General features: G+C 38.5%; 1 protein-coding gene across 1 annotated transcript; it reads right to left on the bottom strand.

Moving 5' to 3' along the window:
* Window positions 1–4,249: 4,249 nt before the first annotated feature.
* Window positions 4,250–58,161, bottom strand: LOC130549811 (transmembrane 9 superfamily member 2-like). Its single transcript, XM_057327150.1, has 14 exons — window positions 57,837–58,161; window positions 55,383–55,450; window positions 54,220–54,313; window positions 53,971–54,101; window positions 48,369–48,498; window positions 44,647–44,771; window positions 43,789–43,900; window positions 41,820–41,899; window positions 41,513–41,621; window positions 31,297–31,429; window positions 27,208–27,327; window positions 13,411–13,468; window positions 4,647–4,806; window positions 4,250–4,438 (listed from the first exon to the last, which is right to left on the bottom strand). The coding sequence occupies exons 1-14, from the start codon at window positions 57,990–57,992 to the stop codon at window positions 4,265–4,267; spliced, it is 1,650 nt and encodes a 549-aa protein (XP_057183133.1). The 5' UTR covers window positions 57,993–58,161; the 3' UTR covers window positions 4,250–4,264.
* Between the last annotated feature and the right edge of the window lie 6,664 nt (window positions 58,162–64,825).

Raw genomic sequence — 64,825 nt, 5'->3', positions numbered from 1 at the left:
GATCAGTCTGTGGCACTGCTCAGGTGTTATGAGAGGCCAGGTTGCTCTGATAGTGGCCTTCAGCTCTTCTGCATTGTTGGGTCTGGCATATCGCATCTTCCTCTTCACAATACCCCATAGATTTTCTATGGGGTTAAGGTCAGGCGAGTTTGCTGGCCAATTAAGAACAGGGATACCATGGTCCTTAAACCAGGTACTGGTAGCTTTGGCACTGTGTGCAGGTGCCAAGTCCTGTTGGAAAATGAAATCTGCATCTCCATAAAGTTGGTCAGCAGCAGGAAGCATGAAGTGCTCTAAAACTTCCTGGTATACGGCTGCGTTGACCTTGGACCTCAGAAAACACAGTGGACCAACACCAGCAGATGACATGGCACCCCAAACCATCACTGACTGTGGAAACTTTACACTGGACCTCAAGCAACGTGGATTCTGTGCCTCTCCTCTCTACCTCCAGACTCTGGGACCCTGATTTCCAAAGGAAATGCAAAATTTACTTTCATCAGAGAACATAACTTTGGACCATTCAGCAGCAGTCCAGTCCTTTTTGTCTTTAGCCCAGCCGAGACGCTTCTGACGCTGTCTGTTGTTCAACAGTGGCTTGACACAAGGAATGCGACAGCTGAAACCCATGTCTTGCATACGTCTGTGCGTAGTGGTTCTTGAAGCACTGACTCCAGCTGCAGTCCACTCTTTGTGAATCTCCCCCACATTTTTGAATGGGTTTTGTTTCAAAATCCTCTCCAGGGTGCGGTTATCCCTATTGGTTGTACACTTTTTTCTACCACATCTTTTCCTTCCCTTCGCCTCTCTATTAATGTGCATTAATGTCTATTAATCTATTAATGTCTCTGTGAACAGCCAGCCTCTTTTGCAATGACCTTTTGTGTCTTGCCCTCCTTGTGCAAGGTGTCAATGGTCGTCTTTTGGACAACTGTCAAGTCAGCAGTCTTCCCCATGATTGTGTAGCCTACAGAACTAGACTGAGAGACCATTTAAAGGCTTTTGCAGGTGTTTTGAATTAATTAGCTGATTAGAGTGTGGCACCAGGTGTCTTCAATATTGAACCTTTTCACAATATTCTAATTTTCTGAGATACTGAATTTGGGGTTTTCATTAGTTGTCAGTTATAATCATCAAAATTAAAAGAAATAAACATTTGAAATATATCAGTCTGTGTGTAATGAATGAATATAATATACAAATTTCACTTTTTGAATGGAATTAGTGAAATAAATCAACTTTTTGATGATATTCTAATTATATGACCAGCACCTGTATATACCCACAAACCATAAATCCTGCACATGCTTTCGCAATCCATTCCCACAGTTTGACTAATTAGACCCAAATTTAACCCAAAACGTTTTAAATGTCATATATTAGGGCCGATGATATGTATAAATCTTAAATAAGAATAATGTCAGTACACATTACTTAATTAAACAAATACATTTTTATTAATTCTATGTCTCTAAATTGACCTTTTGTCCCTTAAATAAAAATTGCTAATGCATGTAAGCTGCACACTGGAGAAGGTTGAAGCACAACCACGCATTAAACGGATGCGTGATTTCTGTCTTCTGAGCTTTACTAATTTTATTATAACATTGATTAGGTTTTATATGCTATATATTGTGTAATTTCTGAGCACATATACATGTATTGATGTGTAATTTCTGAGCACATATACATGTATTGAGCACTGTTATTGTGTAATTTCTGAGCACATATAGATATATTTTACATGTATTGAGCACTTTTATTCACCACAGTTATAAATGCACTTGATAAAATACCTAAAAAAAGTATTGAGAAGTATTCATAGGAACATTAGTACATAGATGGTTGATCTGAAATCATATTCAATAAGAATAATTACATATAAGTAGGTTTATGATGATAATTTGATTATTTGAAGAAGAATTGATGATTTAATGACACAATCTGTACCTGTAACCAATGATTGTTCATATAAATGCACTTAATGTCACTTTAAGCATGTTTAAAGCACATTTGAGCACAATGTAACAAGGTAAAATCCAGTGATGTTTTTAGAGGCCTAAAGTTTGAAGCCTGTTGTGCTCTCTCTGAAACCTGGGGATTTTCCACTGTTTAAAAGTAACCATGATTACGCACGTACGCCACGCGGTCTCGTATGGAGACCATGGCTTGTTTGGTGGTCTCGTGTAGTAACCATTGTATGCAAATTATTTTTAAAATGATGTAATAACCAGCGTACCACCATTAGATACGTACCTTGTTGCCTGGGACTTATTGGTGGCAGGCAATTAACAATTGGTTAATAAAAATAAGAGATAACAGGAAAATACCTGATTGGTTTCAGAAGAGACCACCTTTCAGAAATTTTACTATAACTGTAGACTGGAAAACACTTGGTTTTTAGATGACTTGGAACATCTCACTTTGTTTGGCTCGAGCAAATAAAGTTAACTCCTTGACACCCGGACCTTCCTTGTCTGAGAGATTTTTTGAACTACAAGTACAAGACTGATATTTTTCCACAACATATGCTATGTTATTCTTCACACAGCAAAGTCCTTGTAACTTAAAGGATACTATAGTATATTACAAATGGACAGTTTGGTCTGTGCCAAACCTTTTAAATAGAAATACAGAAGATATACACATTTGATCCTCTTTAATAGTTAATTATGATTTAATATTCATATTTATTTCCCTTGATTTTGAAATTACGACTATTATTGAATTAAAAATTTTACATTAGGCATGTTTGAAAATGATGTATAACATTTTGTAAAGCAATTAAATGCCATATTTTATATAAACATCCAAAAGACTACTCCTGTTTTTTTATGATGTTGCATAGTCTTCAAAGGTCAACTTTATTTTATACACATTTATTAAAACTGTGGAATTACTAGGAAATATGTTGTTACTAAAAAGGATAAAATAATGTGTTATAAAAAATGTTTTATATCCGTTGCCAGTATGAATTTGTGTTTTTATCTGCGCTGCAAACGCCCTAACACATTAAAACAGCTTATAATATAGTTTTAGTGTTATAATATAGAATATTCTTTAATGTTCCTGCAGTAGCTGTTCTGTTCTTGTGATAGAGGCCTTCATTCCGTGAGTAGTTTGCCAAACTGCATGCAAATGGATTGTGAATGCGCAAGTACGGATTTAAAAAATTGAGGGTACATTTTACAAAAACGAGAACACAGATTTGGATGTCGTAGGTACGGTTTATTAATCCTTGAGCACGATTTGGTAAATTGAAGGAATAGTTTTAGAATCTGCCAGTACATTTAGTTTTGTGAGGACGAAGTACAAACCTGTTGATTTGCGGGGGTGTTTGGTTTTCTCCAACAGGTGACCTCGCGGGCTCAGTAGAAGCGCATTTCAATTTCTGCATTGAATGTACCCTTGCAATAAACTTTGAGATTGAATTAACTGCTTTATGTCATTCATGGTCTAATATTCTCTGTGTTGCAACAATGCTTATCCAGTAGTTACTGAACTTTGCTGATACGAACACTGATACGAAAATGTTGATAAAACTATGATGAGATTGGGTAAATTAAATCTCCTCTGCCCTGTTGCATTTCTGTCTGTCAGTCTAATAGTAGTGGTCTCACCTGACATTTTGCGTTCAAATATAAGGGTGCATTTGTACTGGAGTGGAGCAGGGCGAGTATTTTCAATTTATTCATATGAACTTGAGCTAACGCCCACATGGCACTCGTGGAGTAGAGGAATGCTCGCTCTGCTCCGCGAGTGCCACGCAAGCTCAACTTTCATGGGAATGGCTTGAAAACGCCCTGCTCCGTCAACAGCACGAATACAAGACTAGAACCCATTATGAACAGAAATTCTTTCCCCATTGGATGCGGTGCGAGGACACATGACAAACGACTTGTTCGGTTTCTATTTGCTTTTGCACCGCGTTTAAATTTAAAAGCAAGAATTAGCCACTGGGTGGCACTGTCACATATACCATTTGTTAATAGTGTCAAATAATGTAGCTTTTATAAAAATACTCATATCTGAGGCATATCTCGGCAGCTTAATGAGGTGTCACTAAGAAAGCAAGTACTTTCTAGATAAATTACTTGAAGCATTTTTAAAGCATTTTAACTAAACCAAAAAGGAATCACCTCAGCCCCATTATGGCTGGTTCCAGCTATATTAGGCAGTGTGTTTGCTAAAAGTCAGAAACCAAAGGTTGAATGTCAAAGGCATGTTTTCTTGCTCTGGTTTTGGTTCATTAAAACAAGAATACTTATTTGGACATAAGTACTGACCAGATGCTGTTAAGAATGAAGAACAACTGGATAAAGATGCACCCAAATGGCAGGATTCCACCCATGACAATGCCAGGAAGAGGTTTAGTGTAAAAGGACTGCTCTGGAATTTGTCTGGGAATCTGATTGGTCCGCACAGGATGTTCAATCCCCTGAAACAGAATAAACTAGATCAATATACATTGCATGTGGCATGTAATATAAGCATAAAATATAAGTAATATAAGCATAAATATAAGCATGTAATATAAGCATAAAATGTGTTAAAAAGTGTAAAAATTATGTGGTTCTAAAACAAGTGAAATAATGAAACAAGAAAAGATAAAGTTAAGAGACTGAATACAGTTATAAAAAACTTACACTCTTCTTAAAGCCAAAGTATGCTCCAATAAAGGTGAGGGGTACGGAAATGCAGAACCACAGAGCCAGTATGGCCACAAGAGTCCCAAAGGGCATGGCAGCTGACGAACCCTCACCCCACAAAATTAGATTCATTACAAAGAAATCGGCAAACACTACCCTAGAGGAGCACACAAATAAAAAAATTAACTACAGACCACATTTAATCAAGTTGTGTCAAAGCAAAAGAGTAAGACACTTCATTTTCACAGGCAGGTGGGGTCATTTGTAAACATTTTCCATATTAGAAAAGCTGAAGACTTCGTGATTTCTGCTTGACCAACTGAAAAACAAATTGATTTCTAAATTCTAAACAGTCTCAGCCTATAACGGTGGTTCTCAACACCCATCCCATTTCAAACCAATAAAATATTCTGGAGCTTGACATTACTAAAATATGTATATATTTTTTAAATAAAACATTAAAAAATAGTGACTTTTAGTTGCTTATTTTTTATTTTAAATAATTTTAGGCCCCCTTAAAATTATGACATGGCCCTAGTAGGCCTCGGCCCCCTGGTTAAGAAACACTGGTCTATACAATACATAAACAAGCAGCAGCAATGTTGAACAAAAACAAACAGAAAATATAGCTGCAAGCAGCATTACGGGGTCAAGCCCAACAAGGCACAAAATGACATATATGTGGACATATCCGATAATTCGTTTTTGAAAAGCAGATCTAAAAACATAAGTAAAAGCACTTAGAACACAATATAAGTACTTATAACTCTTGACCACTAGGTGGCGCTGTCACCAAACTTTTTTGAGGTGAACCAGATTTGCCAATTATGATACATACTGAGTTTCGTGTCAATATGCAAAAGTTTTGTTAAGATACAGCATCAAATTCATTTTGGCGTGCTCGCCATCGAATTAGTTTACGTGGTATAAGAAAACGGTTTGACGAATCACAACCAATTCCATCACTTTTTTTGAGGAGTGTGTCTAGATGCTATATACCTAATTTTTAGCAAATTGAACAAATGCTTTCCTTTAGCTCAGTGGTTAGAGCATTGCATTAGCAATGCCAAAGTCATGGGTACGATCCCAGGGATTGCACATACTTAGAAACAAATGTATAGTATAATGCAATGTAAGTCGCTTTGGATAAAAGCGTCTGACAAATGCGTAAATGTAAAATGGTGTAGGAGTGCTATAAAATAGATTTTCAATATAATTCAAAAAGTCGGACAGGAAGTAGGTTGCACCATGACAAGTTTTATGTCAAATGACTCATCATGAGCCAGTTAAGTAAATATATAATTAACATACCATTAAGGTAATATTTGCAAACTTTATAAGCATTTTTAAAAAATGTGTTATTTTTTTACCACAAGGTGGCACCGGCCTAAAATATTTCATGTTCTCTCTGAGGTCACAATGACCCTTGCCAAGTTTTGTAGAAAATACATCTCGGTGGGTGAGATGGTCTGTGTTTCAGGGGGTTTGTATTGGGTTTCACAGGGGGGCAGGTTGATTTGAGTTCAGGGCTCTCACAGCCTGGGGGAAAAAAAGCTGTTGAGCAGTCTGGCGGACCGGGCTCTGATGCTCCGGTACAGTCTTCCTGATGGTAGGAGCTGGAAGAGACCATGGGTAGGGTGGGTGGGGTCCTTCATGATACTGTTGGCTTTGATGGAGCGTTGTGTAAGGAAAATGCCCAAGATGGAGGGGAGAGGGGCACCGATGATCTTTTCAGCTGTGTTCACTGCCCTCTTGAGGGTCTTGCGGTCTGCTGCACTACAATTCCCATACCAGACAGTGACAGTGGTCAGCATGCTTTCAATAGTTCCCCTGTAGAATGTGGTGAGGATGGTTTGAGGGAGACTTGCTCTTTTCAGCCGGCTGAGGAGTGTAGACGTTGTTGTGCCTTCTTAGAGAGTGACGTGGTATTGGTGGTCCAGGCAAGATCCTCTGTGATGTGCACCCCCAGGAATTTAGTGCAGCTAACTCTTTCCACAGTTGTGCTGTTGATAGTCAGTGGGGGATGGTCAGTCGAGTTTCTCCTGAAGTCCATCACAACCTCCTTTGTCTTCTCCACATTGAGGGACAGGTTGTTTGCGCCACACCATACTGCCAGCTGTGCCACTTCCTCTCTGCATTGTTTCATCATTGTTGCTGATAAGACCTACCGCCGTTGTCTCATCAGAGAACTTGATGATGTGGTTGGAGCTTAACTTTGCAGTGCAGTTGTGGGTCAGCAGCGTGAAGAGCATCCTTGTGGGGCATCTGTGCTCAGTGTGGTAGTGCTTGAGGTGTTGTGGCCGACACGGACTGAGTGAGGCCTTCTGTTTAGAAAGTCCAGGATCCAATTACAGAGGGAATTGTTAAGGCCAAGCAGGTTGTTTTTTAGTGAGCTGTTGTGGAATTATTGTGTTGAATGCTGAGCTGAAGTTAATGAACAGCATTCTAACATAGCAGTCTTTATTTTCTAGTCGAGTAAGATTCAGGTGGAGAGTGGAGGAAATTGCATCATCCGTAGAACGGTTTGGGTGGTATGCAAACTGGAGCGGGTCGAGTGTGTTGGGGAGGCTGGCTTTGATGTTGTGCACGACTAGCCTCTCAAAGCACTTCATCATGATTGGGGTCAGTGCTATGGGACGGTAATAATTTATACAGGACACAGGTGATTTCTTTGGTACCGGTATGATGGTTGTGGATTTGAGAAGCATGGGGAGGACTGCCTGGCTCAGAGAGGTGTTGAAGAAATCTGTTAGGACATCTGTCAGTTGTTTAGCACAGTCTCTCAGTACACCAGGTATGTTGTCAGGACCCGTAGCCTTGCGTGGGTTAATCCTAGATAGGGTCTTCCTTACGTTGGCTGGAGACAGATGGAGTGCCTGGTCGATGAGAGCTGTGGGCAGTTTTTGTGCAGGTGTGTCGTTCTCAACTCAACTCAACTTTATATACATAGCGCTTTTTACAATTTTCATTGTTACAAAGCAGCTGTACATAAGACATATTGACTATAAGCAAACCAATTAAAGTTGTACCTGCAAAAACAAGAAAAAGGTGAAAACAAAGAAGACAGACATACCCACATACAAAACACTCCACACACACAATATGCACACGTACTAACACACAGACACACACACATGGACGCGCACGCACACACACACATACACAGACATGTACGCGCACACACAAAGACGCGCACACACACACGCGCACAGTGAGAGCACACATTTAAGACAAAGGAGAGAGAAGCACAGGTCAAATATAACAGACTATAAATTTCTATATGCAATATTAATTAAGTAAAACTTTCAAATTCTAAAGCAGCCCCCCCGGCCAGGCAGATGCAAAACAGTATGCAAACGGTGGCGAGGAACCCAAAACTCTAATCGAGAAAAAAAACTCAGGAAAACCCAGGCCCAACCAGGGGATTCCAGTTCCCCTCTGGCAAAAACTGCTGCCTCTGCACAAGCTCCAGAGAGCTTGCACAAGGCTAAATAAAATAAACTTACTAATAAGGTAAATTATAGTTTAAGATTATCATTAATAATCTAATAGCATTTGAAATTTTGTGGTGAGGACGTGTCAGGTGACCGCGTCCTTCTTTATCCAGCTCTATCATTCTCAGCTCTTGTCAGGTCTCCGCTCTACCATCAGGTCAGGCCACGAACTGCATCCTGCTTGCTGTAGTAACCTTGGAACAATGAGACAAGACTGGCTGAGAGTCGAGTACTGTTCTGCACTCTTTGATGAAACAAGCACATCAGTTGTGTTTTTGGTTCTGGTTGATCTAACTAGTGCAGCCTAAACCCTCAGAAGATTTATATTATGGAAGAATAGTGTATGCAAGATTAAAAAGATGCGTCTTTAGTCTAGATTGATTTAAACTGACAGAGTGTGTCTGCCTCCCGGACAGTGCAGGGAAGACTATTCCAAAGTTTAGGCGCTAGATAGGAGAAGGATCTACCACCTGCACTTGATTTTGAAATTCTAGGTATTACCAACTGACGGGAAGCCTGAGAGCGTAATGCACGTGAAAGACTGTAATACAAAAGGAGTTCATTCAAGTACTGAGGAGCTAAACCATGTAGGGCTTTATAGGTAATAAGCAAGATTTTAAAGTTAACGCGATGCTTTATAGATAACCAGTGCAAGGTTGACAGAACCGGGCTAATATGTTCATACTTTTTTGTACGTGCAAGAACTCGAGCTGCCGCGTTTTGGACCAGTTGGAGTTTATGTAATAAGCCTGCAGGGCAACCACCTAACAGTGCATTACAGTAATCTAGTCTTGATGTCATGAATGCATGAATTAACTTCTCTGCATCTGACATTGACAGCATATGACGTAGTTTAGATATATTCTTAGGATGGAAAAATGCAATTTTACAGGTGTTGGCGACGTGGCTCTCAAATGACAAGATTACTATCGAATAGAACGCCAAGATTCTTTGCTGACGACGAGGGTTTTATGGAACATCCGTTAATAGTTAAGCAGTATTCTTGGTTGTTACTTATAGCAGTTTTCGGTCCAATAAGTAACGCTTCTGTTTTGTCCGAGTTCAGTAATAAAAAGTTGTTACTCATCCAGTTTTTTATATCGACTATGCATTCCATTACTCGATGGAACTGCTGTGTTTCATGAGGCTTCGAGGAAATATAAAGTTGAGTATCATCATCGTTCTGCATATCAAACCGTGAATAGAACTGATTAAGTGCATTTGGAAGATTTGTCTGTCGTAGAGGTTTGTAGTCAGTGATGGTCTGAATGACGTCCGCGTGTCTCTGCTGTCTGTGAAGTGATTGTTGATTTTTTTGTGGATATATGTTTTGCATTCCTGATGCCACAGGACAGATTGGCTCTTATGTTTTGAGGGCTGCCTTATTCCCTGATCTGAATGCTTCATCTCTGGTCTTTAGCAGCCCACGAACCTCTGCTGTCATCCACGGCTTCTGGTTGCCATGATGGTCTTGGTGACTGTCACATCATTGATGCACTTGATGTAAACAGTCAATGTTTCAGTATGCTCTTGTAGGTCTGTATTGTTGTTGTAAGTGGCTGCGTCTTTAAACATTTTCCAATCTGTGCACTGAAAGCAGTCCTGCATTGTTGAGCTAGCATTGACCAGCCACATTGTAATGAGTTTTTGAAGTGGATTGTATGCTGGGATTAGCATAACAGAGATGTGATCCGAGTAAAGCTCAAGTTATACTCGTGCGTAGGACCTACGCTGTAACCTACGGCGTAGCCTATGTACGTAGACGACGCCGTCGTGAACATTTATGGTTCTGCGTTGAGAGTATGCGTCGTACTGCAATTACACCGCCGAAACGCTAGTTGGCTCTTTGTGTTTTCACAGGTTTGCTCTTCTTCGGCGATGTTTTGTGTGTATGCTAGTGTATGCAAACGACAATGGAAGCTGATCGCATCTTAATGGAGTTGGAGCTGATTGAAGTAGAAAAAAAGTGTGTGTATTTACATACAGATGCGTGTATTTCCGAACCTCTTCAAAAAGACGCTCAGTAACTTGGTCGATGCTTGCCATGTTGTTCTTTTGTGGACTCTGAACTTGCCGGAAGAAGATGCCAGAGAAGACGCCAGAAATGCGTAGAAGCAAGTAAGATGCTGCCAAACCGACCAATCACAGCGCTTGCGGTCCACGTAGGGTCCGCGTTGAGTTGACACGTTGTTACATTTTTGGAGAGGTGCACATCAGGCTACGGCACAGGGTACGTGGCTCTGCGTAGGCTACGCCGTAAGGTACGGCGTAGGTCCTACGCAGAACCATAAATTGGCCTTAACCGAGGTGGGGGCGGGGTTCAGCTTTGTATGCCTTTTATCTGTTGTGTAAACAAAGTCTAGAGTGTTGTTTCCCCTTGATGCAAAGTTCACATGTTGGTAGAACTTTGGCAAAACTGTCTTTAAGTTTGCGTGGTTGAAATCCCCGGCTATGATAAGAAATTTTATTTAATTACTAACAACAATTTGTGCTTTGTTCTGGTTTCACCTCTCTCCTGTCTATGGTCTACTAAATGATTTCATAGGAAATTTACTACACCTGTCATATAAATAAACTGTAAATGCTGTGGCTTAATTATTTTACATTTTACACCCCTTCACCTACACCTTGCCCCTTTCCCCTGGAAACAAGAGTGGCAAGGGGAAGGGTTGAAAACATTTCCCTAAGAAATGGGACACCACTTAAGCGACTTTTTGCAAACGTATTGAAGAACATACAGTATATAAATATGAACACAAGATTAAATTGAACATAAACCAAATTATTATTTGTTGTTTAAATCTTATTAATGCCAACTAAAAGACATTATACTCGCGTGAGCAGGGTGAGCCCTTGGTTTAAAGTGAGGTCACGAAAAATCTTTGTTTGAATGGCTATATTGCCCTTCCCCTTACCCCTCCAACCAAAAGAGAATCGAGACAGCACTAGCCCTTCACATGAACGCGGAAAGTGTAGGGGTAAGGGGTAGAAATGGGATTGGATCTTAATCTTAATAACCACTTTTGCTAAATCTGTTGCACTGTGTGCAGCAAGCACACTTACATTCTGAGGTGTTTTGAGTGACTGATGCGATGGATTCAGACAGTGAGTCTCGCAGTGTTTGACATATGACTTACTTCAACCATTAATTTAAATGAATCAGTTCAAATGAGTCATTATGTCATGAATCGGACATTAGCAGACGTTTAGTACAAGTTGTGTCTGTGTTATGCTGCCTTCATGTGCTCTTGGAATTATTGCACATGATTTTGATACCCAATTCCCGAAATGGGCAGGCCTAAAACTTTAAACATGAATCTGGCGACCTCCATTTTTTCCGACAACAAAGCACCTGAACACAACCAGCTCGGAATCATGACTTCAGAAGTGGGAATTATCTAATTTCACGTGAAGGCAGCATTAATCAGAGACATCGCAAAATAAGTAAGTTAACACAGAAACCACATCATTGGATACGATTGATTTTCATTTATTAAAAGTGGGGTTTATGTCACCTGCGTCATGTGCTTGAGAGAGAAGAAAATGCGACCTGTTTTTTTAACATATCTCACACCCAGCGGCAATTCAGGTAAAAATATTCTCTGAATGCTTCAAGTGCAACATGGATTCGGTGTTCCGACCTTTGTCATCGTGTCAGTTACTTTTGATTAATATGTGCGAGGGAGAGAGACTGGCATGTTTGACTTCATTCAGCGCTGCGCAGACCGATCAGCATATGACAGCCATTGTTTCGCGAGAGCATTTTGTTTTGAAAGCATACGGTGCAGTCTGCTTCCAAAGTGTCTGCACGTCATAAGTCAATCGGTCTGCACAACACAGAATTAAGTCACACCCAATTTGGAGACAGAGAGTGCATGGAATCTCTGCTCACTCTTTCACATGACATGACTGCGGCGCCAAAATCATGTACGTCCTCACACGGTGGCATCATTAAATTGCGATCGGTTTGTGTGAGTGGCCAAGTTACCGATCAAGCCATAAAATTTGTTTATTGGCCGATTCCGATCTACGGCCGATCGATCAGAGCATCTCTGTACTATTATTATTAGTAATAATAATATATTTTTTAATTATGATGTATGTAACAAAGCAAATTGTGAAAAGCACTATATAAATAAAATTGAATTGAATCTATGAGTGTTCCCTACCATATCACCTATTTACCAGTTATTCCTCATCACTAAAACGTATTATTTTCATGTGTTGTAAAATCTGGCCAGTTTAAACTGCCACACTGGTTTTCTGACATAAGCACACACACACAAGGCACGACAACTTTACTGACTAAATTTCTTTTTTGCGTCTTATTGAGTTTAAACAGGGTTTTTCCTGCATAGAGAAATTGGAGGTGGCCGCCTCCGTCAAATGTCGTGCCGCCTCAGACTCTTGCCAAAATTATGTCGGGTGTCTTCACAAGAACTGCTGCGTGCATTTAACAGACTGTCATTTGTAACTGCAGTTGCGGCATTACGCCACAGTGGATGCGCTGTTTCGTTATCAGCACACTGAGGCGCTACAAAGAGTTGCAGAACAAGAGCTAGCTGTGTTTCACGGCTGTTTGTTTTGCATTCAAGTACGTTTAATTTCTTGAAATTTCTTAAATAAACATGACGTACATCATTGTAATGTCTTTAGCTGTGCAGTTGGATCATTGAATCAGCGTATACTGTACACAGCGAGTTCGCCAGTATGAACGCACATTGCATTCAGAACGACTCGCACACGAATGACTCATTTGAACCGATCCATTTAAACTATTGAACTTTTCAGTCACTAGCAAAAATACGAGATCATTGAATCATTTAAAGTGAACCACAGAGAATGCAAGATGTGAATGAGCTTTGCTCATTTAGTAAGACTGGTTAATTCAGTTGGCTATTGTGGGCTTAAAAGTATTTGATTAAAGAAAATGTCTGTTTGGTTGAATAAAAGTAATGTTTTATATAACTTAATAATTGTCATTTTCATCAAATTTTATTAGAACGTTTAATATGTCAAAGTCACTTTGGTTAAGCCACTTAAAGGTACGGTAGGCCTACGTGTGTGTACAAGATCAGGATGGCACCACCTTCGCCTCATTTTGAGCCAGGAAAAACCCTGTTAAACTATCACATAAACACAATGCTATGTCAAAAATACACAGTTTGTTATGTACTAAATGAATGTAAACAGTTGGATGTGTATATATACATACAGTATACACATATATACATGTATACTATATAACACCTAATCTGTTTACCCACCCTGGACACAGAAACGCTGTCAACAGAACATTGGTCTTCCACTTCTCCCCACCAAAGGCTGGATAGAAAGAAAAAGATTTAAAAAGAAAAAAAATGCATGTTACTAAAGACACAAAATGAATAAGTTCAAAGTTGCACAAAATAAGATTAAGTTCACAGTAATATTAAAATACTACCCAATTATTAAACAGGTAGCATTATTTAGTGAATTTTCTTGATTTGTTAGCAGGGGTAGTCAAGAGTTTGTGGGCGTTAAAATAGTTTTACTATAAAAAGTATGGAAGTAAAATAGAGACAAATGTGTTTGAAGCAAAAAGACGTGCTGAATAGCACTAACTGAAAGAAAATGCATTGTATTAACAGTGCTTGCATTTTAAGGTTCTACAATTCAACATGGTTGCATATTTAAGGTGTGATTTTTTTCAAATGTAAAAATTTCACACACAGTTTCACCGTTTAAAAATTCAATAATCAAAATTCACCTTTTAAATTTCGTTAAAAAAAATTCAACTTGTTTTAAAATACAACCTTTAATATTCGGCAGACAAATTTCAGTTCATATTATTTCGCTTTAAAAATTCGCTTCCACAAATTCAATGGTTCAAATTCGGCTTGAAATTCAAAGTTTCACATTCGGGAATCCCAGGAGAAGCAATAGAGCGCCGATTCCGCCAATGCATGATCTCTACCTGCTGCCTGACCACTTCACCAGCAGGTGGTGCAAGTCGCTTCTGACGAAGACCAAAGCAAGAAATGCAGATACTTTTTATATGTTTGCAGCACAGTCCACTCATCTGCTCGATTAAGTGAATTTATTTGATCTCATAGATCTCTACAATGCATTTTTTTTCAGTTAGTGCTATTCAGCACGTCTTTTTGCTTCAAACACATAAAAAAGGCTAATTTAATGTATGCCAAAATGTAAGGCTGCATCCTATTTTTTTACACCCACTAATGCTTACCCAATAAGCATTAAAATCATGTAATTTCCCAGAAATGGGAAAGTGCATTGTTTTATATATTTAGCAATGGCACCACCACTCACTACCCTAACCAAGCTCCGTGTTTTCTGGATTTTTGTCCCATACTCCGATTATTTTGATGGTTCAATGGAATGTGTAGGGTCATAAATGCAAATCTTGTGCAACTAACCCCTTCAGACATCACTATTCACTGCTGTACAGAGGTTGAGTACTGTCTGTATTTGGATAGTTTGCTAATAAAACAACAATCCCACATATGGAGGACCAATAGTGTCGTTTACAAATAAAATGAATCAATTGATCGATTTAATTACTAAAACATAAAAATGTAAATAAATGAATCACTTTTTAATTTGAAAAAAGTATAGGCTTTTTTAAAAGGGTTTATTTAATTTGTGTTTTAAAATGTAGTTTAATTGAACAATAAAATCATTTTTAAGTGTATAAATTAATAGATACATTTAAAACTGTTTATTTAATGTATGTTTTAAAACATGGAAAAATTAAACAATAAAAAGATAAATGCATATTTTAAATGGCTTTTTAAAAAAGCATTTTGCCAAACACTTTTTTCTCTCTATTTGCCACTTGCTGTTCTTTGTCTTTTTGCCAAATGCTTTTCTTTATCCATTTGTCAATCGAGTTAAAAAATGCCATTGGACAGTATAAGCATACAGACAAAACCCAAATTACTCTTTATCAATCTCACACACAACTCCAGCAAAGAATTATCGAAGTTCAGCACGTGAGAGGCATGGTCACGCTGTTCTTTTACAATAGCAAGAGACAGAGCTGGAGATCCTCAAAGAATTTAAAGTTATAAACTGAGTTCAGCATGGGCTGTTCCCACAATGGCCTCGACACTGAACCTATCCGCTCACTAGAGAGTCCAAGATGTTGTAATCTGTTGTTATTGATGGCAAAACGAAAACGCGTTGCTGTGAATCAGGGGTATATTAGAGACAAGGATGAAACTCGGGCTGGGATTGTAATGCTGCCAGGAAAGCTGGAATCCATTTTCATTTACACCCTGTCTAACGGTACATCGCACGCGAGCAGCGCGACAAAAGACTAAAGCCCATTATAAACAGAAATTCTGTCCCTGGATGCAGTATGGTCGCACACCGAACGAGACGTGCAGCGCCATCTAGAACAGTGGTTCTCAACTCTGGCCAGCGAGATCCACTTTCTTAATGAGCTCAGCCCCAACCCTGTTAAAAAGATCCATCGAGTATCGCATTTAAGTACCACAAGAGTGATTCAAGTGCAAACTATTCTGTATGCTTTTGAACCGCTCTCAGCACTTTAATGTGATACGCAAAGCAATCTGCGCAGCCTCCTGAAGGCTTTGATTAGCTTGTTCAGGTGTATGTGTGTGTGCTTTATCAGGGTTATTGCCTTAACAACAAGGCGTTTGTCGCATCGCATCCAGGGACTAGAATTCTGTTTATAATGGGTTATAGTCTTTTGTCGTGCTGCTCGCGTGTAATGTAATTTTAGACAGGGTGTAAAGTGGTGTCTAAGTGGTGCCTGCAGAATGATGTAGTTTTTATAAATAACTGTAAGAGTTTTTGGGGCAGACCTCACCAGTTGAAAAGAGACGGTCTCCATCCCTCTTGGGCTGGGGCTGCTCTCCTGTCTAGAATGCTTAAAGAGCAGGTTTAAAGGTTTTTGTAAGTGTCCTAATGTTGTATTAGAGTCCCCAACAACATGTTCAAATGCATCAAAGGTAAAAAACGGTGCTATTTTCTTAAAATAAGCATTTAGTATCTATCCATTTCTCAAAGATCCCCTAAACGATTCCTCCGAAGCTGTTCAAATTTTCCGCTTCTCTAAGCTCCTCCCTACAGCTAGTCCAGTGTGCTCCGATTGGCCAACTGGCCCAATCAGTTGTGATTGGTCTTTCTTCATACACTGCGTGTCAGAAACGAAACGCCCATTACCACAGTTCTTATCTCAGGAAGGTTTTTGTAAACAAAGACGCTGTGTGTAAAAATGGCATCAGTATTACCATATCACAAGATTTTCTCTTCATAAACTTATCTTCATAAACCATTCAGACTATTGTTTTCTATTGATCTTTTTTCGTCATAGCTGTGGGAGAACAAAAACGGCTCTATCCAAAAGTTGATCATTACTTTGATTATACAGAGAGGAGTAACTGAGCAAGTTAGCCAAAGCTTCCAAAGATAATGCACACACCTTTAACATAATAAAATGATATAGTGCTGCAGTCCGTTTTTAAAATAATGACAAGCAACCCGTTTTGTTTGAAGGGGATCGTGACCACAGCTAAACTTTGCACACTTGACAAAACCATAATGTGAGACACATTTGCAAAGTGCTACCGTGACTAAACGATAAAGGGATACAGTTTGTTACAGCTTGTTAGTCCAAATAAAGTTGGAATTGACTTATCTTTAAGGGTCTAGCGGCTGGCAAATCCCGCGTTGAACTCGCCAAAATTTGAGAAGCAGTCGTCGGTAAAATGACGAGCACATTACACAAGGTTGGAATTGTACTGCAGTGGTATCGTGGAAAAAAAATGTAACCACTGATCCTTCACATCGTCATCCTTTGGCAGCGAAAACAAAGTACATTTGCGTTCACAACACAAAACACAGCGTCCCCTCGACATGTTCGCAACACTACCTGAAGTGCTAGTGGGCAGGTCAGAGTGTTCTTGTTTCGCGGGAAGGCAGGGATTGTGCTGATGCATTACACTGTGACGTATCGATGTTACAACTCAAAAGATTCGAAAGCATAACGATTTGTTTGGGCGGTTCGGAGTCGACTCCTTACTTTGGAAGCCAATATCTTAATTTATCATGGACTTTTTGGAATAACAACTTTGCAGATCGTCAAAATTTAAGGAAAGCTACGTTACACACTGAAATGCCGGTAATTTTATGAGATTCATGAAACCTGCTCTTTAATGCTAAAACTTGACTGTCAAACCAGATGACTATATTACTTTAAATGAGTCTGTTCCCCAAAATTACTGTTATAAACATGAGCCTCGTCTTAAAGGTAGAGGGGGAGGTGTTGCTGCACTTTATAATAATACTTTTAGCATTACCCAGAGGTCTAAATTTAAATACAATTCTTTTGAGGTGATGGTACTTTTGTATAACATCACCAAATGTAAATGATAAATCACCTTTAAAATGTATTCTACTGTATATAGGCCACCAGGACCTACTCACCTTCGTAATCATGCTCTAGATTTAATACTAACATACGGTATAAATGGACGATATTAAAATTCTTCAGCAGAGCGAAGACATTTCAGATCATTATCTAGTTCTGTGTATGTTGCGCCTGCCTATAGCTGCAAATCAACCTCAATGTCACAAGTACATGGGGGAGTTGTGGCCTAGTGGTTAGAGAGTCGGACTCGTATCCAGAAGGTCACAGTTCGATTCTCAGAGCCAGCAGGAAGCGACTGATGTGCCCTTGAGCAAGGCACCTAACCCCCGTTTGCTCCCCGGACGCTGAGGTGATAGCTGCCCACTGCTCCAGGTGTGTGTGTTCACGACTTGCAGTGTGCGTGTGTTCACTACTCACTGGATGGGTTAAATGCAGAGGTCACATTTCGGTTATGGGTGACCATAACTGACCAATAGGTCACTTTCACTTTCACTATTAGATCTTAGTGCCGCTTTTGACACCATTGACCACAGCATACTTTTACATAGACTTGAAAATTATGTTGGTGTTAGTAGAATAGCATTAAAATGGTTTCGATCATACCTATCTAACCATTTTCACTTTGCAGCAATAAACAATGAGGTTTCACGCAAATCAGTAGTCCAGTGCGGCGTGCCACAGGGCTCAGTCTTAGGGCCTCTGCTCTTCGCACTGTACATGCTAACTCTAGGAGGTATCATTAAGAGACACAGAGTAAGTTTTCACTGCTATGTTGATTATACTCAACTCTACATTTCCTCGAGGCCTCACGAAACACAGCAGAATAATAATGGAATAATGGAATGCATAGTTGATATAAAAAACTGGATGAGTAGCAACTCTTTATTGTTGAACTCGGACAAAACAGAAGTGTTACTAGAATTCTTACACAAACAAAAAAGTATGAGCATACTGACATCCTGTCAACATTGCACAGGTTACCTATTAAAAAAGCAACGTACTAACTTTAAAATACTGACTACCTATAAGGCCCTACACGGTCTAGCTACACAGTACCTGAGTGAGATTCAACTACTACAGTCCCTCACGTTCACTACGCTCTTTGGGCTTTGGACAGTTGGTAATACCTAGAGTTCCAAAATCAAGTGCAGGTGGTAGATCCTTTTCATATCTACCGCCCAAACTCTGAAACAGTCTTCCGGATAGTGTGCGGGAGGCAGACACACTCCGTCAGTTTAATTCTAGATTAAAGACGCATCTCTTCAACCTTGCATATACAACACTTCTATAATACAAATCATCTAAGAGATTATTAGGTTGCATTATTTAGATCAACCAGAACCAGAGGTGGAAAAAGTACAAAAATATTATACTCAAATAAAAGTACTACTACTATGATGACATTGTACTTGAGTACAAGTAAAGTTACCAGTCAAAAAATTTACTCAAGTAAAAAGTAGCTTGTTTAAAATTTACTCTAAGTAAAAGTTACTTAGTTACTTTTTAAAAGCGGGATGGATACCTCTCCTGTTTTGTGCAACACCAACATTAGTCATAGTGCCTAATTTTAAATACAGGTACATCTCAAAAAATTTGAATATCGTGAAATAGGTCAATATTTTTTGTCACTCATTTCAGAAAGTGAATCCAATATATTATATAGATTCATTACACATAGAGTGAAATATTTCAAGCCTTTATTTCTTGAAATTTTGATGATTATGGCTTACAGATAATGAAAACACAAAATTCAGTGTCTCAGAAAATTAGAATATTACATAAGATCAATAAAAAAGGAAATTTTAAACAGAAATGTCAGGCTTCTGAAAAGTATGTTCATTTCTATGCACTCAATATTTGGTTGGGCCTCCTTTTGCATGAATTACTGCATCAATGTGGCGTGGCATGGAGGCAATCAGTCTGTGGCACTGCTCAGGTGTAATGGAAGCCCAGGTTGCTTTGATAGCGGCCTTCAGGTCATCTGCACTGTTGGGTCTGGTGTCTCTCATCATAGATTCTCTGTGGGGTTCAGGTCAGGCGGGTTTGCTGGCCAATCAGGCACAATACCACCATGGTCATTAAACCAGCTTTTGGTACCTTTGGCAGTGTGGGCAGGTGCCAAGTCCTGCTGGAAAATGAAATCAGCACCTCCATAAAGCTTGTCAGCAGAAAGAAGCATGAAGTGCTCTAAAATTTCCTGGTAGATGGCTGCGTTGACTGTGGACTTCAGAAAACACAGTGGACCAACACCAGCAGATGACATGGCAGCCCAAATCCTCACTGACTGAGGAAACTTCATACTGGACTTTTAGCAACATGGATTCTGTGCCTCTCCACTCTTCCTCCAGACTCTGGGACCTTGATTTCCAAATGAAATGCAAAATTTGCTTTCATCTGATAAGATGTGTTTTCTGAAGTCCACAGTCAACGCAGCCATCTACCAGGAAATTTTAGCTGACCTTCTGCTGACAAGCTTTATGGAGATGCTGATATTCAAATTTTTTTTAGATGTACCTGTATTAAAACGGGTTACAAGTGCACTGAAACAAATCAAGTAAAATAAAATATCACAGAATCCTATAGCAGAAATATTAATGAAACAATTCTTAAATCAATAAATATTTTCTTCAGAAGCTAAATTAAGCCTTAGAAAAGATTGTAAGCCTTATTTTCTTAATGGATATTCAATGGTAAACACTGCTAAGTTTCAGCAGTTAAACCACGTATAATGGTTCCACGTTTGTACGGAATGAGAGTAAATGTGATGATTTACCATTGTAACCTGATCGTTACCATGGCAACATGTTTGCCGTCGATCGCAGTTAACAAGAAACATGAATCCCAAGAGTTTAATCCGTTTGATACGTATCTGCTGTTTTCGGCCAAAGACTGGTTAAGTGAGGCAATTTTAACTAAAACACAGACAGAGACGCTGTGTTTTGTATATGTTCAGAGCTTCACAGCGCGCTCTCGCGATGTTGCCATGTTTACATATTTTTAAGAGCTTCGTATTTGTTGTTTAGTCTTTTCTTATGAAGCCGCAGATACATTATATAGTTAATAAAGTGAATAGTTGTGCGTAGTGGTTTTTTGCCTTATTAAATTTGTCGATTTGTAGGTTTATTTTGGGCTTGTCATTGTGTGCTGTTCTTTTCAACAATATGATCTGGCAACACAATCATTTCCCGGCAGGGCTGCGAGGCTTTTCTAAATGCATGAAATAGCAAACACATTTTCATATGACTTTCTTGCACCGCACTTACAGAAGAGAGAGACATATGATGCACGTTTAAATATTTCATTAAAGCAGAAGTTGTTCAGTTCGGTTCCATTCACACTGCGTAAATGTAGTGCAGACACATTAGTGAACCGTGCATCTATAAAACGAGATTAAACACTTACAATATAAAGCATTATGATCCAATGTCATTTTGACTTTTACTACACAGTTCAAACTTCTTATTAGTCACCAATGCAACAAGGGTACGAGCAGTATTTAAACAAATATTATTTAATAATAATAATAATTAATATTATTATCTTACCTCTATTCTTGCACATTAGGATTTTATAAAATGCTAGTTTGCACAGCATCCATAATCCTGTCTTGAAGCTGAAATGGTTGCTTAAATATGGCCAGGGGTTTACTTCATTGTCTTCAGCGGTTAGGGTTCGTAGGGTTTCACCTTAGGACAGCTGCACTATAACGATGTCTAACTTCTCCGTCTCCATCGCTCTTCTGGCATCGGCGCAAACTCATACTCGCGCCCATTATTCACTGGAGTAATTTACAGTCGCGTTTTTTTCCTTGCAGCGCTTTCATTATTTTTTTACTCAGTAACGGATGTGATTTTAAATATAATGAAGTACAATACATCACACAAATCATACTTAAGTACAAGTAAAATTACAGATTTTAAAAGCTACTTAAAAAAGTACAAGTACACAAAAAACCTACTCCATACAGTAATGTGAGTAAATGTAAATCGTTACTTTCCACATGTGTCGATATTCAGTATTGCGATTAATTGCGGTAATGGATTAGCACAATGTTGTTATCGCGGGCACTTTCAAATACCGCGAAAATATATAGATTTTTTAGAACGTGTATTTGTTTATTTTTCATCAACCGGATAAAAGTACACTGCGTGTATGCTGCGTAGGAATGCACACTCTGATCTAAACGATCCCGTTCCCCATGTGGAGATGCCTACATGTGTGTGTGCGCGCGCTGCTGAGCAAAAGACGCGTGCGCACTCTGATGTAAACAGTACCACACGGAGAGGAAGCATGGCAGGAGGAGGAACGCTGCCGACGATTTATCCCCCTTCTAAAAGGGTGAAGTCTGAGGTTTGGAAATATTTTGGGTTAAAAGTAAGCCGAGTAATGAAATTTGACAGTGTGGCAGAATAATTATTTTAATTATACGTTGATGGAACACAATAAAGTCATACACTGTCACAAAGTGCGAGTGAATTTACTGTTTATAAATGTTTAGCTTGCTATAATAGTTAACACACTGGCTTGGCATTCAAACAATAATAATAATAATAACATGAATTGTAGTACTAGCGTTGTACAGTAGGGGTGGAACGGTTCATGTATTCGTCCCGAACCGTCACGGTCCAGGCGTCACGGTCCGGTTCATATACTCTGACGACGAATACAGTCAGTCACAGGCGCCCAGAAGGGGGCGCGCATGATAATGCAACGCTAACTGTCACAACAGGGAAAAGCAGAAGAAGATATCTGCTATACATCGAAAATAAGAATGGCAAGCTCAGACAGCACGCAAGAGCTTGAAGACCCGTCTGCTTGTTTTAAATCCGTAGTGTGGGAAAGTTTCGGGTTTCCTGTGAAGTACGGCAGTAAAGGAGAGCGAGTCGTCGATAGGACGACGACGGTGTGTCGGCATTGTAAGGCAACTGTATGGTAAGTGAGTGGAAATACGACCAATATGCTAACACATATCAGACGACATCATCCAGATGTGCCAGTCACCGGAGATAAGGTCTTTGCACATACAGTCCGAAATTGTCGTATGCGTTTTTTCGTATTTGGCTCTCGTTTGTACGGTGTCTCTGAATTGTTAAAAACGGCCACTCAAAATGCTTGACGGATGTGAAAAACGCAGAAAATCGAACCCGGTCCGAATTTTTTTATGACGGACGAAAATATCGGAGGCAGTGTGTAAATGTGATTGACACAACGTGAGGTTATGTTTATTTTTTAACGTGTGGAAATTTCGGACGCAAATTTTGGACTCAATGTGCAATGGGTTTTAGGCAAAAAAAGACTACAGTAGTGCATCAACTAATCCCTGCATCTTTTAAGCAGCCTTTAGATGTGAGATCAGACAGGACCAAAGCTATTACGGAGGCTATTGGCATATACATTTCATCTGCAATGCGCCCATATACAGTAGTAGAGGATCCCGGCTTCAAGTATTTATTAAATGTGCTCGAGCCACGTTACACTGTCCCATCTCGTGCGCACATAAGGCAGTCCGTGGTCCCTTCTCTATACACACGCACGAGAGCATTGATTGAACACGACTTGTCCACTGCACCTGCTGTTGCATTAACAACAAATTTAATTTGATGTTTTTCTGTTGTTTTAGGAGAGGGTTGGGCTTAACCTTTGAAAGTTTAATATATAGTCTCCTAATTAAAAGGTTTTTCTTTTCATTATTATATTTATTTTGTACTTTCATATTTTCAGTTCTGTAGCTGATTGTGACCAAACACTACTGCCTGTTCAAAATAAACAGAAAAAAGCAAGCACTGGGGATTTGTTGCTTATTCCTGTTGTACCGAACCCGTATCGAACCGTGACCCCAAAATCGAGGTACGTACCGAACCGTGATTTCTGTGTACCGTTCCACCCCTATTGTACAGACATAAGTATATTTAAAAGCAGTTAACAAAAGTTAACTTTTGCAGTTTGCACTTTATTCTGTTTGAATAAACTCACTTTATACATCATTACTGTGTGTTGTTTTATTTATATTTAAATGTTTGAGGTTCTCTTTATTATTTAAAATAAAGTTGTTATCAAGAGGAAAACACTGAAGTTGGTTTATATTTTCAACCTTCATTTCTCATAGAATTGAATACTGCGATAATACCGTTTACCGCGATGAAACCTTAATCAATTAATCGCAGCATGGAAATTTGATACCGGCACATGCCTACTTTCCACCTCTGCCAGGAACACCTCCTATAACAACTGATGCACTTGTAGAACGGTATTCTGCTCTCAGTTTTCTTTTCTCATTGTTCCGAGATCTGTAACCAGTCCAGATGGTGGAGCTGAAAGAGGGAGGCGTGGACCTGACATGTCCCCACTACACAACAAAATTGCAACTGTAATTAGCTATTAGAATATTAAGATAATATTAAATCAATCATCTAATCATCATCTTTTTTATTGTTTTGGTTCATTTAGCCTAGTTGTGTTAGCACTGTCGAGCTTGTAGAGATGCAGCAGTAGTCTCAGAGGAGAAATGGTTCCCCTGGCTGGGCCTGGGTTCTCCATCTCCAATGGAGTTTTGGGTTCTTCGCCACTGTTTGCACACTGGTTGCACTCGTTTTGCTCGCTGGGGGCAACCCCTACCTCCATCCCTACCCCCATCTTTCGCTGCTGATTGGCTACAAGGTTGTTTTGGTATTCGGCCCGACTCAGTTGTCTAAAGCATAATTCGGAAATCGGTTACCCCGCCTTTAATGTATTGCTTATAGTTAACATGTTTTCATGTACAGCTGCTTTGTAACAATGAAAATTGTAAAAAGCTCTATATAAATAAAAGTTGAGTCGAGTAAATGAAAATGGATTGCAGCTTTCCTGGCAGCATTACAATCCCAACCCGAGTTTCATCCTCATCTCTACTATACCCCTGATTCACAGCAATGCGTTTTCGTTCTGCCATCAATAACAACAGATTACAACATCTTGGAATCTCTAGTGAGCCGATAGGTTAAGTGTCGAGGCCATTGTGGGTACAGCCTACGCTGAACTCAGTTTATAACTTTAAATTCTGTGAGGATGTCCAGCTCTGTCTCTCGCCATTGTAGAAGAACAGCGCGACCATGCCTCTCACGCGCTGAACTTCGATCACTCTGTGCTGGAGTTTGTGTGTGAGATTGATAAAGAGTAATTTGGGTTTTGTCTGTATGCTTGTTCACATACAGTGGCAAGAAAAAGTATGTGAACCTTTTGGAATTTCATTGTTTTCTGAATAAATTTGTCATAAAAAAGTCAAGGGTATTGACAAACATAATGTGTCTAAAAATAATAACACAACATTTTTTTTATCTTTCATGTCTTTATTGAGAACAACCAAAACAAACTCGTAGTGCTTGTGGAAAAAGTATGTGAATCCTTGAGTTAATGACCTAAAAAAAAGCTAATTGGAGTAAGTTTGGATAAGTTTGGAGGTGTGGACTACAGCTACTTTGACTGATAAAAACCCCTCAAACTTTTGGAGTTTGCTCTGCACAAGAAGAACACGCTTATATGAGCCATGCCTCGCCAAAAAGAGCTTTTAGAGGATCTACGATCAAGAATTGTTGATTTACATAAAGCTGGCAACGGTTACAAAGTTATTTCAAAGACTTTAAAAATGCACCAGTCTACAAATGGAGACACTTTGGGACTGTTGCTACTCTACCAAGAAGTGGGCGCCCAGTCAAAATGACACCAAGAGCACAACAAAGACTCGTCAATGAGGTAAAGAAACAACCCCGAATGACAGCCAAAGATTTGAAGGCATCATTGGAACTTGCTAACATCTCTGTTCATGAGTCTACAATACGTAAAACACTGAACAAGCAGGGTATCCACGGCAGGACACCACGAAGGAAGCCACTGCTTACTAAAAATAACATTGCTGCATGCCTGAAGTTTGCAAAAGAGCACATTGACACTCCACAGCTGTATTGGCAAAATGTTTTGTGGACTGATGAAGCTAAGATTGAACTATTTGGAAAAAACACACAGCACTACATCTGGCGTAGAAAGGGCACGGCATATCATCATGAAAACATCATCCCAACTGTAAAGTATGGTGGAGAAAACATCATGATTTGGGCCTGCTTTGCTGCATCAGGGCCTGGCCAGCTTGGAATCATTGAGGGGAAGATGAATTCCCAAGTATATCAGACAATTCTTCAGGATAATGTGAGAATGTTTGTACGTCAGCTGAAACAGTGTATAAGGTGGGTGATGCCACAGGACACCGACCCAAAACACGGGAGCAAGTCCACAACAGAATGGCTTCAGAAAAACAAAATCCGCCTTTTGGAGTGGCCAAGTCAGAGCCCAGACCTCAACCCAATAGAGATGCTAAGGATTGACTTGAAGAGGGCCATACACATAAGACGTCCAAAAAATATGACAGAGCTAAAGCAGTTCTGCCAGGAAGAATGGGCTAAAATTCCTCCTCAACGATGTGCAGGTCTGATCCACAGCTACAGGAAGTGCCTGGTTGAGGTTATTACTGCCAGGGGGGGGGGGTTAACCAGTTATTAATTCTAAGTGTTCACTTACTTTTTCCACTGCCATTTTGAATGTTGAATGAGTGTGTTCAAGACAAGAAAGATCAGAATTTTTTGTGTTATTTTTAGACACATTATGTTTGTCAATACCCTTGATTTAGATGAAGATCAGATCACATTTTAAGACAAATTTATTCAGAAAACAATGAAATTCCAAAAGGTTCACATATTTTTTCTTGCCATTGTATGCAGTGTCTGAAATTAACTTCTGTTTAATTTGCCATGTTATGTAGTTATGGCGCGCAAGTAAAAGGTATAACATTACTGTTTTAATGGCGGTAGGTCTTTCATTCTGTCCAATGAAATTTCACCTTACTTTTACCTTGTATGACGTGTGGGAGAGGGGTGCATCCTAAAACTGAGCCGAAAGCTGATTGGTTGCCCCCACGTGTGTACTGTCCAATGGCATTTTTTAACTCAATTGACAAATGGATAAAGAAAAGCATTTGGCAAAACTACAAATAAAAGCATTTGGCAAATAGAGAGAGAAAAGCATTTGGCAAATGATTTTTTAAAAAGACATTTCAATGTGCATTTAAACTTGTTATTGTTTTATTTTTCTATGTTTTAAAACATAAATTTAATAAACAGTTTTAAATGCATCTATTTATTTATACATTTAAAAATATATGTTTAATTTAGTGTTCTATTATTCAATTAAACTAAGTTTTAAAACACAAATTAAATAAACCATTTAAAAAAAAGCCTATTATATTTCAATTTAAAAAGTGATTTATTTATTTATATTTAAAATATATTTTATTTTTGTTTTAATTTTTAAATTGGTCAATTGATTTTTCATTTTATTTCTAAACGGCACTATTGGTCCTCCATAGTACCCACATGCTTCAAATGACATCAGTGTTATCACTGTTTTTCTGTAGTAACAGCTTCATAATAAATCTAAATCGGGAATCCATTAGACTTTTATGCAACTGTGGCTTTTATGGAAATGAGAGTAACATTTTATTGTATTCTGCAAGCCATGGAGCACAACTAAACGAAAAAAGTTTGGTGTTTGTGTAAAAGACACACTTTGTTAAAACTAAAGACAGCCATAATAGAGGGAGGAACAGGGATTGAAGGTCAAATCCCTGGGGTGTACTTACATTTGTAGTAGCGGGCAGCCACATAACCAGCTGGAGTACCCAGCAGCACCCAAAGCACCACTGCACATGTCATTAGAGCTCCGCGATTAGCAGGCGATAGGAAACCCAGACATGCAAAAACTACAGGAAGAAAGAGAGACTGGTCAGTTTATTATGCAATTCTGTTTAAATGTAGTATCTAGGGACGTAACGATTCACTCAGCTGAGTTGAGACAAATTAGAAATAAACAACTGCCCTTTCCTTATTTCTCAAATGTTGCACATTTCTTTGTAAAATAAAAATCTCTAAATTCAATTTTTTGTCAAATACAGTGCTATGATAAAGTATTTGCCCCTTCCAGATTTTTTTTTGTGCATATTTGTCATGCTTAAATGATTCAGATCATCAAACAAATTTTAATAGTACTCAAAGAAAACCAGAGTAAATTGTAGAGAATCTAGCATAAGCCAAATAGTCGGAGTCATTGAAAGAAGAGCCATCAACCCCCACTCCCTTTTGTCCTGGTTTCTTTTGACATCATCATCAAAAGACCATAGCAAAAACCTGGCTCCAGGGGTCTGGTTTTAGAGTTTTGATAACGTTTTGTCTCTCTGTTGGATATTTACGACACCTATGCTTCAAAGCATTGGTGAGAAGTCTCTGTCTCATCTCTAACTTAACATCTGAGGCTAACCAGAGAAATGTCCCTGACAATAGGAACTTATGTGATTAAACTGTCCTTTTCTATACATATATCTAACTATCTAGGTTGTGTGTTGGCGCTCGTGCCATTTTAAATAGTCTGTCACAGTTAGATATACAAGTTTAATTCAGGCTTTGTTTGTATGCGTTCCATCTGAATGAATCATGACTTGTTGCCATTCAAACCTGTCCATTTTTTATATCTAAATGTTTGTCTTTACAATTCCTCCTTGTATATATACATTGTGTGACCATAGAACACTTTCTTTTCATTATGTTATTATTGGGAATGATATTTTGTAAAGTTGCCAGGAGGTCATAAAGATGAAAATTAGCTGTTGAGTGGACAAAGAACCTCTTCCCTGCTCAACTCTGATTGGTCGATTCAAACTCAGGTGGGCATGCCCTCTCATGAGGTTAAATATCGAGCCTGCTCTGAAAACCTGCTCTTGTCTTGTCGTCCTCTCTTCTCTTCCGGCTTCGTCTCTTCCTCCGGTCTCTTCGGAGACTGCCCTTCCCCCCCCTGGGGAAAGGGATGGAACAATGGACTATGGACACGTGGTTAAGCCATGCGGGCCGATCACGAGGCCCGCAACTTTCGGCAGGACTGCCTTCTGAAACCTTTTGAACAATTCCATCTCTACACGCGCATACGGATATCGGTCCAGCACAGAGCTTGCAAGTATCCGTTTCTATTTATAGAATAGCTGCGTTAAGTCTGTGCCTCTTTGTTAAAGATGATTTTTATTGGTGTCCAGAAATCGCTGCCATGCCCTCTCTCTCTCTCTCGCTCTTCTCACTCTTTCTCCCTCCGCGCTTCCAAGCGCATTTGTGTTTCATGTATTTGTTTGTTTTATGCGATCGTCATTGTTTTTGTTATCATGTAGAGTAGAGTTTAATAAACAACCATATATATTCATTTGTGATGGGTTTTCTGTATTCACACTCACAGACTTGGTCCCTTTTACTGCGTTTCGATTTACGCTACCTTTGCTCTAAATCCTGTTTGGTAAAGTCACGTTACTTATGGCCATGAGATAATGTAAAGTATATAATATCATTGAGGCATTTGCTGGACGAATGCATACAAGTATTGTTATGCTTTATATTACTAATCAGAGACCGTAAAATATGTATATTTGATCACTAAACTAAACTAAACTAAACTAATTCCTTGACTGAAATGGATGTTTTAAATAACTCATTTCATGGATATGATCTTGAAAGATCTGGTGGAGAACCATATTTGGTGAGCTCTGCTCATCAATATAATAACGCTAGCTAAAACCGCTACAAAATACAAAATGCAGTTTTTAAATGATGGTTTTATTTATTAAGGGAAAAAACAATCCAAACTTTCTGACCCTATGTGAAAAAGTAATTGCCCCCTTGGTAAATCGTGAATTAACTGTGATTAATTGAATAACTGAGTTAAATTAGCCACACTCAAGCCTAATTACTGCCAGACCTGTTGAATCAAGAAACCACTTAAGTAGAACCTGTCTGACAAACTGAAGTAGTCTAAAAGATCTCAAATAGCAACACATCATGCCGCGATCTAAAGAAATTCAAGAACAGATGAGAAACAAACTAATTGAAATGTATCAGTCTAGAAAGGGTTACAAAGCCATTTCTAAGGCTTTGGGACTACAGCGAAGCACAGTGAGAGCCATAATCCTCATTAGCCCCCCAGGCCTATATGTATTTATTAGTAGTGTTTTGTTTTTGTATATTCCCTTTACCAGTTTTAGCAGCAATTTACCAATAAGTAGTAAGGTTCTTGTATATAGTAAAGTGTAGAAGCCATGTTTTTTGTTGGATTTATTACCATTTGTATTACCATAGTTCAACTACAAACATAAACTATAGCTACTATAATGAAACTATGGTAAATTTTTAGTTACTGTGGTTTTACTAAAAATAGCTTAATCGGATTATGGTTACTATACATGTTTCAAAGAAGTACCACACGTCTACCAGCATCTGGCATCTTTCTATCACTGTTTTTCAAGCCTCCTCAGGTATTTTCATGATTATAAAGTATATTTATAATGATGATGTTTGACGGGTGTTGCTTTTTTAAATGCAGGTTTTAAGCGACTCAAACGCGCAGTGCTTTCAGATGGAGCAGCATTTCCCACTTATCACAGAGCCGTGCTTCATGAACAAGCTGTGCATAAAACATAATTGCAGCTGTGAAATTGCGATTTCCCAATTGCGATAGCCATATTGATTTAATCACGATTTGAATGGGAATTGCAATTAATCGTGCAGCCGAAGTTACATCCCTAGTAGTATCTTTGAAAATTCTTCAAAAAGGTCCATTAAAATTCTATCAACTCATATTCAAAAGGTGCAGATACAGCAAACGCAAAAAAGTTCCAATAAGAGGAGCTCCTTTTCACAACTGTCCAGGTCCATACATTGTGTCAGCTACTGCACAGTAAAAATGAACCAAAACGACCACACCCAGTAAGTGCTGTACTTGAACTTCCCCAAAGTATGTCTTTAAAGACAGATCGGTTTTCATTTACTGAAGTTGTTGCAAAGCTGTATACATTTTTTTCTGCTACACAAAGAAAGATCTTTAGAAAAATCAAGTATCTTAAAATTAAATGACTATAACCAGGTTCTGGTGCAATATTGACTACCACAGTAGGATCAAGACAACTATGGTAGTCAATGGTGCTCCAAATTTGTTTGGTTTCCCACATTCTTCAAAATATATTTTTTGTTCAACCGAAATAAATTTATACAGGTTTGGAACAACTTGAGCGAGAATAAATCATGACAGAATTTTCAGTTAACTATCCCTCTAAAGCAGGGGTGTTAAACATACAGCCCGCGGGCCACACGTGTCCCAAATAACTATCCAATCCGGTGCGTGAGATGATTTCTAACATTTTATAATATTAAATACATATTTTTAAAAATCACATAACATCTAATCGCTGTAATATATTTTGTTTTTATTTAAGTCGAGCTGCTAGCTTGTATTATTACACTGCTATTTCTATTTCCAAAATCTCAAGCACGTAACCTGGCTGACACAAGTTGCACTGCATCTTGTGCCCTAAGCAGGCGTAATGCAACTTTGCAAACCATTTGTTTTTTTCTTAACAAGCCACGATGACGCTTTTTATTAAATGTTGCAGCTGGTCTGGACAAACACACACATCTAAAAATTATGTTATGGGAGTAAAAACTGCCCCAAAACTGGTGATGTTGATGCAGTGGTCGAAGAAATGTCAGGAAACAGGATTTAAAAGCATAGTGCTTGTGTTTTATGACTTTAAACGGTATTAAGTACTGTAATGCTTTATGGTTGCTTTATGCTTTAACTCGTTCAAATCATAAATCATTAGGGCTTCAATTTTATATTATCGGTCAGCTCTGCATACACTTACATAAAGTAACAAATGTCATGATGAAGATCTGGGTCCCTGAGCCTAGGAACACAGACAGCAGCATGCCTTTCATGGGAGGCCTGAAGACATCTCCATGAACAAGCTTCCACCCAAATTCTTCCTGAGCATCCTCCTGAAAAAAAGCAAGTAGAAAAGCAGAACTGTAACTGTAGCTGACCAAAAATATTAATTTGTGAGTGATATTTGCAAAGATAGTCACTGGCGACCAGCCAAATTTACTCATATTAAAACTGGATGCAGCTGGACTTTTTCCCGCACGCTCAACACCAGCGATCTGCTCTCTGTTGTCAGGTGTCTTTACAAAAACACTGCGTACACTCAATGGGCGGACTGACATTTGGAGCTGCAGTTGCGGCACAATAGAGGCGCAGTTTTTTTATTAGCACAGTGAGGCACTGAAGAGTTGCATTAATTTCCTCCAAGAGCTACATTAGGAGGTGTGCTGCTGTATTAGCTGTATTTATCGGCTGTTCAGGTGAATATTGTTTCTGTTGTATCCAAGTACTTTTAATTTCATCATAAGTTTCCCTAAATTAACATGGCGTACATCACTATAATGTTTTAAGCTGTGCACTTGAATCAGCGTATGACATACATCATGAGCGACTCGCAAATGAATGACTCCTTTGAACTGATTCATTTAAACAGAATATAAGAGATCAGTGAATCATTTAAAAGTCAGTGAACCACATCAGAACGCAGGATGTGAATGAGTTTTGCTCATTTAGTAAGACTGGTTAATTCAGTTGGCTATTTGTTGCCGAAAGGTTAGTTGAAAAGGATAAAAAGCTTAGGCTATATTTGATTTTTACCAATTTTTTGGTTGAATAAATTTAATATTTACAGTTTTTTAAACTTAATAGTCATTTTGTATCACCTGAATAAGTGAAAGTATGTGATTGAAATATTTAAGTTAATGTTATGTGGCTCTTAAAAAAACAATTTGGCGCCTGTTTTTTTGCCAATGGCTCCATAACAGATTCTTTTGTCTGCAGCCCTGACGTGGTTTCTTAATGTGACAACTACAACCCTATAGACTGGTGAAAATGCGGGACATTTTCTCAATATGCGACAAGGGGTGAAAATGCTGTGTGGTACAATGCAAAGCAGGACGGGAGGGGATGGGCAGTATTTTTATGATACATGTATTTCAAATATAAAATAGGATTTTGTCATTAGTATTTGATAGGGTTGATGAATACGGCTTCATATTTTTTTTGTGTTTGTATTTTTGCACTTTTGAAATGCTGTAAAATACTTTGTGAGAAGTCTACATGATGACATCATAAAAATGCAGCCTCTGATGAGTGCCTACTTAGTAGTTTGCCCAGACTGATGTGATCAGAACAGAAAATTGATCCATATGGAAGAAAGGGTCAAGGTAAGAAACTTGCAGGCTGCCAGCTTTCGAGCAATTTTTGCATAAATTGCTATAAATTTTTAACAGTATTGGTGTTCATTAGGGCTGCAACGACGTGCGTGAAATGCGTCGACGCTTCGTATTATTTACGTTTATCTGCTGTAATAGCAGTTTCTGTTCCCGGGCGTGTGTAAGTTAATCAGCACAACAAGAGAAAGTATAATCCACCCGACAAACAGCGATCGAGAGCCTCGGACACAGTAAGTTAGTGAATGGATGGAGGAATTCTCCCTACCCCCCGGAATGCCATCATCACAGCATGGACACGCAATCACAAACGGACGGAGAGGGGAACGTAGATGTAGACTTTCACAATAAATTACTTTATTTTAAAACTACGCTTTACATTAATGATTTACATTAACGCTATTGTACTAGTGTAAGTTACTGTATGTGAACCTTTGCAGATTGTGACCCTAGCTTCAAAAAGGACTAACTATCATGAAACCACCAATGCACTTTTTATGTCATTCGATAGCTTTATGCGAGGAATAAACCAATATAGCATAATTAAGAAACTCTGACCTCCGCTGGTGCTGTCTGTCAATCTCCAGTCAGCATGCGTGTGTACGGTGACGGTCAGGACGCTACTCTTTCCAAGATGTTCCAATGTTTTCATTATTCTTCATAATGACAAGATGATAGTCTATGGTTTTGTTTAAAATGTATTTTGCTAGAGACTGTGAGTTACTCGCTGAGTGCAGCTTAGTTTATTAGAAGCACTGGAATCGGTCTGAATATTTTGCATCTTCATACAAAATAACTCTTTTTAAACCTCTGATTTAACTGTTGGATTCATGCAATGCACTACGTGTTAAACATGTAACATATCATCTCTTCTCGTTGTGTTCTAACTATTATTTACTTTGGGGAGAAAAATGATCCCTAGCACTTCAGGAGTAGGTGCTTTAAGTGCATTATTGTGCGTCCGGGATGCGCATAACTGTAAATAACGAAGCGAATGCATTAAGCGCATCATTCTGAGTTCAGGGTGCGCGTGCTCGCTTTAACGCCACTCTGCATTAGACTCTTTTATACGGTGATAGTTTTGTACAATAAACCGAGACAGATAGTAGTATTTTTACTTTTACTCAATTACATTATGAGACTGAAAATAGAGTCGGATATTACTTGGAGGAAAAAAATACAGAGCATATATCATGCTCTAGTATTTCATAAGCAATGTAAATGTAAATGTAAAATCATTTAAAAATGTTAGTCATTTAGCAGACGCTTTTATCCAAAGCAACCTACAGATGACGGAAACAATGGTAGCAATTGGAACAACATAAGGACAACAAAAAACATAAGTGCAATAAAAAACTGGTCTCATATAGCCTACCACAGTATACAGAGCTAAGTTTATTTAAAAAAAATTTTTTTACCTTTAATACAGTGCGCTTAAGTACATAAAAAAATCAGTCTTTTTTACTTTTAAAATTAAAACTACTTAATTAAAAGAAGATAGTGAAAAATCTTTATTAGATTAATAAAAAATAATAATTGTTAGATTAGTCGACAATTAAAATAATCGTTAGTTGCAGCCTTAGTGTTCATTTAGTAGCCTAATAATCAGGGTTCTTACACCTTTTCCAACATCAAAATCCAGCACTTTAAAAGCACTTTTAATGTGTGTTTTTATACTTTCCCAGTCACTTACAACTGTGTTAATTACATGCTGACATACATATACTGTATGTTCCTTTGTAGATAATCCATAGTTATACTGTATGCCAATTATATGTAATTATACTATATACTAACTATACTAAATTTATTCCATAAAAGACTTGAGCAAATTGTCGTTTAACTCACAAAGCAGACATCCTATACAGTACTGTGGGCACTTATTTGTAATTGATATGATTTGACCACATAAAATAACACAAAAGAAACATGGAAAGAACATGGGTGCGAATTATAGGTTGCCGCCACATCACAAATAGAGAATCGATCAAGTTTTTCTTTCAATTTAAAACAATTTTTGTTCATTAAAATGCAATTAATATAATACTGTTCCTATGTAATTTGTTTTGAAAATTAGTCACCAAATGTGGGAACAGTAGGTTGTAAGCTTTCAAATGATATATTTAGTTTGTCAGTATTACTTTAAGATAAGACTAAGGTACTGTTTTAACAGTATGGAAAATGCCCCACCTGTAAATTTGTGACAGTTCAGATGAAAAAACATGAACTGGTTATCATATCTATCATATGTATTTCAATCTTAAAGATATTTGTTTAACATTACGTTATAAAAGTTCCCTTGATTGTATTTTGTTCAAACTTATGTGTAGTGTTAAAAAACTAAAACAGGAATGTATTTCTCTGTTTCAATACACAGCCACTAGATGGCGCATCTACGCCATTTATACCACACAGCACCCAACCCCCCACCCCGTCACAAAAACATTTAGCACTTTACGCGGGTGATCCCAGCGAGAAAAAAAAAAAAAATCTTTATTTATACGAAAAAAATCTAATCCCTGATATCGTTAACATCGTATTAGCACTTTGTTGTTTGATGAAAGAAAGAATTCGCGACACTGCAGAATTCAGTCGGTGAGCACACACACACAACTTGACGTAGTTTTTAAGTAAGATTGGCCTAATCGAAAATTTCGAAATAATCGAAAAACTTACCTTTCATGTGGTTTGAAAGTAGGGCTGCACGATATTTTATAGCGGTACCACTAAATCCTATTGCAATCGAGCTGGCTGCGATATGCAATGTGTCAATATTTTTAATGCGAAGCTTGTCCGTGAAGCACGGCTCTGGGATCAGTAGGAAATGCTGCTGATCTAAAAGCAGTGCGAGTTTGAGTCGCTTATAATGTGCATTTGAAAAAGCAACACCCGTCAAACATGATCATTATACTTTATTATCATAAAAATACCTGATGAGGCTTGAGTAACAGTGATAAAAAGATGTCCATAGGCATAGATTCTAGAAGGGTCTTCTTCTGCAGTGCGTATTTGGAGTTTCCGCAAGAGAGCGCCCTCTGGCTTTCGGATGCAGCAGCATTTTCCCGTACTTCACTCAAAAGCTGTGCATAAATCACGTGACATTTATCGTCAGTTTATCGTGACAGCCCTACTTGAAAGCGCAGCTGGCCCCATGGTGAAGAGCTGCACGTCCTTTTTGCATACTTTGCAGGTGGCCACTCGAGGATTTGGTCCACGTTTTAGCCATAATTTGTAATGTTCGTCCTCCAGCCAACGAGCATTGAAACGGCAAACGCCCGGCATATTTTCATCTCCTACTCTGCTCCACCAGAGGGCGCACATCCAAAAGACTGGCAGATAACATTATAGCCACGCGCCGATTTTTTTCGTATTTTCGTTATGTGCAAAATGTATATTTTATTTCAAAAGAAAAATTCTCCGTAAAATTGCGAATTATTATGAAAGCAACGAAATTAAAGTTTTAGGCAGTTTTAAGCACTTGATCCCAAATCCAATCACTTTTCTAACCTTAAAATGACTATATTCAAATTCAATCATTTTACAGGATTTAAAGCACCCGTACGAACCCTGAATAATACAAATTTGAAAACTACTATACCAAGCAGTATATACTAAATATATATAAAATTTAGCATATTTTAAAGGTAAATGCTGCAATCTGGTGCATTTTAAGAACAAAATTAAGTGGCTCAATCTATAAGAAAACAATAGCTATAGTAGTAATTTAATCATTGGCACCATAGAGATAAATGGGGATAACACATGGTAAAATGAGAGTTCACAGACAAAAAAAGTCAAAAACATGTAGAGCATGAGCCATCAAAAAATGAAGCAAAAAAGTGTTTAACAGTTGAACTAATTTATATATTACCATATATTAAAACGCAGGCTGGGCAACAGGCCTTTTTCACAGTGCCATTGTCCCACTCCCCCGCATGGTAGTAGGCCTATCACTTTACTATCCGGACCAGAGCATTCATACATTATTATGATGCAGCGACTGTTTAGAGTTAACCCGTAAGAAAAGCGCACACTCTCTCAGCACAACAGAGTAATGTTAAGTTTGTGATTTATTATGTTTTCAACTTTATGCGCGCGTTGCGCAGACCTAACACGAGAGCAATTGATCACAGACGCTTTCTCCTGCGGTACACGCCTCTCGGTCTGAGCAGCGCTGCTTGATGTCCGACAAACCAAATATATTGACAAGTTTTGGACACGGTGACACACAGGGCAGCATGTAATCGTGTGTGGCGCGCCCCCGTATAATTTATTTTTCTTACGGCGACAGCCGAAGCTAAAGGAGGAATTTAAGCAGACTCATGCCCATCATGCATTCAAATCATTAAAATTGGCGGTTGGCAAAGGCAATCAAACTACGTTCTGTGCCAGAGCAACAAACAAATATACTCAAAACATTTTTCTAACCTAATAAAGAAACGAAACGAAATATAACTTTTTAACTGTTTATTTATTCTTAACTATTTTAAACAGTTTAACAGTTTAAACAGTGTCATTCACATCAGTGTCATTCACATCATTAATTCAAATTCGTGCTCCAGCACATTTGGCTATCAAACTATGCGTTCTGCACGTGAGCCACAAACAAAAAAATACTCCAAACTTTTTTCTAAATTAACTTAATATCGAAATGAAACGAAACATGAATAATTTGCCATTAAAAACAAAACGGAACTATTTTGGCGATTTGGAAAAGGTTAACGAAGTGCTTTTGGCACTAAATAAGGACGGATATTAGAGATATAGTGCCAAAAGATAATCATTATAAATATCATGGGTGCGTGTGCTGCGTACATTGTGTAGACGCGCTGCTCATTTTATACGACAGAAATGGTGTATGTCAAATGTCCCTATATGCAGACTTAGCTATTTTAGCTGGAAATAATATGCTGCTGAAGCTGAACATAATGATGTTAACGCCATGAGGTAATGCTATCTGTTTGCTCTGTCGTACACTGATAAAATCATGTTTGTACTGTGGATAACCGCAGTGAATACTGAAACATTAGATTTTCCTTCCCTCAAACGATGTTGTATTCCGTATGGCTTGGCGACGTCTTAAATCCTGGCCAGTTCACGTGTCCGCGAAAGCTGAAACAGTAGCGTGCGTTCGTATGTACAGTATGTGTCTGTGTGTGTGCTGCGCACATTGCGCTGAAGCAACAGAGGGGGGGGGAGGGGGGCATTTTTAGCCGGATTTTTAAGGGCTGCAAGAAATCTGACTATGTCACTCCTCTCTTAAGATCATTACATTGGCTACCAGTGCACCACAGAATCGATTTTAAATTGCTTCTATATGTTTTTAAATCATTTAATAATCTTACTCCTTCGTATTTATCCGACTTACTTCATTCACCCTTACGCCCTGAGGGGCTTACGATCTGAGGGAAAATCTCTCCTCCTGATCCCTAAAACTCGATTAAAGATCAGGGGATCCAGAGCATTCGAAGTGGCCGGCCCCACTCTCTCGAATACATTGCCATCTCACATCAGAAAGCCTTTTTAAAAACCCATCTCGGCTTTTAATACATATGGTTATTTGTTATATTGGTTTTACTCGAGTATTTTCTGTTTGTTTTTATTCATTGTAGAATATGTTTTCATATGTTTATATTGTTGACTCCTGTTTGCCCATTCTCCTGTCTCGTCTATGCTGTGTTTAAGTGGAATTCTCAAGTATTTACTGTTTGTGTTAATAAATATGAAGTTTGTTGAATTATATCTCCCTGTCTCCGGTCTGTGGGTATATATCTGTGACAGAAGACAGGACCTACAAAATGGATTTTACCCTTGACGTCTCTCCCGAGGGCATTCTGTGTTTCCATCTCTGTAGAGGTATGTTGGAGAGGTATGTTGAGGGCTTTTTAGAATTCAGCCATCAGGTGAGTTGGGATGACCGCTCGCTCAACAGGTGCTTTCTGATGGGACTGGATGATGAATTTCTCAGTTGTCTGTCCTCCGAGTTCAGTGAATGGCCATTGGCAGAGTTTATATATTTTATCCTGGTGCTGAATGGCTCTCGTTTGTATATGGACGAGGCCATTCCGGATAAAATTAGTCATCATCCGGTCCACGTGGCTGCACACCTGAGCCTCTACATTGATGCGCTCCAGAGATCACTGTGGTGCGCCTGTTGCTCCTAGAATTCAACCCTCTCTACGTTAACCTCGGTGAGACACAGCCTCAGAGCCTTCTCCGGTGGTTCCCTCAGAGACCTCTCCGGTGGTTGCCTCCAAGCCTCCTCCAACAAAAGCGCGCAGTCCCGAGCCTCACCAGGAACCCATGCTGCTTGTCCTTAAAGAGGAACTCAGTCCCGTACCCGTAATGACTTCTGAGTGCTGCCCAGAATCCACCACGGCCTGAGCGCCGTGGATGTTCTGGAATTTCCCTAATAAAATTTTGGAGAGAGGGGCTATTACCAGGCTAAAGTGGCCTTGCCGGAGGCCCTCGATGCAGACACGGGGATCTGCCACAAGAAGCTCTTTCCATGTTCCCAAGTCGCGGTCGTCATGGCCATTCCCAACATCCTGATCACAGCCACGGCAGCCTTCACCATCTTTACACCAGTCTCCAGTGCCTCTCCAAGCCAAACTACGACATCATGGCCATGGTGACCATCTCCATACCCTGGCTCCCGGTGCGGGCTGCACCTCCCTGGCTCCTATCATGCTTCACTCTCCCACATCTGTCTCATGTCTGAAATCATCCACACCATTGTCCTGTCTCGTCTATGTTGTGTTTAAGTGGTATTCACATGCATTTACTGTTTGGTTTAATAAATATCAAGTTTGTTGAATTCAGATCTGCAAACTAGGAAAAGGTGAAAAAGGTGACAGCCATACGAGGGGGGGGGGGGTTGGTTGCGGTGCAATGGGTCTGGGGGCATCCTGCCCATAATATATTTTTTAACATGTAAATTATGCATTCTGGCGCACTTTGACAAGAAAAAAGACAATAATTACTTCACAAAAAAAATCTGTCACAACAGCCACAATTTGCTGGTCAAAATGTATTTCTTCAGTCTTTGGCCTGCACAAGTTTTTCAAGTGCACCACATGACACCTATGGAGCAGAAGATAATGCCACGACGAGATAATGAGACCCATGCTGCTGGCACAATGAGTGGGAATGCGCATGGTCTAATTTTGAGCTACAGGAAAAAGAAGTGAAAAATATGGATTTTGTTCGAATTTTAGATTTTCATAAAAAAAATAAGTATACTGCCCTCGTCTTGCGATCCCAATTCATAATTAAACATCTAAAATGATCTTTATTTGTCTACGTTTTCTGAGAGGGGCACCTTCCTATGTTTTTCATAATACAAAGTATGCGTGTCCATCGGAAGCAAAGCGCTTGCGCATCTGACGTTTTGGTTTCAGTTTTAAAACATGCAGGATTGAGTAAAAAAAAGTGCGGGACTGATGTTGAAAGGGTTATTAAGAGAGATAAAGTGCAGGACATGATTGATGCAAGTTATAAACGCTCAAAAAGAAAAAAAGAGTTGAAGTGAATTGATCAGTCTCTAAAATAATGATTAAATATCATCTGTAAACTACATCTTCTGTGACTGCAACTGCAGACGAATATCAATCACACCCAACTGCCTTACTCACTTAGAAGGGCAGAGCTCGAGAAGTGGAAATTCGAAAGGAAGATTGGCAACTGTCTCATAACATAGCCGATCGAACATTTTCTGTTTATCTGAGAACACTTTGCGTTCGTCCCTTTCAGCAATGATTTTCTCGGGCGCAAAAATGACGTTTAGAATGCGCTTTGCTTGCCGCATCTGTGCCTGATGCTATGATGTTGCCTGTATCTGAGGATGTAAAAACTCTTCGGATCTATACGTTTAACAAGAATGGCATATTTGGATTCAAAACGGCAAATTTCGCCGACAAGCGGCTAGTTTGCAGGTGAATTATTTCTCCACATCTCCTGTCTGTGGCTACATATCCGTGACATTAACAATCAAATGATTAATTAGTTAGAAACTAGTTGCTATGAATAAAGGTGCCATTAGTTGTCTTCTTATAAATTACTTGTTTTTCATTAAGTCAGTGTTGCCGATGCAAAGTAGGCCCTTTGTTACCAAACACCAAGTAACTAAATTAGGATACAATTTTGAGTCATTCACAAACTGTTAAACATTAAACTGTTGGTTACTTGAAAACTAACATTCTTCTCTGAGATCACAGGGATATGTGAATATTTGATCTGTTAACTGGTTGCATGTGTCAGATTTATTGCATCACTGGGCAGAGAAAAACATTATTTACTTAATCAACTGAGTTAGTGTGGTGAAGGGATAAATAAAATTGATGGAAGGTTTGCGAAGAAATTTGCTGCCTTGTAAAGTATTGAGCAGCATGAGACACAGGGATTGATTAGCTTCAGGTGTGTTTGATTATTGTTGCAACTGAACTCTGTAGGGCAGAGCTGAACACTGATAATAGCAATATCTCACAATCTTATACATGCAGGGGGTTCTGTAAAATTTTTGCATACTAAGCCTAGTGTGACTTTACTCTCTGAATTGTATTACATGTTGTATTAGCTACTGTGAAATGCATTACTTTCAAGTACGCTTTGACGGAATGCGCATCACACGACAAGATGACATCACACTACCCCTTAGCAGAAAATCTGCAGCAACTTGTAAAAATTGCAACCTGACGCAAATATTGTGGCGCTTTCTTGATTTTTGTATTGAATTCTATGATCTCAAAACCTTGGAGAGACTGATGTATGACAGACAATGACATGTGAAAGTCACAGGGCTGAACTTACCACAGAGTCCATCTGATTGTATCGAGCAATGTCCTTATGTAGCGTCCTAAGCATAATCATAGCGACCATCCCCGAGAGGAAGAGTACAATCACCAATGAGTTCATGATACTAATGAAGAAAAACAGAACAGCTGAGTGTATATTATGCATGTTTCATTTGCTAAAAAACAGAATTACACATTAGGATACAGACCCTAACCCAAATGGCTCAGCCCTTACAATCCAACTTTGGTGTTAAAGTGTTCAAATCAACTGAGCCATTCGGAACAGGGTCACATCCTGTGTACCGTGTTAGACATAATCTCACCTGAACCACTGAATGTTGGTGTGTGGCATAGACTCAAGAATATAATCCCATCGAGAGGCCCAGCGAATCTGTTTATCCTCCTACACCAAACCAACAGTTAAATTACAAAAACCAAGTGCTCTGCAGCAACACTAATGTAATAAGATCATTTATAGAACACTTGTGGCCGGTTGCATAAACATAGCCATAGTTTTAAAAGGAATTCAGGGTATAGAGAGATGTATGGCTTAATATGTTGTAATAGCCTTACACTACTAACATTTGTCGTTAGAAACACATCAAATATTTTAATTTCTTAAAAAAAACCTAAATGTAATAATCATTTTAACCCAAGGAGGCCGCCTTGAACACAGACACACTAATCAGTTCTTCAGCAAATACAGGGCTGCCAACCCTCACGCATTCGCCGTGACGGACATTTTTTCCTGTGGTGTGTAATACAATTGATAGAAATGCCTAAAAGCCTATCTGTAGTTTTTGGTGCTGCAAACTTTTTTCCTCAGCTGTCTAGCAGTGGACCTCAATGTTAAAATAAGGTGCCCAATGGCCAATCAAATGTAAGAAGGCGGGAGTTACTGTTTACAGAGGCGTTGTGGTGACCAATCAAATCAAAGAAGACAGCTAATGTTCGAGTGCAACGCATGACGTTAGAGGCTAAACATTCAATATTTTACCATTTTTTACCAATAGAAATGTTTAGAGGTAGTATCCACTGATGCAAACTACAAAACACTGTTTTAAATGGAAAATATGTAATTTACGTGATTCATGTATTGTACACATACTGTATGTCATGTACACACATATGTCATTATTTCTGGTTTTATTTCAGAAAGGTAACTGTTACATTTCAAGGTAAGAAAGAAATTACAATGATAATGTCTTATCCTGGTATATGTATTGTTGCTGACCAACTTTATGGAGATGCACATTTCATTTTCCAACAGGACTTGGCACCTGCACACAGTGCCAAAGCTACCAGTACCTGGTTTAAGGACCATGGTATCCCTGTTCTTAATTGGCCAGCAAACTCGCCTGACCTTAACCCCATAGAAAATCTATGGGGTATTGTGAAGAGGAAGATGCGATATGCCAGACACAACAATGCAGAAGAGCTGAAGGCCACTATCAGAGCAACCTGGGCTCTCATAACACCTGAGCAGTGCCACAGACTGATCGACTCCATGCCACGCCGCATTGCTGCAGTAATTCAGGCAAAAGGAGCCCCAACTAAGTATTGAGTGCTATACATGCTCATACTTTTCATGTTCATACTTTTCAGTTGGCCAAGATTTCTAAAAATCCTTTCTTTGTATTGGTCTTAAGTAATATTCTAATTTTCTGAGATACTGAATTTGGGATTTTCATTAGTTGTCAGTTATAATCATCAAATTAAAAGAAATAAACATTTGAAATATATCAGTCTGTGTGTAATGAATGAATATAATATACAAGTTTCACTTTTTGAATGGAATTGGTGAAATAAATCAACTTTTTGATGATATTCTAATTATATGACCAGCACCTGTATATTCAACCAATCATATTATAAATACTTTAATTTCCTGAACGGCATGCCATTACATAATATGTGTATGAATCATATATATTCATATTTTCATTCATTAAATTCTAGTTTCATTACATACAGTATATTCAACCAATCATATATATTCATACTTTCATTCAATAAATTCTAGTTTCATTCCATATATGCAAGTTTTATTCCATATATTCAACCAATCATATTATAAATACTTTAATTTCCTGAACGGCATGCCATTATATAATATGTGTGTCTGTGTGTGTGTATATATATACTGTATACACACACACGCACGCGCACACACACACACACACACACACACACACACACACACACACACACACACACACACACACACACACACACACACACAACACTGATGTATATATTTAAAGTTGAAAGAAAAGTATCTGAATGACTGACCACAAACTTGACAGTGTAAGTGTAGGGAATCTTGATCTCTCCAGTAAACTTGTTGCTCAGGCTCATGGGAGGTCCTGTGCAATCTGGTTTGTCCACATTTGTGTGCTTATAGCTTTAAACAGAGTTAAAACATCAAATATCCATATTTAGTTATCAATGATTTAAAAAATTTAACTTAGCATTATATTGCAAACATATACACTATACACCCATCTGTCTTTGGTTTATAGAAGGTTTCATTGGACGCACACGCCTGGCCCGAAGTTAACTTCCGGTTCGTGTTTGTTTATTCGTCTCGCTGGTGGCTAATAATATAACTATTTATATTTCATTTAATTTATATTAAAGGGATAGTTCATCCAAAAATGAAAATTCTGTCATCATTTACTTACCATCAAGTTGTTTCAAACACATACAAATTACTTTGTTCTGCTGAACACAAAGGAATATATTTGGAAGGATGTTAGCAATATTCAGTTCTGGGGCATCATTGACTACTATAGTAGGAAAAATAAAAAATAAATTTATTAAATAAACAATTTGTTAAATGGGTCCTGTAAGTTTGACGCATTTGAAGAAACTGTATGGGACCATTGATATCTAGCGGTTGAACTTGGTATCGCAGTCTAAATTCAAAATACTGGGGAGGCAAGTTTAGCCAAGTAACGTTTTTTCTCGGTTTCTTTTGCTTGTTATCAGAAATAATCTGCAGGAACTCTATTGTTTGCGATGTGTAGTGGAAGTTATGTTCGGGCCACGAAAGCACGCATGCGCAGTAACATTTGTTTATGTTGTTGCTTTGAAACCGTATACAAACAAACAAATTTTAACTACGTTGATTTGTAGTGTCTGAAATACCTCTTAGGCTCTAATTTAGCTGCAACCAGCCTGGCACCAGCAGCCTCGTTCTCAACCACATGGTAGTAGATGGTTATGTCCACATGGTTGAAGATGTAGAATGTGTCTTTGTCGTTGAAGTCAGCCTGCATGAAAATAATGCTTAAACAATAAGTTAAACCAGGGTTTCTGCAGTTATCACCACACTTAATTTAATAATTTTTAATGCCTTTTTTAATGCCATTTTTAAAATGGTTAATGCCATAACGGGCCCACGACTAATCTGAATTATAAATGACTCCAATGACAGCTTAAACATTTATTTGCAGTAACTAGGGCTGGGCGATATATCGTGCGATTCTTATGCTCTCAGTTTCTCAATGACTTACGGTTAAATGCCACCACATCCGAAAGCCAGAGGGCGCTCTTGCGCAGAAACTCCGAATATGAGAAACAGAAGAACAATTAGTTCCAAGAAATGCCAGTGGTCATATTCTATCGCTGTTCTTCAAACCTTTTCAGGTATTTTCATGATAATAAAGTATATTTACAGTATAGTGATGATGTTTGACGAGTGTTGCTTTTTCAAATGTACGTTATAAACGACTCAATCTCGTAGTGATTTTAGATCGAGCAGTACTTCCTACTGATCAAAGAGCCGTAGTTCACAGAAGAGCTGTGCATAAAACATCGAATCGATTTCAGAATCGATTTAGACACATATAATTAACGTGAACCGCGATATATATCGCCCAGCCCTAGCAGTAACATTTACACTTTCAATACTGATTCATCAAAGTACCAATCACTTACATGTTGGATGCTAGACAGAGTGAAAAATCAGGCCATAACTAACTTTCTGTAAATTGTACTGCCACAGTACAAACATTAGCTTCTTCAGCTAACAAATTCCATCGTCTGAACAGTAAAGCAGAAACTCTAATAGGTATAAAAGTAATATTAATATTATATAATATTATATTTGTAGTGGTGGTGGCAGTACTAGTAGCAGCAGAGGGTACTTTGTCGGTCGCATTAAAGTAACTAGACATAGTAAATTGCTGCGACTGTGTGACCCTAATAGCCGATTTGTGGCTATCAGACTGCATATGTGATTTAACGGCGTTTACACCCATCGTAGCTATCTTAAATTTCTTCATGCAAACACTGCAAAATCCTTACCTGGTTGACCACGAACGGGCTGCAACCATGTCTTAAAATCATCGTATTCCAACTAGGGCTGCAACTAACGATTATTTTGATAATTGATTAGTTTGACGATTATTTTTTCGATTAATCGATTAATCTGATAAAATGTAATTACATATTTTGCTTATAATAAGTAAATCAGATATGGGAAAAGTATACACAACTGAACTCATTAGCCTTCTCCCAAAATGTTGTTAATGTCTCCATAATTAACACACCTGGTGAGTTGATTCATGTGTGTCATATTAGAAGCAACTGACAATAGTCTCTCCCAAACGTGGGAGCAAGGGGAGGCTCGGCCAAGGAAATATTTTTTTTGTGCCATCAAAAGTGCAAGGATTAAAGTGAAAAAAATTCTTCTGACTGATTTTTATTTCAGGCCTTGTCATATTCCTTTAACAGACACTTTATCTAAATAGTCGAAACCAATAGCGTTTTAAAGGGAGATGTTTTGAACCCCTTTACGTAGCATTGACAGTATTTTAAAGGCTATTTTTAATCTATGAAAAAATTATACTTACCTAGACAAATAATCAACCATCTATAACTTTTCAGTGCATTTTTTAATTTATCTTATAAGACCAAACAATGTTTTCTGAAACTCTTAATAATTAACAGAAAAAAAGAACAAAATAAAAGCACCACTTAAAGGCGGGGTAACCGATTTCCGAATTACGCTTTAGACAACTGAGTCGGCCGAGTACCAAAACAACCTTGTAGCCAATCAGCAGTAAGGTGCACAGTGCACAGGACATTAGTCGATCCGAGCGCTGATGTCAGCGCTGACGAAAGCGAAAGATGGGGGTAGGGGTGTGTTTGTTTTGGTGATTTATTTTGAACATCAACAACGGCTAAGAGAAATAGGACACCCCGCCTTTAAGACCAAAAATGTTGTTTGTATTTGTCTCCAGAGAGTGCATTTCACTTTTTCTGCCTTTTGGCTGTGAAACCACATTCCTGAAGCTTGGCTACACCTGACACCCGTTTCAGTGTTTGACAAGCTACAGTGTTTGACTAGCTTTTCCAAGGCGGCTGTTAAGAAGGTAGCCTATCACTTTAACATTTCCATGGCGACGTGGCACTGCTTATCATGTGACACGCCGCAGAGCCACAGCAGCTGTATGACTGATGCATTGCTTTTACATAATTTTTCTTTTTTACTCAAAAAAATTCACAAACTGTTAACTATGTCATGAAATATCTGACATTCCGATTGTCAAATATGTGCATGTGAATGTGTTTATTGTTTAAAAACTTTTTTAATGATCGCGTTAGTTGAGCTATAAGCGGGCACCGCCATGTTTGTTTCTGCCGCGGTCTGAGATCTATCGGATTTACATCACGTGAATTCATCCACTTATCTTAAAAAACACAAACGTAAGTGCCTGACCTGATAGAAGAATTGAGTGATCTTAACAATTGCTTACATTGCAGATACTGTGTCTGATGTGAATAAAACACATCCGTCAAATTACATTCGAGGAGATTGTTATTGCCACTTCCTTAGACATCAGTGTGTATTATGCAATCTCTAAATGTATTTTGTGCTTGTAGGCACGTGTATATGTCTGAATTTAAGACATTAAGGACAGGCTGGAACCCTGCAATTGACGGAAATCCGTCGTAGACTCGCTCCAATTGACGGAAATCCATCGTAGCGACGGAGAACTTTAATCCATGAAAGTGAGATATTTGTCATTCAAATGTAGTGAAGTACAGTAAAAAGTAAACAGAAAAAGTAATAGTTAAGTACAAATACTCAAAAAGTGTACTTAAGTACAGTACTCAAGTAAATGCACTTCATTACCCACCTCTGAACTAAATAAACCACCAAATCAGGGTATTTAACCTATTATGTACTTTGCAAAGTGCAAACGCCACAAATTGGGTTTTACTAATATAATCTTTAATTTTGTCATTTAAAACACCTCTCCCCTTTAAACTTTAGAACTGCGCAGCTTGTAGAGAATCATGCAGAACACGTCGGACTTTAAAACTGTGCACCTCGCGCTGCATGGAGAGACACACGCACCGAGAGACACGTCTGACTTTAAAACTGCGCAACATGTGCCGCATGGAGAGACACGTCTGACTTTAAAACTGCGTACCTCGCGCTGCACGGAGAGACGCATGCACCAAGAGACATGTCTGACTTTAAAACTGCGCAATCTGCATCTTCTTTGCTAGGTCTCATCCCACCACTATCCAAACATCCGGCGTTACCACAAATCCGCACCGGCCTGAAGCAGTTACCAAACTGGTTCCGTGTTTTTAGCGCATAAATGTACAATTTTGTGACAGCAAATCACTTGTAAAGTTCAATCAAAATAAATTGTTAATATTATTTTTTCTTCAAAACTTCCTATAATTTGAAAGCCTTCAGAATTGAAATTTAATGCTTTCTAATCCCATTTAAGGCCTTAATTTGATCAAAATCCATTTAATGACTATTAATGCTTTTCAATACCCCGCGGAAACCCTGGTTAAACACACGACGAAGAACTTGAAGTAGCTTTGTAAAATGGCTTACTTACATTGACCACACAAGCATCTTTTGCCCGACCTGTCTCTGTGACATAGCAACCAATTGGGAAGCCAGGATTACAGAACTTCTGATTATCCTCCACATCATAACACCAGGTCACCGGCATATTATCAACAATCCTGAGACAGAGGGTATTTTATTACACAGGGAACAGACATTTAAAAATAACTTTACAGAAGAACTTTTCTAACTTTAACGAGTCAGTATATATTTATTTCAAAGAGTGAAGAACGTGCAGTGTTTTTTTTCAGAGTATCATTCAGCAGTTTCTTGAAAAAAGTTAAAATGGGGAAAATTGGAATACTTAAAGATATGAGATTATTTTAAGATAAAATATTAACAAGATGCGCCATTACCATGAATGGGGAGGGAATATAGCCCTCAAATGGACGTTTTGGAGGCCTGTTTCCCCCTTCCAGTAAAAGGAACTGGAGCAGGGCTAAACACAGAAGCTTGTTGGGAGGAATCTGCCAACCTGTGTGTGTGTGCGCAGTAGCTGAATCAACCTCAAAAATTCAAGTCAAGCTTTATGGTCAATTCTGCTATATGTACAGGACACACAGAGTACTGAAATTCCATTTCACTCTAAGCGCAATTTAATCTTAGGAAACAAACGTTATGGTACAGTTGAATTTAGGTTTAATTGTTGGTTGAAAATATGCCTTTTAATTGCCTTTTGCCAGCGATTTCAGAAATATCTGTCTTTCCCCATTCAAGTAGATAGGAATGTGGTCTTGCTATGACTGAAATAGCTGCCTGGAGGCATTGCAAACATTGCGGCCGAGTGCCACAACTTCCGTAATTATCAATACCGAATGATATGAAACATTTTACAGTGATAATGTTTTATTATTAACTAGCCCTTTTATGTGTGCATAAACACAGTATCACACTTGTAATTGTGCAGTTGTATTTTCAATGCTGTGATTCACAACCATGCTGCAATTCACTATGAAAGGTGTGTACAGACATGCTAAAATTTGTTGGTACCTTTAAAGCTCATTGAAATAATGCTTCATTCCTCCTGAAGAGTGATGAAATTAAAAGCTATTGTATCATGTATACGTGCATGCCTTTGGTATGTCATAGAATAAAGCAAAGAAGCTGTGGAAAGAGATGAATTATTGCTTATTCTACAAAGATATTCTAAAATGGCCTGGACACATTTGTTGGTACCCCTTAGAAAAGATAATACATAATTTGATTATAATGATAATTCAAACTAATTTGTTTCTTTAATTAGTATCACACATGTATCCAATCTTGTAATCAGTCATTCAGCCTATTTAAACGGAAAAAGTAGTCACTGTGCTGTTTGGTATCATTGTGTGCACCACACTGAACATGGACCAGAGAAAGCAAAGGATAGAGTTGTCTGAGGAGCTCAGAAAGAAAATAATAGACAAGCATGGTAAAAGTAAAGGCTACAAGACCATCTCCAAGCAGCTCGGTGTTCCTGTGACAACAGTTGCAAATATTATTAAGAAGTTTAAGGTCCATGGAATTGTAGCCAACCACCCTGGGCGCGGCCGCAAGAGGAAAATCGACCCCAGATTGAACAGAAGGAGAGTGCGAATGGTAGAAAAAGAACCAAGGATAACTGCCAAAGAGATACAAGCTGAACTCCAAGGTGAAGGTACGTCAGTTTCTGATCGCAACATCAGTCGCAGTCAGCAAAAGTGGGCTCCATGGAAGAAGACCAAAGAGTGGGCCAAACTACCTGTTAACAGGTGCAGAAGTATCATTGAGAGCTACAGAAAACGTTTGCTTGCAGTGATTGCCTCTAAAGGTTGTACAAGAAAATATTAGGTTAGGGGTCCCATCATTTTTGTCCATGACATTTTCATTTGGTTTATTATTTACAATATTATGTTGAATAAAAAAATCAAAAGCAAAGTGTGATTTCTATTAAATATCGTCGGGCGGAAACCTCCTTTGTCCAAATTTTGTCAATTTCATATTTTTTCACAAATCGATGCTATTGGTCAGTCCTGTAGGGTATGGTCGGATCAAAGTTTACCATCTGTGATCGTAAAACACAGTAACCTCTCAGCAGGACTACGACCAGGCACCAACAAGTCTGGCCAAATGTCCTATTCTCAACACCTTCATCTAAACCAGGACAGATTCGGATACTCTCCCCTAGACTTCAAAGGAGGTTCTTGGGGGAGGACAGGACTGTTCACCAAAGTGAGAAAAGCCATGTGGCCCCCAGGGACTGAGAGCCTCAAATTCTTCCAAAAGAATGTCTCTTTCTCTTTCCTTAGCCACAAAAGACTGGTTTAAAGTGTATACACATGAATCTCCACATTGTATGCTTGTCTCTATGTTATTCTCCTTCACCTATAACCTCAAAGGCATATGTGCTTAGTGGTATTCTGTGTATATTTACATTCTTGTCCAAACTACAGGTCAATGTAATTGTAACCCCTTCATGTTTCATATCTACGTGTTTCCCTTTTCATGTCTTAGAATATGGTGTATAGCACAGTAATGTATTTTATACCATACTCATTTTATTCTATTCTAAGTCTATTCCTGCTCCAAACTCCCAGGCGATCATAAATGCAAATGAGTTAGTGTGCCGGACAAAGAAACATGTTTTCGCGCCTAAAACTATCTCATCACATTGGATCGCCCACCTTGGAGGGGCGTGACACCGTCTGTGTTAAAACGCCTGAACACGCAGGAAAGCTCGCTCTTTTGTGTATGTTCGTTCGCTTGGGTGCGTTCGCGCTCCTGCGCGTTCGCTCGCTCGTTTCTGTCAACCTCTCGAGACCTGCCTCTCCTCAGAGACAGCTTTCTTCAGGCAGTTTTGCTTCAAACTAAATCAACGGACTCACGGCCCGCTCTGAACGCATCAGGAACCTTTGATACGCATGCCAGCATGTGTCCCGAGAAACAAAGAAGCCAATGCAAGTATCTGAACTATTGCTAATCAGTTGCGAATAAGCTTTGCCCCTTTTAAATAAGGAGATTTGTCCTTGATGGTTCGTGCAGATGTGAATAGCTGATTTAATACTGCCTTTTTCTTTGCTTTATCTATTTCTTTCATTCTCTACTGTTTTATGTTTTTATTAGGGCTGTCAACGTTAACGCGTTAACGCATGCGATTAATTTTTTCAAATTAACGCGTGAAAAATATTTAACGCAATTAACGCAGCATCCGTTTGTTTTGACATTTTTTATCTAGCGTTACATTATGTAATCACGCTCTTATTCGTGTACAGGCTTTTAAACCACTTAAGCGCGATTTTAAACAGTTGCTTTGACGTGTTCAATGAAGATAGACAGCTTCTAAACTGTGGGACGCGGCAAAACGCAACGCGAGGTCCAGTCTGGTGTAAACAGTCATGGGCTGAAGGCTGCGTCAGTGAATCTCTGTCAGACAGCGCATCCATGTTAAGTTCTCTTTCGTGCTTGAATGGATAAAACCATACAAGATTATGTCAGAAAGCCCGTTTTGTCTAGCATTTTCTTAAGCAAGACTTCAAAGTGTAAAATAAAATCTTAAATGAATGCAAAAAGTTGTGAAAATGGGAGTGCGGTGACGGTCAGATCTCCGTACTGAGACAGCTCTTAAAGGGGCCACGTTCTTAAACGTGCTGCTGTGACTCCTGTCACTAATGTTAATCAAAGAACAAAATAAAAGAAGAAATCAATGTGATTTTGTAGCTTTAATGAGAATTCTTCTGCATTTAATTTATAATTTAGCATTAAAGACTGTAAAGTGTTTGAGAACTTCCTTCAATTTCTGTATATTTCATGATAGCTCTCAATTATATTGATGAATGGCTATAATTAATGTTAAAATAATCAATTTAATAGAGACATCAGTTACAGTACTAATATCAAAATCTTTTCTTTCATTCATAAAATGACGCTGTTAAAGAAATATGTTGTTTCTACATCAATTTGAAGATTAAATGTGAAATTATTCAAATGTAAAAGTATATTTTAAAATATTATTGTTATGTGTGATTAATCGTGATTAATCACAGAAAATGTGTGATTAATCCGATTAATTATTTTAATCGATTGACAGCACTAGTTTTTATGTTTGTTTGTTAATGTCTGGTCTTTGTTAGTAGTTGGTTTTAGTTCCCCCGTAGTGTAGATAAATAAACCGCATGTGTATCCACGCTCGAATTGTTTCTGTGTTTATTTATCACATATCAAGGTCACTTAAACTGCTTGATTTTGTTTAAGATTTCTGAAGTGGTACTGTACTACAGTAAGAATATTGTTTTTCCAGGCCAGGGGAATAATATTTCTTAGAGTTAATATACGACCTGCTGATCATTCGCTGGACGAGTACATTTTAGTTTGTCGCTGTTATTAGCTCTGCTGCATCAGGTTAAAGTGTATAAAATAATTAATGGTTAATCACAATTAATTATACGTATGTTACTGTGGTTAAACTCATAGTTTCCCCGAAATACACTACAGTCCCCATGTGGGTCTGTTATTTTTACAAATTATTAACCAATCTAAAGTGTTGAAAATAGCTTGAGAGCAAATCTCTCAACTCCATTGGACACTTCAACTGTCTGAGAAGTCTCGTAACTCCACCTCTTCTTCACTCAGCGGGAGCTTCTCGGCATTACGTCTCCATGATTGAAAGTTTTTTTAGACAATAACGAGTGAAAATGGTTAGGTTAGATACATTTGAGTAGGTCTGTTTTGTTAAAAATCGATAGCTGTAATGCTTCGGTGCAGAAGGAAGCCCGTGAGCCACGAAGGTAAATTTGCGAGCAGATTCGGCTAATTTCCGCCTATTAGACAGCCTAGTCAGCTCATCGTTTTTTGTATTACATCACTTATAGTTCTTAAACCTTTAAAATAGAGTTTAGGAAGATGCATGTAACCACAGTCGTTAGCTTTAGTTAACGATTGAAGCCTTTTCTCTTGTCAAGAGGCTCAACGCGACTGCCGACTTTATTTGCGTGCAGATTAATTTCCGCCTATATTAGACAGCCTGTTTAACGTTTTATTTTGGTATTGCATCACTCATAGCTCTAACGTTTAAAATAGAGTTTAGGAAGATGTATGTAACCACAATCATTAGCTTTTCATTTTTCTTTCAGCTTTCTCTTGTCAAAAGGCTCAACGCGACCGCAGACTTTGATGAACACTGCTAGCAGCAGCGACGTCTGTGTCCGTACCATTCTTATCAATGACAGCGTAATCTCATATCTCCCTGCTCCCAAGTTATAAACCTTGTATCTCCGATTAAACATGGTTTTGGGGAAATGTTGTGTTAATGTTGGTACACAACAGTATATGATAGCAATATAAGGTATAATACCAACTTTAACGATACAATGTTTAATAACTACAAAAATACACCGTTTTTTTAACTTCCTGAAAAATAATGGTTTTGGAGATACGAGGATTCCGCCCGACAGCGACGATATGGAATAAACAATGGTGGGTCCCAATTACTTTTGTCCGTTTCAAGTTATTTCAGAGAAAATTGTGCATTCTTCGTTTTTTGCGGAGGGGTACCAACAAATTTGAGCACGTCTGTAACAGTGTGTAGCCATGTTATTGCTGTTACTGCTGTAGGAATAGGAGAAATGCTGCCTCACCAGTGGTGTTGGTAATTGAGAAGCATGCCCTTCTTAAGGAAATCCAGTTTGGCTTTATCCTCCATTTTTTTGTCTGTGTTGTATTGTTTAAGGCAGACACTCTTGCATTCCTCATTTTTCTTGAAGAAAAACTAGAAGGCAAATAACAAGAAGAAAGCCATCAAAAACAGATGACACATTTCAAAGTGTAAGCTTTTATAATCATCACAAATTATAAACAGAGAGTCAGTGAAAGTGTGTGTGTTGCACCTTATATGGAGACGGTTCAATTCTCTCGCCAAACAGCACCTGACCCAAGTTCTCAGATGGACGCTTCTCAGACTGGTCAGCACAGAAATCAAACCTGAAAGAATATAAGAAAGAGTAAGAAAAAGAAGGTACACAAGACAAAAGGTAAAGCATAAAGAAAGTTTTTAGCTAAGAATTAACCATGTAATTGAACCACACACAAACACAATAAACAAACAGCAATCACAAAATCTCCTTAAAAATCTGTCTAGCCATGTGTCTATGTGCATTTATTGTTTAGTAATGAATCGGCTCCACTGGAGGTGATAGAACAGCTGCTTTAACTGTGATGTTTGTCACTCTTTGTAACACAACAAGGAAACATTTCAAGAGATCATTTTTTCTTAGCAGAACAATGTTTTAAATGCCATGATGTGCTGTCCAGTGTTACTTAGTACTGTCTTTTGTCTCATCTTGAGATTTGAAACAGATCGTAACTGACTGCAAAAATGGCCAGGGAAATTGTTGTATTCACTTTATTCTATATAGTGAGCAAGCACTATAAATAAACTATAAATAAAAACGTTATCATCATTTCTTCACCCTCATGCCATTCAAAACCTGTATATGAGTAGTGACAAAAATTCTGTACATGTGTACTATTGTGTGAGCAAAAATTTAGGGAAAAAAAAGAAGATACAGTTCTCTTATGCTGGTTTATATTATAAATATAAATATCAAGAAATGTCTCAGTGGATTGATGTCCATATAATGAAAGTCAATAGGGTCCAATGTTCTTTGGTTACCATTCTTGTTCAAAATATATTTTGTGTTCCACAAAAGAAAGTAATACACGTTTATGAAAGAGTTTTCATTTATGGTTGCACTATCCCTTTACAAACACAGCAGACTGCGGGAAGCTTCATCACTACTCTCCATTGGCATTTTTCGCCATCCTTTTCACTGCATATTTCTGACACACCCTCACTCTGTTTCACAGCAGTTTCTGCCTGATTTTGTGAAGTCCAAGGCATTAGAAAGTTACTGCCCACAAACCATAACAAGGTTTGCCTATTACTACAACCAGTTAACCCCACAGGTGTGACTCTTGCACACCAGCGTTGTACAATAGAATATCAAAAAGGTTCCAACCGGTTCAGTAATTAATGTCTAGAAATACTCACGCTGTGTATTCATATGGCAAAACAGACTCCACCGAATCCAGTCTGTTCACAAAAAGCTCAATGGTTGACTGTCAAAAAGAGAAGCAAAAAAATGTAATTGTTAAAATGTTAAAACATCCATAGTATATTTATATTTCTGTAATAATCATATCTTTCACTCATGGACATCGTCATGAAAAGGCTGATGTATAGTCATGAAATCTTCCACATGAAATCCAAAAACAGTGGGACACAGATCATGCATTTTACTATTATCTTATTTTAGCTATTAAGACGCAGTCTTAACATACCGGCTAAGATTGCATCTTAACAGCTGTTCTCACACAAATTAGTTTAGGACAAATCAGTATTACTTTTCATATTTCAACTAGCCCAATCTACTTTTTTATATAACTGATTTAAAGAAGTTATGACCAGTCTTGAAGAAAAATATTAGATGACTAACATCTAAGTCTATTCTAAGTAGTTTATGCAACTGGCCCCAGGTGTAAACAGAGCCATTATCTTGTCAGTAAATCTATAGTATAAAGACGCTAGCAGTACGCTAACTTTTTTTGCACGTAGCACTGGTGCTACAGAGGCTTAAAGTTTTGTAGCACATGCCAAACAGTTGTCGCACAAGTATAAAATGGATGTTATATTAGAAAATAGTTTATCCCATAAATAGGCAGGTATGAACGAAGGACATTAATGCTACAGTTGGGTAAATTAGGGCCATATAATTTATTTTTTCCCAAGTTCCTTTTTTCCGTTTTAAGTTCTGTTTTCCATTCTTTTACTATACAATAATTAAATATTTGTCTACATACTACAGTATACCATTATATTATTTACAATGGTAAATTACAGTAAAATTCCTCCTTTTGCAGATGCAATGGTGCTTTCAAAATACATATATTAGTAAATAAGTGTACTCTTATTTTTTTAGTTTAGTTTTTAGTTCATCAATTTACTGCTAGAATACTAAAATTTACTATAGTAAATATTATAATACAATACAGTGTTTTTAATCTGGATGTTCAAGTTTACCAGACTTTTATTTTGATGGGTCATCGAAAAGAGTGTGTGGTTGAGATATATTTTCTCTAACAGTGAAATGCTTATGAAATAAACTCTCAGATCAGCTCTGGAGATGGAGTTAAAGTGTTCATGTCCTCATACAGAGACGCAGACAAATGCACGAGCGTCACACGCGTGTAGTAATGCGTTAAACTGTGCAGCTCATTCACATTCACGCAAAACAAGCAGGTGACATATATAAAAGGCAGCGGCTATTTGCACTAAGTGACAATAGTGACAGATGCTATTTACACTAAGTTTAAATAGCAGTAGGTTCTGTTTACATTAAAGGGTAAATAGCAGCATTTCTTAGCGATATGCTATTTATGCTAACCGAAGATAGCTGTATTTTCTTTGGATTAAGTAGATGCTATTTACTTATAAATAGTGGCAGATAACGTTATTATTTGCACCTCATTATTGTTGTGCATAAAACATTATGCAATTATAATAGAGTGCAATTTATTATATTTATAAAAATTATTAAAATGATAGCACTGAGAGAATTTTTAGTAGCAGCCCTGATAGACAATTACAGGTTTAATACGGCAAGCATGTTTGACAAACCCGTATGTACACGACTACACAGGATCCACCTGAAAGTAATAGTTCACCCCAAAATTTAAATTCTGTCATCATTTACTCACCCACTTGTCAATTTCATAACACAAAAGAAGATATTTTGAAGAGTGTTGTTAACCGAACAGTGATGGCACCCATTGACTTGCATTGGTTTTCTGTTCATACAATATAAGTGAATGGGTGCCGATGCTGTTTGGTTACCAACTTTCTTCAAAATATCGTCTTTTGTGTTCCGCGGAAGAAACTCATGCAGGTTTGAAATGACAAGAGGTTGAGTCAATGATGATTTTCATTTTTGGGTGAACTATCCCTTTATGACAAGAAAATGCAAGGGTGACATTGTGACAATTTGGAAGCAAGATTGTCATTTGTTGAACACGTTTGTAACACTGTATAATCATCACTAATTGGCAGTTGGCACAATTACGTTTCTACGCTTTTATTTGTATATTGTACTAAATATAAATTTAAACTAATTAAATTAAACTACCTTCCATGTTTCACAGGGCTACTAAATTCGTGATTAATGGAGATGTAACTGAAATATCGCTAAAGTATCGTCTGTCACTGGTGTTGTACACCTGCACTTGTTTTAGCTCTATACCATTATATTTTTATTTAGAGAACTAGCGTCGATAATATGACACTGTTCAACTCACTGTAATGATAAATGCGATAACAGTTACCACTTTCTTGTCCGACACACTAATAGCTCATCGAGCTAGCATCATGCAATTCACTTCAAGAATTCACTTAATCTGTGATATTAGATCACAGACGATCTATTATAGATGGTAGTATTTATTTATTTACTTTGCAGTCTGGCACTTCGCTGTCTTTGCCGCTCGCGTCTTTCTCGCAGAAGCTGACCGGGGCCAAACCAGGAAGATAGAAACAAAATGCATCCCGCAGCGATCCACACAGCGAAAACAAAAACAAAACAACACAAACACGGTGGAAAAGGAACATTTTGGTTTGACGGACTACTTAAGGATTCGGTTGAGATATTTACATGCGATAAATATACGGAATGCGTCAAAACTCAGACATTGGTGATTTACGAACAGAAGACCTAACGTTAGCGGAACTGCTGCCTGCGTAGCACCTCTTTTCTTCTGCCTGCGTAGCACCGTCTGAATGGTCTGACTCGCAGACACGTCATCGTTCTCGAAATGCATGATGGGTAGTGAGCAAAAACGAAGCCTGCCCTGCGTTCCAATTCGCATTATTATATTATTCCCTAATAGTGTGTACTGTTTTTGTGTTGGAATAGTAGGTACCTTTGAGTACATGGCAAGAGAGATTGCACACACTGGGGCTGTGTCCGAAATCACCCACTATACCCTCATTCACTATTCCCTACATTAGTTCACTAATATAGTCCAGTTTAAGACTGCGGTCAAGCCAGCCGCGGTTTGAAAATACACGGTCAAGCCAGCCGCCGTTTAGGTTCAGATGCGCGCTTATTGAGTGGTTTACGGTAAATTACAGGAACACCGCTTGTAAAGCTTTATTTAAATGTAGATGATCCGCGTCTCTTGTCAATAACATATTTCTTGTTTTACGTTTAGAATATCTCGTTTTTGTCGTAATTTATGCAGGTTTTTTCTCCGAATGTTTGCATTATGATTGCTGTAACGTTATATTGTGAAACCAATGTCTCTGTCTGTATCTTAAATATGTATTATTTTAATGCCTTCTAGACCTTTGTCCTGCAAATAAAACAGTTAGTTTTAAAACAGTTTATGCAGTTTGCAATTACAGTACCCATGGATTTGAACAGATTTAATTACAGTATGTTTTTTGAAAGCATTTTGTTTGAAAAATATTATTCCAATATAATTGACTATACAAACAGATGGTGGGTTTCTATAGGGGCCATCCCATTCTATATGCACACCATATATGGACTTATTTTACTGTGGCGTTTTGGAGAAATACACATTTTTCCACTTCAAATGCATATATTAGAAAACATGGAATTAGCTTCCACTGTTATGCAGATGATACTCAGCTATATATCTCATCAAGACCAGATGATTCCTTCCAACTATCCAAATTGGCAGAGTGCATCGACGATATAAAGCATTGGATGACTTGTAATTTCCTTCTTTTAAATTCTAATAAAACAGAAATATTACTTATCGGACCAAAGACACGTGAGCAGAATATTTCGGATTATGACCTGCAAGTTGAAGGCTGCACTGTTACTCCAACAAATACAGTTAAAGACCTTGGCGTTATATTAGACAGCAACCTGTCATTTAAAAATCACATCTCAAATGTCACAAAAACAGCCTTCTTCCACCTTAGAAATGTTGCCAAACTGCGAAATATTTTATGTGTGGCTGACGCAGAGAAGCTTATTCATGCATTTGTGACCTCAAGACTTGACTACTGTAATGCACTGCTTAGTGGTTGTCCTGCAGCATCAATAAACAAACTACAGTTAGTTCAGAATGCAGCTGCCAGAGTTCTAACCAGGTCCAGAAAATACGATCACATAACCCCAATGTTATCAACCCTTCACTGGTTACCCATTAAGTATCGTATTGACTTTAAAGTTCTTTTAATTACTTATAAAGCCTTAAACGGTTTAGCCCCTACCTACATAACAGAGCTTCTACCACACTACAACCCATCACGCTCTCTAAGATCTCAAAACTCCAGACTTTTGATAACACCTAGAATAACTAAATCCACCAAAGGGGGTAGAGCTTTCTCATACGTAGCACCTAAACTCTGGAATAGCCTCCCCGATACTATTCGAGGGTCAGACACACTCTCCCAATTTAAATCTAGATTAAAGACACATCTTTTCAGCCAAGCATTCACTAATACATAGCTAATGAACAGCAGCTACGCTAATTATTCTCTTTCTGTTTCTGCCCTCGCCTCGGGATGCCCATCCCGAGGTAGGGAGAGATTCCGCCAGGCCCAGATGAACGTCATATGCCCATCCACAACTAGAGATTACGCCAGCTACATCGGAAAATCCCGTGCCATCCTCCTGCGAGAGCCTGCGGACTGACTGACCATCCAGCTCCATCCAAGGCAATTCCATCACCACCCAAGAAAAAGGCGACCATCTGGCCGGCCCAGCTCAGACAATTCCATCCCCAGCCGAGAGCAAAGACGGACTACCTGTCACATAAATGCTAAATTTACAATACTTGGTATTTAATGCTAAACTTACATCACACGACAGCAGTTTGAAGTTATGGCTGCACTCAGTGACTTTGATTGGAGGTAGCTGGGTGGGTGTTGTGGGGAGTGGGGGGGCTTGTTGGTTGTGGTTCGGGGCGTTTCATTTGTTGGGACTGTGTGGATCTGGTCTGGTTGGTCTTGTTTTGTGGTCGATGTCGGACAACAGAGGAATAAAGTTAATTATGCCATTACTACTTTTCCCTGGTTGTTCCTCTGTTGTCTGTTGTTGATCGCGGAATGAGACCGGGTTGGACCTGCACGGTTTCGGCGGGTGGGGCTTCCTGGGTCGCGGCTCGTGGGCTCTCCCTGTTCTTCGTGGACGTTGCTCGGTGGCTTTGGTCGGGGTCACTGAGTGCAGCCATGACACGTCAGAGGAGATCTGGCCCTCCCGGCTGAGCCTGGTTTCTCCCGAGGTTTTTTTTTCTCCATTATTCAGCATTGGAGTTTGGGTTCCTCGCCACAGCAGAGCAGTGCAGTGTTGGCTTGCTCACCGGGAGACTGCATTTATTTATTTATTTATTCATTTATTTATTAGATATTATTTATTATAATGATCTTGCTTGGTCTATAAACACCATGCACTGTGCTGTGTTTTACCTTTCTGTGTTTTTCTTATTTGCTCCTGTAAAGCTGCTTTGGAACAATGCACATTGTGAAAAGCGCTATATAAATAAAATTGAATTGAATATAGCAACATTATTTCTAATAAGTAGAAAAAACTGATGGTGGGTTTCTATAGGGGCCATCCCACACTAATGCACACCATATATGGACTTATTTTACTGTAGCATTTGGAGAAATACACATTTTTCAACTTTGAAAGCCTATAGAAACATTATTTCTAATAAGTAGAAAAAACTGATGGTGTGTTTCTATAGGGGCCATCCCACACTATATGCACACCATATATTGACTTATTTTACTGTGGCGTTTTGGAGAAATACANAATTTTTCCACTTCAAATGCCTATAGAAACTTTATTTCTAATAAGTATAAAAAACTGAGGGTGGGTTTCTATAGGGGCTATCCCACTCTATATGCTCAACATATATGGACTTATTTTACTGTGGCGTTTTGGAGAAATACACATTTTTTCACTTCAAATGCCTATAGAAACATTATTTCTAATAAGTAGAAAAAACTGATGGTGGGTTTCTATAGGGGCCATCCCACACTATATGCACACCATATATGGATTTATTTTACAGTAGCGTTTTGGAGAAATACACATTTTTCCAATTAAAATGCCTATAGAAACATTATTTCTAATAAGTAGAAAAAACTGATGGTTGGTTTCTATAGGGGCCATCCCACACTATATGCACACCATACATGGACTTAATTTACTGTAGCGTTTTGGAGAAATACACATTTCTCCACTTCAAATGCCTATAGAAACATTATTTCTAATAAGTAGAAAAAACTGATGATGGATTTCTGTAGGGGCCATCCCACACTATATGCACACCATATATGGACTTATTTTACTGTAGCGTTTTGGAGAAATACACATTTTTCAAATTCAAATGCCTATAGAAACATTATTTCTAATAAGTAGAAAAAACTGATGGTCGGTTTCTGTAGGGGCCATCCCACAGTATATGCACACCATATATGGAATTATTTTACTATAGCGTTTTGGAGAAATACACATTTCCAGCATTTGAAGTGGAGAAATGTGTATTTCTGGTACTTCTGTTGCACTGGTAATGCAACAGATTTATTTTTGATTAGTGGTAATTCAACATGCTTTTTTGCTTCAAAGACTAATGGCATTGAAATACTTCCATACATAACATTCTTTCATTTGAACGAATTAAACATAAATGCAATTACAATTCTTGGCCGCTAGATGGCAAGAATTGCCAAGAAATGGCAACTGTAGCCCTACTGAGACTTCTAGCAACGCGAGACTTGAAAGTTTGCACGATCCTCCGTCCGCTCATGCGCATAATGACGTAGTACAAAACGCGCATGCGCAAATGATAATTATGTTTTGCGACGATTTACGACACTGCACGATCTGTTCCACGCTTGCGTACCTTTGTACCGCGACTTTCACTGTCCACCTCTGTGTCAGTACACGATCCGGGATGCCTGCACGATCCGTTCTGCGCATGCGCGTAATTACGTAGTAGAAAACGTCACGGTTTCCCTACACTATTGGTATCACGCATGCGATGAAACACTTGACAGCCAGACGGCACAACTGGCGGCATGTTTTTGTAGGCTACATTGTGTTTTTCATTTAACAGTACACGGCGGGTCTATTTTTATGTTTTTAAATGTAGTTTCCAAAATAATAAAGGAGTTGTTACATGAACATACACGATTTTGGTTTACATGTGGAATAAAGTCTGAGTCTTGAGTGTCAGGAGTAGCGGAAGGAAGAACCCAAATGCAGGCAGCCAGAGGTGAAGGGGTTAACACAAAGACTTTAATAAAACCAAACAAAACACCCACGATGGGGGAAAAACAGGCACGAGAACAATACAAGAATTCAAACGAAACACTTTCCTCGATGGGTCAAAACGAAAAACAAGAACAGCAAAACTAAACTAAAAAACACGACCAAACGTCTTACAATAAAACACAGCAGGGTAAACCATAAAACTCACAGTCCATTGACAAGGCACGGGACAGGAACATTACAAACACAACAAAAGAGCACAGGACAATGAAACATGAGGGCATTTATAGGGGAACAAACAAAGGAAGATAACAAGGGGCAGGTGAGAAACATAAGACATGGCAGGGAAGCAATAAGGGAAACGAGAGGGGCGGGGCCAATGACAAGACACGAGAAGGCACATGGAATGTCAAAAAGGTAAACACCCCATAGCTTCTCACACTAAACATAAGGGCTCTGTCCCGATCCTGCCACACGACTAGAAAATCTTGAACAAGAAGGCAGGACCGTGACACTTGAGAGTCTGTCACTGCAAACCTTCAGTTTCCTCCATACTCCCCTTTGCGATTCATTGCTGTATGTCATTAGGCCTACTTAACTTGCCGTGTTTCGATCTGAGGTCAGTATTGTCAAAGACGGTTTGTGTCGTGTTTTTATTAAAAGCTGCTAATATTAGTTAACTTTAAATCAAGTAATTTTGTATTAGTATGGGTCTATATAGGCTAATATATCTATCTATTTAATCTAAATGAGGAAAATAATCCCTTCAATGGTGTTTACAGAAGACAATAAGGAACATAATATGCATTTCTGCCTAGACTATCTGCACTTACATGAAGAAATAACCGGGGAAACGTTACAGAGTATTTCAAACTGACAATGGAAATGAACTGAAAGAATGCATAGTGTGCAGAAGTGACATGAGACCAGAGGTGAACAGTAGTGAAAGTCGCGGTACAACTTGCTGTTTATTCGACTCAAATTTTCATCAACAGTAATGGACAAATAAAATATATACATTATGTTTAGTTACTTAAGTAAATGTTTATTTACATTACTTATATGTATCTATGCAAGTAGTGAGCAATGCTTTGTACCACATATTAACAGATGTAAACTACTGTGATGTGTATTTCATGTTGTGATGTGCTCATTTGCAATACTTTATCGAGAAAATGACAGGTCACATGTTACACAGACATTAAAAGGCGTCTGGTTTTAATATATGTAACGTTAAGTCTACTTCGAAGACGCGTGTGTGCGTGGAACGCACCTTTAAGCTAGACATATTAAAACACTGCATTTTCACAGCAAAATCACAAATATACTTTACTATGTAGCATCTTACAGTTTAACTTTACGCTACAGCACTTTAACAAATGCGACTGCAATGCAAAGAAACGCGTTGTTGGCTAGTAATAGTCACTTTTGAAATCACCTGCCTCGCAGTTCTCCGCTATGCTCCTGTATGAACTTATTCTGTCCCGTGGGCTCATGGGATAGAGAAGTATCCCAAGTATCTGTCGCTGGGTGCTTCAGAATGTGGGCGTAACCAGTAAGCCATCCGCAAATTTCTCACCTACTCTTTTATGAATACTGAGGATTCGGACATACTACTCTGTTTTCTCATACTATATAGTAGGTAAGTAGGCATATTCGGACGCAACAGTAGTATACGCACGTCCAAATCTCGTGAGAAATAATGCACCAGCCGGGAAATTCTTGCCTACTGTTTTATGAAGACCGAGGTTTCGGACATACTATTCGTTCGCCTACTGCTTTACGCCTACTATATAGTATGGCAGTATGCGATTTCGGACTCAGCCATAGTGTGCACACAGAAGTGACATGAGACCAGAGTGTTGGTACACGATCCGGGATGCCTGCTAGTGATGGGTCGTTCTTGAACAAATCTTTAATGAGACTCGGGAAGAACGAGTCGTCTCGCGGAGTGATTCGTCCAGTCGCGCATGCACATTGCGCAACATTCTATGGGTCCTGTGACAAAAGAAAGAACAACTCGAACCCGAAGACTCGAGAGGTGAACTAATCAATTCTCTTTCCGGCTCAGACGGCATTGGTAAAGCGTAGGGGGCTGTCACGTGATGAACGAACGACTCGAACCCGAAGACTCGAGAGGTGAACTAATCAATTCTCTTTCCAGCTCAGATGGCATTGGTAAAGC

The sequence above is a fragment of the Triplophysa rosa genome, unplaced genomic scaffold, assembly GCF_024868665.1.
Source record: "Triplophysa rosa unplaced genomic scaffold, Trosa_1v2 scaffold179_ERROPOS641539, whole genome shotgun sequence".
In the NCBI taxonomy this organism is placed as follows: domain Eukaryota; kingdom Metazoa; phylum Chordata; class Actinopteri; order Cypriniformes; family Nemacheilidae; genus Triplophysa; species Triplophysa rosa.
The sequence above is the reverse complement of the archived record's forward strand: the minus strand, read 5'-3'. Positions and strand labels throughout refer to the sequence as shown.

Bases quoted from the DNA above. Each gene is read 5' to 3' on its own strand.
- LOC130549811 (XM_057327150.1), bottom strand. From the start codon at position 57,992: ATGTTCCTTTTCCACCGTGTTTGTGTTGTTTTGTTTTTGTTTTCGCTG. The intron at 44,772-48,368 runs GTAAGTAAGCCA...ATTTTCATGCAG, and splicing joins AAGATGCTTGTGTGGTCAAT to GCTGACTTCAACGACAAAGA. The intron at 43,901-44,646 runs GTATTTCAGACA...CTCTGTTTAAAG, and splicing joins GCTAAATTAGAGCCTAAGAG to CTATAAGCACACAAATGTGG.